This window comes from Lethenteron reissneri, chromosome 69 (genome assembly GCF_015708825.2).
Source record: "Lethenteron reissneri isolate LAM-NWPU_2019-01 chromosome 69, ASM1570882v1, whole genome shotgun sequence".
Taxonomy (NCBI): Eukaryota; Metazoa; Chordata; class Hyperoartia; order Petromyzontiformes; family Petromyzontidae; genus Lethenteron; species Lethenteron reissneri.
In genome coordinates, this window is record NC_083847.1 from 8,413,168 (window position 1) to 8,483,731 (window position 70,564).

General features: G+C 48.2%; 6 protein-coding genes across 6 annotated transcripts in view; 3 read left to right on the plus strand and 3 right to left on the minus strand.

Annotated features, from left to right (window-relative positions):
* Positions 1-4,089: 4,089 nt before the first annotated feature.
* LOC133360693 (uncharacterized) lies at positions 4,090-6,482 on the plus strand (the record flags this gene model as incomplete). Its single annotated transcript, XM_061579483.1, has 3 exons — positions 4,090-4,152; positions 5,883-6,024; positions 6,073-6,482. Coding segments are annotated over exons 1-3 (615 nt in total), but the record flags the coding sequence as incomplete, so codon positions are not given.
* A 4,948-nt stretch (positions 6,483-11,430) lies between these two features.
* Positions 11,431-17,987, minus strand: LOC133360541 (zona pellucida sperm-binding protein 3-like). Its single transcript, XM_061579328.1, has 10 exons — positions 17,933-17,987; positions 17,243-17,454; positions 16,724-16,840; positions 15,356-15,455; positions 14,582-14,759; positions 14,064-14,199; positions 13,871-13,965; positions 13,031-13,125; positions 12,499-12,627; positions 11,431-11,561 (listed from the first exon to the last, which is right to left on the minus strand). Exons 1-10 carry the CDS (start codon positions 17,985-17,987, stop codon positions 11,431-11,433), a joined length of 1,248 nt encoding a protein of 415 aa, XP_061435312.1.
* Positions 17,988-18,761: 774 nt separating this feature from the next.
* Positions 18,762-27,667, plus strand: LOC133360694 (zona pellucida sperm-binding protein 4-like; the record flags this gene model as incomplete). Its single annotated transcript, XM_061579484.1, has 12 exons — positions 18,762-18,846; positions 19,703-19,792; positions 21,038-21,159; positions 22,542-22,656; positions 23,276-23,410; positions 23,570-23,748; positions 24,078-24,175; positions 24,565-24,692; positions 25,603-25,792; positions 26,775-26,910; positions 27,047-27,140; positions 27,407-27,667. Coding segments are annotated over 12 exons (1,632 nt in total), but the record flags the coding sequence as incomplete, so codon positions are not given.
* Positions 27,668-36,884: 9,217 nt separating this feature from the next.
* LOC133360528 (zona pellucida sperm-binding protein 3-like) lies at positions 36,885-42,507 on the minus strand. The gene is made up of 10 exons (XM_061579313.1): positions 42,453-42,507; positions 41,763-41,974; positions 41,245-41,361; positions 40,574-40,673; positions 39,821-39,998; positions 39,354-39,489; positions 39,162-39,256; positions 38,399-38,493; positions 37,865-37,993; positions 36,885-37,015 (listed from the first exon to the last, which is right to left on the minus strand). The coding sequence occupies exons 1-10, from the start codon at positions 42,505-42,507 to the stop codon at positions 36,885-36,887; spliced, it is 1,248 nt and encodes a 415-aa protein (XP_061435297.1).
* A 208-nt stretch (positions 42,508-42,715) lies between these two features.
* LOC133360480 (zona pellucida sperm-binding protein 4-like) lies at positions 42,716-51,428 on the plus strand. The gene is given in 14 exon segments (XM_061579234.1): positions 42,716-42,822; positions 42,824-42,904; positions 43,293-43,366; positions 44,152-44,241; positions 45,266-45,387; positions 46,765-46,879; positions 47,476-47,610; positions 47,801-47,979; positions 48,294-48,391; positions 48,777-48,904; positions 49,876-50,065; positions 50,528-50,663; positions 50,809-50,902; positions 51,169-51,428. Coding segments are annotated over 14 exon segments (1,809 nt in total).
* A 14,470-nt stretch (positions 51,429-65,898) lies between these two features.
* LOC133360695 (zona pellucida sperm-binding protein 4-like) overlaps positions 65,899-70,564 on the minus strand; it is a 6,781-nt gene continuing 2,115 nt past the window's right edge. The window contains 9 exon segments of the mRNA XM_061579485.1: positions 65,899-66,158; positions 66,448-66,541; positions 66,687-66,822; positions 67,301-67,490; positions 68,377-68,504; positions 68,897-68,994; positions 69,309-69,487; positions 69,680-69,814; positions 70,425-70,539. Coding sequence (XP_061435469.1) covers positions 65,899-66,158; positions 66,448-66,541; positions 66,687-66,822; positions 67,301-67,490; positions 68,377-68,504; positions 68,897-68,994; positions 69,309-69,487; positions 69,680-69,814; positions 70,425-70,539 — 1,335 coding nt within the window.

Below are 70,564 nucleotides of genomic sequence, written 5' to 3' on the forward strand. Positions count from 1 at the left end.
ACTCTGCCTCACCACACACCCTCTCCACTCACTCTTACCACTCACCACACACCCTCACCACTCACCTTTACCACTCACCACTCTTCTTCACTACTCACCCTCACCACTCACCCTCACCACTCACCATCACCACTCACTCTCACCACTCACGCTCACCACTCACCACACACCCTCACCACTCTTCTTCACTACTCACCCTCACCACTCACCCTCACCACTCACCCTCACCACACACCCTCACCACCACCACTCTTCTTCACTACTCACCCTCACCCTCACTACTCACCACTCATCCTCACTACTCACCCTCACCACTCACAGCTCTCCCTCACCACTCACCCTCACCGCTCACCACTCAACCTCACCACTCACCATCACTGTGGTGGTGGTACCTGCTATGATGACAGTAGTACAAGCTGATGTTTTGTATGTTAAATGTCAAAAGCAAAAGTAGTGAATGTGTGTGTCTGTTCGAAATGTTAAGCATACTTGGCGACACGTAAGCAAGTTTTAAAAACGGGAATAGGGTGAGTGGTGATTGGTGAGGATGAGTGGTGAGTAGTGAGGGTGAGTGGTGAGGGTGAGTGGTGAGTGTGGTGAGGATGAGTAGTGAGTGGTGAGCGTGAGTGGTGAGGGTGAGTGGTGATTAGTGAGGGTTGAGTGGTGAGGGTGAGCGTGAGTGGTGAGGGTGAGGGTGAGTGGTGAGCGGTGAGGGCGAGTGGTTGTTGTGAGGGTGAGTGGTGAGAGTGAGTGGTGAAGGTGAGAATGAGTGGTGATCAGTGAGGGTGAGGTGGAGTGGTGAGGGTGAGTGGTGGTTGTGACGGTGAGTGGTGAGGGTGAGTGGTGAGGCTGAATGGTGAGGGTGAATGGTGTGAGTGAGTGGTGAGGGTGAGTGGTGAGGGAGAGTGATGAGGGTTAGTGGTGAGGGTGATTGGTCAGGCTGAATGGTGAGGGTTTGCTTGTGTGTCTGTGTGTCTATGTTGTGTGTCTATGTTGTGTGTCTCTCTCTCTCTGCTCGTGTGCGTCTATCTGTGTCTATGTGTGTGTCTGTCTGTCTCTGTGTCAGTCTCTCTGCTTATGTGTGTCTGTCTGTCTATGTGTGTCTCTCTCTGTCTCTGTGTGTATCTCTCTCGATGTATGAGTCTCTCGATGTGTGAGTCTCTCGATGTGCGAGTCTCTCGATGTGCGAGTCTCTCTGTGTGTGTCTCTCTGTGTGTGTCTCTCTGTGTGTGTCTCTCTGTGTGTATCTCTCTGTGTGTATCTCTCTGTGTGTATCTCTCTGTGTGAGTCTCTCTGTGTGAGTCTCTGTGAGTCTCTCTGTGTGTGTCTCTCTGTGTGAGTCTCTCTGTGTGAGTCTCTCTGTGTGTATCTCTCTGTGTGTATCTCTTTGTGTCTCTCTCTCTCTGTGCATCTCTCTGTGTGTATCTCTCTGTGTGAGTCTCTCTGTGTGAGTCTCTCTCTGTGAGTCTCTCTGTGTGAGTCTCTCTGTGTGAGTCTCTCTGTGTGTATCTCTCTGTGTCTCTCTCTGTGTCTCTCTCTGTGTGTCTCTCTGTGTGAGTCTCTCTGTGTGAGTCTCTCTGTGTGAGTCTCTCTGTGTGTCTCTGTGTCTGTGTTTTGTCTCTCTCTCAAACTTAGCAATCTTTGTAAGAACGTGAATCAACAGGCGGGGGGGTGTTGATTGTGGTGTTGACCGACTCTGTGTTGTATATTGCTAAGTTTGCGAAGTTTGTTTTCTCATTCATTCGTACCTGATGGTGGCTGCTTGTGTTGCAATCGAAACGTCGAATTATATTATTTAATTTCTGTCTTCGAATCTAGTTCGAATGAGTTTTTTTGTAATAATTTTATTTTATTATTTTTCAATCTACGTGACTTTTACCGAAAGAATTAAAACAATAATCAACCGAAGGAGTTTTTTTGTTTCATTAAATGTTTCATTTTATTCTTATTGTTAATTAGTTTCCATCTATGCGACTTTTACCAAAAGAATTCAAAGAGTATTCAACCGAAGGAGTTTTTAGTATTATATTTTAAAATTTTGATTTAAAGCTTTCGCGACTGCACGGATTCATATTAAAACATTTTATTATTTTCCTTCTACGAGACTTTACCGAAAGAACCAAGAGTATTATATTTTCACTTTATTTTTCCATCCACGTGGCTTTCACCGAAAGCACCCAAACATTTTTTTTCATTAAAATGTTTCATATTTTTATTATTTTATTAGTGACTTTTCCCGAAAGAATTCAAAGAATATTCAAAGAATGTCTCTGTGTGTCTCTGTGTCAGTCTCTCTGCGTGTGTGTGTCTGTCTGTCTATGTGTGTCTCTCTCTGTCTGTGTGTATCTCTCTCGATGTGTGAGTCTCTCTGTCTCTCTCTCTGTGTGTGTCTCTCTCTGTGTGTGTCTCTCTCTGTGTGTGTCTCTCTGTGTGAGTCTCTCTGTGTGAGTCTCTCTGTGTGTGTATCTCTGTGTGTGTATCTCTGTGTGTCTCTGTGTGTGTCTCTCTGTGTATCTCTGTGTGTGTATCTCTGTGTGTCTCTCTCTGTGTGTGTATCTCTGTGTGTGTATCTGTGTGAGTCTCTGTGTGTGTGTGTCTCTGTGTGTGTGTCTCTCTCTCTGTATCTCTCTGTGTGTATCTCTCTATCTCTCTGTGTGTGTATCTCTGTGTGAGTCTCTCTGTGTGAGTCTGTGTCTGTGTTTTGTCTCTCTCTCAAAACTTAGCAATCTTTGTAAGAACGTGAATCAACAGGCGGGGGGGTGTTGATTGTGGTGTTGACCGACTCTGTGTTGTATATTGCTAAGTTTGCGAAGTTTGTTTTCTCATTCATTCGTACCTGATGGTGGCTGCTCGTGTTGCAATCGAAACGTCGAATTATATTATTTAATTTCTGTCTTCGAATCTAGTTCGAATTATTTTTTTTTAATACATTTTTTTATTTTATTATTTTCCCATCTACGTGACTTTTACCGAAAGAATTCAAACAATAATCAACCGAAGGAGTTTTTTTGTTTTCATTAAATGTTTCATTTTATTCTTGTTTATTCGTTTCCATCTATGCGACTTTTACCAAAAGAATTCAAAGAATATTCAACCGAAGGAGTTTTTAGTATTATATTTTTAAATTTTGATTTAAAGCTTTCGCGACTGCACGGATTCATATAAAAATATTTTATTATTTCCCTTCTACGAGACTTTACCGAAAGAACCAAGAGTATTATATTTTTTGTTAATTTTTCCATCCACGTGGCTTTCACCGAAAGCACCCAAACAAGTTTTTTTTCATTAAAATGTTTCATATTTTTATTATTTTATTGGTGACTTTTCCCGAAAGAATTCAAAGAATATTCAACCGAATGAGTTATTAGTTTTAGATTTTTACCTTATATTTTTCCCATCCACGTAACTTTCACCGAAAGAACCCAAACGATAATCAACCGAATGAGTTTTTTTGTTTTCATTAAGTTTCATTTTTATTATTTTTTGTTTTATTTTCCATCTACGTGACTTTTACCGAAAAAAATCAAAGAATATTCAACCGAATGAGTTATTAGTTTTAGATTTTTACCTTATATTTTTCCCATCCACGTAACTTTCACCGAAAGCACCCAAACGATAATCAACCGAATGAGTTTTTTTGTTTTCATTAAGTTTCATTTTATTAATTTTTGTTTTATTTTCCATCTACGTGACTTTTACCGAAAAAAAAATCAAAGAATATTCAACCGAATGAGTTATTAGTTTTAGATTTTTACCTTATATTTTTCCCATCCACGTAACTTTCACCGAAAGCACCCAAACGATAATCAACCGAAGGACTTTTTAGTTTTTTAAAAAGTTATTTTATTTTGTTTACCTCCCAGCCGGGCGCGCAGAGCCGGGCCGCGTCCTCGAGTCCCGTCACTTCGATGCCCGCTGCATGTACGCGTAGAAGCCGTTCTTAGTTCTCTTGGACGGCATCTCTATCTATCGGTTGTCTCTGTGTGCGTGTCACGCGCGGTCGTTTTTTAATGAGGGGAAAAAACGGAGTTATTGAATGGATTTTGGAGAGAAAATTAAAAAAATTTCGGAGGTAAAATTTAATACAAAATGGCGCCCGCGGCCACGCGCGAGGAGGGAACGGGACATCTTTTTGTAGAAAATGTCTGCCGAGTGACGTCAGTTCCGGTGGTGGGGTGGGGGTGGGGGCCGGAAGAGGTGAGGGGGGGTGGGGGTTGGTGTTGGGTGGAGGAGAGGGAAGTTGGTGTGACGGGTGGGGGGAGGTGGGGGGGAGGTTGGGGGTGGAGGGATGTTGGTGGGTGGGTGGGGTGGGAGGAGGTTGGGGGTGGGGGGAGGTTGGTGGGTGGGGTGGAGATTGGTGGGTGGGGTGGGGGGGTTGGTGGGTGGGGTGGGGAGGTTGGTGGGTGGGGTGGAGATTAGTGGGTGGGGTGGGGGGGTTGGTGGGTGGGGTGGAGATTGGTGGGTGGGGTGGGGGGGTTGGTGGGTGGGGTGGAGATTGGTGGGTGGGGTAGGGGGGGTTGGTGGGTGGGGTGGGGAGGTTCGGGGTTGGGGGTGGAGGGAGGTTGGGGGTGGGGGGAGGTTGGGGGTGGGGGGAGGTTGGGGGTGGGGGGAGGTTGGTGGGTGGGGTGGAGATTGGTGGGTGGGGTGGGGGGGTTGGTGGGTGGGGTGGAGATTGGTGGGTGGGGTGGAGATTGGTGGGTGGGGTGGGGAGGTTGGTGGGTGGGGTGGAGATTGGTGGGTGGGGTGGGGGGGTTGGTGGGTGGGGTGGGGTGGGGAGGTTGGGGGTGGAGGGAGGTTGGGGGTGGGGGGAGGTTGGGGGTGGGGGGAGGTTGGGGGTGGGGGGAGGTTGGGGGGGGAGGTTGGGGGGGGGTGGGGGGAGATTGGGGGTGGGGGGAGGTTGGGGGTGGGGGGAGGTTGGGGGGGGAGGTTGGGGGGGGGTGGGGGGAGATTGGGGGTGGGGGGAGATTGGGGGTGGGGAGAGGTTGGGGGTGGGGGGAGGTTGGGGGTTGGGGGTGGAGGGAGGTTGGGGGTGGGGGGAGGTTGTGGGGGGGAGGTTGGGGGGGAGAGGTTGGGGGGGGGGGTGGGGGGAGATTGGGGGTGGGAGGAGGTTGGGGGTGGGGGGAGGTTGTGGGGGGGAGGTTGGGGGGAGAGGTTGGGGGGGGGGTGGGGGGAGATTGGGGGTGGGAGGAGGTTGGGGGTGGGGGGAGGTTGTGGGGGGGAGGTTGGGGGGGGAGGTTGGGGGGGGGAGGTTGGGGGGGGGGTGGGGGGAGATTGGGGGTGGGGGGAGGTTGGGGGTGGGGGGAGGTTGTGGGGGGGAGGTTGGGGGGGAGGTTGGGGGGGGGAGGTTGGGGGGGGGTGGGGGGAGGTTGGGGGGGGGAGGTTGGGGGGGGGAGGTTTGGGGGGGGAGGTTAGGGGGGGGAGGTTAGGGGGGGGGTGGGAGGAGGTTGGTGGGTGGGGGGGTTGGTTGGTGGGGTGGGGAGGTTGGTGGGTGGGGGGGTTGATGGGTGGGGGGGTTGGTGGGTGGGGAGGTTGGTGGGTGGGGGGGTTGATGGGTGGGGGGGTTGGTGGGTGGGGGGGTTGGTGGGTGGGGTGGGGAGATTGGTGGTGACAACGACAAAAATAAACCACAGCGAGTGCATTGGACATTGAGCAAATAATTTAATTAAATAACAATAACAACAACCAACAATATTTATTAACTAAAGTGTTAATTACTTCCCGCGCGCTGGAATTACAGCAATAACTTACGACGAGTTAATTTAAGTATGAAAACTATAAGAATGGGGGGGGGGTGTTAATGTTTTTCACCCTGAAGTTATTAACTTAATAAATACGCCGGACTCGATATCAACAACAAACTACGACTCGAAGACGATGGCAAGAACTCGTTAATGAACCAAGGAGGTGGTGGTGGAGTGGGTGGTGGTGGAGGTGGTGGTGGAGGTGGTGAAGGTGGTGGTGGAGTGGGTGGTGGAGTGGGTGGAGGTGGTGGTGGAGTGGGTGGTGGTGGTGGAGGTGGTAAAGGTGATGGTGGTGGTGGTGGTAGAGGAGGTGGTGGTGGAGTGGGTGGAGGTGGTGGAGGTGGTGGTGGAGTGGGTGGAGGTGGAGGTGGTGGAGTGGGTGGTGGTGGTGGAGTGGGTGGTGGAGTGGGTGGAGGTGGTGGTGGAGTGGGTGGAGGTGGTGGAGTGGGTGGTGGTGGAGTGGGTGGTGGAGTGGGTGGTGGTGGTGGAGTGGGTGGTGGAGTGGGTGGTGGAGTGGGTGGTGGTGGAGTGGGTGGTGGAGGTGGTGGTGGAGTGGGTGGTGGAGGTGGTGAAGGTGGTGGTGCAGTGGGTGGTGGAGGTGGTGGTGGAGTGGGTGGTGGAGGTGGTGAAGGTGGTGGTGGAGTGGGTGGTGGAGGTGGTGGTGGAGTGGGTGGTGGAGGTGGTGAAGGTGGTGGTGGAGTGGGTGGTGGTGGAGGTGGTGGTGGAGGTGGTGAAGATGGTGGTGGAGTGGGTGGTGGAGGTGCTGGTGGAGTGGGTGGTGGTGGAGTGGGTGGTGGTGGTGGCGGTTGCCCCTGGCAACGGGCGGTTGCCCCTGACAACGGGCGGTTGCCCCTGACAACGGGCACCACGCCGTAGCTGTGGGTCGGACGCCATTTTTAATTCCCGTTCCAAATGCACAAAAATGTACACGCGACACTGAGGTAAATACATCAAAGTTTCACGTCCCCCCCCCCACCCCAATGTGTGCACTTACTATTATAGGGTCGGTAGATAATAAAATTATAGCGATTAGACAGTATTATTCTAGCGCGGGGGGGGGGGGGGGTAGCGGCCCAGCACCCAGCCTCGGCCGGGTGGGCAATCTAGGCGAGGCCGGAGGCTCTGCACGTTACTAGGCCTCGTCACCCCACACTTGTCAGGCGAAGACTTTGTGCTATAAACTCGATATACCCAGCCTTGCCCGGGGGAAAAATACATGTAAAATCTTCTAAAAACTTTAAAACATAACATACCAATGAAAATACAACTGTGCAATTAATATTAAACCCGACCGCGCCAAGAATCGATTCTCTTAATCGCGCAAAGGAATCGAAGGTTGTAGATTCATTAAGAATCGCCCTGTTCCCGTTATATATAAGTTGGTTAATATAAACTGCTACTAACGGCGTTGCCCGGGGGAAAAATTGATTTAAAAAACTTCTAAAAACTTGAAAGCATAACATATACAAATGAAAAGAAAACTCATTAATTAAAATGAAACCCAAGCGCGCCAAGATTAGATTCTTTAAATGTAGACTGCACAAACAGTTATTACGCTGGGCGAGTGTACTGGCAAAGTCACGTAGGTAAAAAATGAAATTAAAATTAATAAAAATAAAATAATAAAAATCACGACGTTTCGGAGGCAACGCAAGTCTCCGTCATCAAGTGGGACCGTCACAGCCAGATTTGCTGTATCAAGTGAGGTTTTTAAAAAAAATAATTTTAGTACAATTTTTTACCTACGTGACTTTGCAGTCACGAAAGCTTCAAATCTAGAAGTGTACTGGCAGTCTATAACGTAGACTGTAGCCTGGTTATTAAGCTGGGTGAGCGTACTGGCAGTCTATAATGTAGACTGTAGCCTGGTTATTAAGCTGAGTGAGCGTACTGGCAGTCTATAATGTAGACTGTAGCCTGGTTAAGCTGGGTGAGCGTACTGGCAGTCTATAATGTATACTGTAGCCTGGTTATTAAGCTGGGTGAGCGTACTGGCAGTCTATAATGCAGACTGTAGCCTGGTTATTAAGCTGGGTGAGTGTACTGGCAGTCTATAATGTAGACTGTAGCCTGGTTATTAAGCTGGGTGAGTGTACTGGCAGTCTATAATGTTGACTGTACAATAGTTATTAAGTTGGGTTAGTGTACTGACAGTCAGTAATGTAGACTGTACAAATTGTTATTAAGCTGGGTGAGTGTACTGGCAGTCTATAATGCAGACTGTAGCCTGGTTATTAAGCTGGGTGAGTGTACTGGTAGTCTATAATGTAGACTGTACAGATAGTTATTAAGCTGGGTTAGTGTACTGGCAGTCTATAATGCAGACTGTAGCCTGGTTATTAAGTAAAGTAGCAGGTACCACCACAGTCAGTATGTATTGCTGTCATCATAGCAGGTATCACCACAGAATGTACTGCTGTCATCATAGCAGGCACCACCACCACAGTATGTACTGCTGTCATCATAGCAGTTACCACCACAGTCAGTATGCACTTCTGTAATCATAGCAGGTATCATCACAGTCAGTATGCACTGCTGTTATCATAGCAGGTACCACCACAGTCAGTATGCACTGCTTTAATCATATCAGGTACTACCAAAATATGCACTGCTGTAATCATAGCAGGTACCACCACAGCTGTTTCTACTGCTGTAATCATAGAAGGTACCACCGCAGCAGTATGCACTGCTGTAGTCATAGCAGGTACCACCACAGTCAGTATGCACCACTGTAATCATAACAGAAACCACCACAGTCGGTATGCACTGCTATCGTGAAAGCAGATACCACCACAGTCCGTATGCACTGTTGTAATCATAGCATGTACCACCACAGCAGTATGCACTGCTGTAATCATAGCAGGTACCGCCACAGCAGTGTGCACTGCTGTAATCATAGCAGGAACCACCACAGTCAGTATGCACTGCTGTCGTGAAAGCAGGCACGACCACAATCAGTATCCACTGCTGTAATCATAGCACGTACCACCACAGCATGCAGTGCTGTAGTGAAAGTAGGTTCCACCACAGTATGCACTGCTGTAATCATAGCATGTACCACCAGTCAGTATGCACTGCTCTAGTGAAAGCAGGTACCTCCTCGGTCGGTTTGCACTGCTGTAGTGATAGTAGATACTGCTATCGAGTTGGTAGATACTAAAACAGTCAGTATATACCACTACAGTCAGTCACTACTGCTACAATCGGTATATACTACTATACAGGCAGTAGATACCACTACGGTGAGTAGTTAGAGTCAGTAGATACTGCTAGAGTTTGTAGTTACTAGTCATTGGCTACTGCTATACAGTTAGTTACTACTATAGAGTCCGTAGATACTACTGTAGGCCCAGCAGCTACTACTAGTCAGTCGTTACTACAATCAGTAAATACGCCAGTCAGTAGCTACTATTGTACAGTCAGTAGATATAACTACAGAGTCAATAGTTCTACTTCCTCTGTTGTATGTAGGGTGTGTAGGTCTATATACCTACGCGGGGGTAAAGTTATTTTTTGAGGTGGGGGGGGGGGGGTCCACAATTTTCGGAAACCTTTTATATCAACTACTAATTTACCCCACAATATCTACAACTTTTTGGAGTATTGCAAGCTTCTTATAATTTTGTTGGTGTAGAAATGTACCAACTGCCCACCGAGGTTTCACAATACCTTAGTAGCCGTGTGTATATGCAAGGTTTTTAAGAGAAGTTTTGAAAGATATTTTTCACCCGGGCAACGCCGGGTACTTACCGCTAGTGCAAAATAAATAAAGGGGCATCGTGCAAACCCAGAGGGCCGACTGCTCCATCTACCCATCCAAAGAACATGTAACAAAGCCTTTGCAGTGCCGCGTTGGATCTGTAATAACACTCTGGAGACGGCTTGTGGAATCGGTCCTTTTATTTACTTTTCTCAGTTCACAAGCACTCCCCGTTGCTGGCAGGCAACGGGAAGTGGGCAGACAGATTGCAAGAGACGCACCGCCACGTGGCACTCGGAGCCCCGCTCGCGCGTGGCCCCTCTCTCTTCGTTCCTTGTCTGACCACGTGTCCCTTGGCTCTTCCCTTATTTAATGCCTCAGTCACGTGGTACTCGCCAGCCAATCCTTAATAGCCTGCGCTGAATGTTCCAGATTCCTCCATCAACTCCCGGGACCACGCCCCTGACTTGTCTTCCCATTCGCTGAGGCCAAGAGCAGCAGAACCAATCACCCTAGCTGACATCCCTTGATCACACCAGGGCCATGCTCCCAGGCTCTCCCCCCATTGGCTGTTGAGCAGGACCGGCAGAGCCAATCACCACGTGAGCCGGACATAGGCCGTCATTACAGATCCTTGACGTTGTAAATTAGACATTACAAACATATCCAAAATCAGTGCTAATTCCACTGGCAATGGGATTTGTAACTTTCATCCTTACTCATGTAAGGAGTTAAATTTTAGCAAGGGACTTTCCTCTGGTCTGGGACCAACTTGCCCAAGCATGGGAATCGGTGTATTCATGCCATTTGAACGTATATACTTTGTATAGTGTAATTTATGTACCTTCAAGATACTATGCACTCCGATAGTTTGTATTGTTGGTTGTAACTTTGACATGCATCCAATGGACAGAGCTTCAGAGCTCATGTCACTAGGATGAATACATATTTTGAGTTAAGGCTGTGGGGCACCATGGAAACAAATTTCCACATGTAAAACGCCAACTGTCAGCTTAAGTACAATATTAAAGGCTACTTTTCCTTGCAAGGTTGTTGCACCTTGCCCGTCTTTGTAATGTACCATAAATGCCCAATTACTGCCACGGTTGTAAACTTCTGGGGGCTTTTTTATGGTAGATCAAAGTAGCATAGGAAGGCATTTCTTACGTGAAATTGTTCAACTGCTCCATTGTACAGGACAAAGAATGACTGCCAGTAAGGACAGTTGGGAATGTTTAAACAGGACCCTGCGGGGTGGGCTGGTAGGAACGAATAACCAAAGAATATAAACATAATGTATTATTACACTTGTTTAGCCAGGAAAGCCCCACAGAGTCTAAAGGTTTTTGTAGGGTCCTGCCAAGTGTTTGCAGTAGGGGGCGATGTTGCTACACCGAATCGGACGATATGAAGGGAGAGTGAGGCCTATGCCTGGGCTTTTTATTATTTAGGTAAAAGCTTTAAATTTAAAGGTTTCTATTTAAAAGCATCAGGGAATGTAACATTGTTAAACATCAACTCCCTTGCACACACACGGGGGTACGATATGAAGGGAGAGTGATAGGCGTAGTTCGAGGCTTTAGGGCGCTGCGAGTTATTTTTTAATTTCAAAGTTAATTAAAAAGCTATCTCAGGGAATTATAAGGGAATGTTACACTTGTTTAGCCAGGAAAGCGTCAGAGTCAAGGTTTTTGTAGGGTCATGCCAAGTGTTTGCAGTAGGGGGCGACGTTGCTACACGGACGGACGATATAATCTATTGTAGGCTGGTCCACTTCGTTCCTACCAGTAAAAACATTTGCCTATATTAGGTACATCCCACTAGTCCTACAACGTATGAATTGGAGGCCACCTAATCGTATCCATACTCGCCCTCATTAACTGGGCGATGGTGGTTACAGTGCTCACAACACCAAGCAAAGGCCCCACAAGACCAGAAAAGTAATGCACCAGAGTTTTATTTTCATAGGTTAAGCAAAGCAACAGAAGATCAGAAGCTCGATTCCAATCCCTTTGAAGGAGTCGTGCGACGCCTCTTCGAAACAAACAAAGCCACCGTGGCGCTTGCTGCGACAGCCATCACCAGTGCAGCCACTCCCAGACCAAGAACGGGAGCAGCACCTGTAAAACAACAATTGAGAGAAAGGGCTGGTGGGTAACTGCGGAGCCGTATAGCTAGGGTTTCCACGTGCTGGAGGTTGTGGGGGCATTTGACCTATCCAAGTATTTGGTCAAGGTGTGCTGTTCAAATATGTCACTCACCAAGGTTTGCCATTTCACACTGGTGGATGGCTTTAGTTCAGAAAGTCACACATCTTATGTTATTAAAAACCAAATCACAAATATCTTATTACGTCTGTTAAATAGCTTGCCATCTTAAACATATTTACATCTGACGACCAAAGGACATTTAAGGAGGATCATGGCAATATCTGTTGGGCATACCTTGAGGGCACTGCTGTAAAATCCGTGTTTGGTACCTTTTCAACTTGTTATTGGGGAAGGGGGTTGTAGTTGGATGTCATAGGCCCTTTCAAAAGGAGGAGAAACCAGACTTCGAGAAATAAATCGCGTCCTCCAAATTATATCAAGTTCCGTATAGAGATTAAGTATTACAGACTGCCAATCCATGAGAGGTCAACCTTAGACCGTCATTGCCTGGGTTTAGCCTTAAAATAATCTGCCGATATGAAAAATAGGGTTTACTATTTCTGACAATAAAACAGGTGTTAATACATTAACCAAATAGATACCTTTTGCAAGGAATTAAGTCTGCATTAATCACACGTACTTTTTGGTGAATTTGCGCCTTTTAGATAGGTATCATTTTTGAAACGGATTGGTCTACACCAGAGACAACCTTCTTTATGGGCTAGTCCGAGTCAAACCAGAAAACACCAAAGGCAAACAGTACAACGACAATCCATGCATCTGAACATTTATATCCCTGGGCGAGCAGATACATCATGGGACCTTTTTGCCAGTATCAAAGTATGAGAAATATCTTTTAACCCCGAGACTGGAAAAAATGTGCCATGAAAGAATCTGGTAGTTTTACCTTTGGATGCAGATGTAGAAACCCGTGGCTGCTGCTGTTTTGCAGGGCTGCTTGGCTCGGCACCATCTGAGAAGGGCTTGGCAATCACGATGGGGCCCAGCATCACATCTTCCACCGCAAACGACGGTCCTGAGTGAGAGGACCACATTAACAATGTGGCGAAGGCCCAGGCTTAAGCCCATACACAACTGATGATAATTGCTTGTGTTGCAATCCAAACGCCATGAGAATTTTAGTGTTTAATTTTTTTATTTCCCTTCTACGTGACTTAACCGAAAAAAAGAATATGAATCCCTGCAGTCACAAAAGCTTTAAATCGAAATTATTTCTATTTAGTTTACTTGGCACATTACTTATTTCAATCGCGATGCCTCCATTCCTGATTGCCACATACCTAACACCATTATTTAGGCAAGGCTTACCATAGTGACTGTCGCAGTTTGGCTTTGACACTTTCCAAGAACGTAACTCCCTTGATATTCAAGGGTTTTCTGTACAAGACTAAATGGCTGAATACGACGGTTGTACTCACCAGTCACTGCTGCCACATCCCTGCGCCTTCTTCCACTGGGGCACGTGGACTCGCAACAGCTGCACACCGAGTCCGAGCCATCAGCAGAGACCCACCTGCATGCACACAAACGTCGTCTGTAGTTACACAGGCAATGCTCACTCGTATCCGTTCACATTTGAGAAGTGCCGATTGAGCACCCGTTCAGGGCAAGCAACGTACAGTGGTGTACCATTTGGCCAGCACCACGGTCGACCAGACAGATAGCGACAATACCACTCGATGGGAGCAGTGGCCAGGAATACAATTCTGGGCAGAGTTGTGTTTAACTGTAGGACGACACCGGACCTGTAGAGTCAGAGCCTTATAGGAAAGTACTGAAAGTATTTGTAGCATGAAGGGAAAGTCTGACGAGGACCACTTCCAATGTTGTTACACACGAGCCCTGGTGATCAGCTTGAGGAAAAAAAAAAATCTACGAAGGCGAGGCTCTGTTGATGCTCCCGACATTAGCCACGAATGAGATTTGAACTCTGGCTAAGAGGCTGAGATTTTTCAAAAGGAGCTCAAACGAATGACAAACGTCGTTTGCAGGCTGCTACACTTGTTGCTAAACTCAAGACAAGTGCAGGCTATGACCAATAATCACCTGAAAATATCTAAACAAGAGAAGACCCGTGGGACTGTACAGGAAATGTTGTAATACCAGTTGCAGCTAGAAACCAAAGTCAGGTCTCAGGGATATTAGTTAAGCACACAGGCATGCATTAATATGTAGCCCACATGCAAGGCATGGATAGAGCTATTGGATGGAAGACGCTAAAAAACAAATTGCCGGGCAATGCAAGGAAGCAGACCAACCTGTATGCAGCCGAGGGGCTGTAGGTGCAAGCTTTATTGACAGCCGTAGGAGATGTAGCAACATCTGCAACCTTCAGCTGGCAGAAGACGAAAACCTGGACCGAGAAGAGGAAGATGGGTTCGTATTCAACCACACTGCCTACCACGTGGCTAAAAGGTGGTTTCTGTAGAAGCCTGCATGACAGTAGATCACCTGATCGCCATTGTTGGTCAACGTCGTAAGGAAGCGGAAGGAATCTATGAAGAAGCGAAGGACGTTGTCACTTTGCCGGAGCAGGAAGCCAGATGTCAGGTGAGTATCATACGAGACTTTGCCATCCACCAGGCACCTGCACAGACATCGTAGAGGTATGACATGTGGCATTACATAGGGCAGGCCAGCAGAAAGCCAGCGCTAGGAGATGTAGTACTCCTCTTCCACTGTATAATACGGCACAGAGGGTACGCCAAGCCCACCTCTTAAGGGGCTCCTCCCACTCGCAAACCAAATCAGTCACCAATGACGCACATTGACCACATCTCTCATCAGTAATGTACCGACAGACACCACATGATAAAAAGCATTAACTATACACCTGGTCAGGCTTAACCATCAGAGCAAGATTCAGCAGCATGCCAACATCAGGATGTTATATACTCAAGCAGTGGAATGCCACATTTACGACAAAGAGAATAAACATTCATCAGGTGGGATTAAGAGAGAAATCTCACCCAGAGTTAGAAATTATTTGGTAGCTGAGGGGAGAGTTCCTGTCCGGAACCGGGGTTGCAAAGCAGCTGACCACGAAGATCCGGAGTGGAACGTGGTTCAGTGTCTGCACGCTCGCCTCGACATGCAGTGTCTGGCCCAGCTGGTATACGGTGGAAGGTCGCGCCACACTCCAGTCGTCTTCATAAAAGAAAAAACAATTCGACAACTTCAAAAAACACAATTGCCAAGGCCGAGTGCAGACTAAAAGCGCAGCCAGGAAAGTGCTTGCTCACGCCACTGCTTGTGGAAGAATCCCAGATAAAATCATGGGACCTCCTGTGCCAGTACCAAAATATGAGAATAGGTTTAACTTTTTTCTGGCAACAGGTGTTAAAACACCAAACCGAAACCTTTTACAAGGCATCTTGTGCATTAACCACAATATTTGTGGTCGGAATGCAAAAAAAACTCGAAAGAAAGCCGTTTGGTGTGGACCAGTTTCAAAGACAATGCATATATTAGAGTTTGTTTGCATTCTGATCAAGGATTGTGGTTAATGCAGACAGGATTCCTTGTAAAAAAAGGTTTCAGTTTGGTGTTTTAACATCTTAACACCTGTTGCCAAACAGGGGAAAATCTAGTCTTAAAACTCGGATAAAGTTTAGTGACCTCGGGAATATATCTGGCCTATTTTTCAATACCAAGCAAAACATATTGAAGGGTCTAAAGTTAAACTGCCATCCTGGTAGTAGCCATGTGCATAATAGGCAATCAACATCCCCATCACCACTGACCGGTCATGAGCCTCAGCGTGAAGCTCAGCTGCTGCTGCATAACCTTGGCGCTGCTGAAGGGAATCCATGTGGGTTTGATGGCATTGCTGGACACGTTCCCCTTCCTGCAGTGAGGAAGAGATCAGGCACACATTCTCGACAAACGAGCAGAGGTGGGCGATGCTCAACAGCACTAATTGTGACCAGATTCTTATTGCAATGCTGTTAATATCATCTTACAAGGAGTAGACAAGCGAAGAGATACAGAACCATATTTTCAGAGTATATTTAACATCGCAACTTGCAAGACTTTTATCCGACGAGGACCAAATAAGAGTAAGTAGACGACTTGGGGGAATGGAGTATAATCAAGGGGACCGTGGTTCACGCAGTATGCAATGCATGTGAAGTATTTGAATTGACGGCAGGAACTTCTTGACGGGTAACACACTTTTATTAAATCTTGACGTGTCACAATACAACGGGTGGTCTCTATCCTTTGGACTATACACTCCACTTAACTCGTGTAGACTCTATGCTTCTGGCTACACACAATACACTTGACTCGTGTAGACCCTATGCCTCTGGCTACACACAATGCATTCGGCTCGTGTAGACCCTATGCCTATGGCTACACACAGTACACTCGCCTCTGGGTTACACAGAGTCCCGGTCCCGTTAGGACAGCGGGACTAGGTACCGCAGGGCCCTATGGCTTCATCCCCGTCTTCATTCTTCGCTGGTTACATACCGCCCTTACGCCTGTGTGCATCCCATTTTATAGCCCCTGCTCACGAGAGACGGAGCTGATGCGGACGTCGACGTGAGCATCGCTCCTTAGTGAACCAATCACGACGCACTCTCTCTACGATGCGTTTTCCCCAGCGCGTGTTAACACTACTCCACCAATCACACCGCGCTGCCACCCGGTCACTCCCTCTCAGCGCGTCACTGGCCCACAGCCAATCAGTACCCCGTAACCCACGACCCCGCGCCGACCCCTGATCCTCCACCGTCAGCGCGTGTCACCACATACACAGCCAATCATTACGCGCTGGCATACGATCCCCAATCCCAGCGCGTATCACCACTACACATGCACCACTTCAGGCGTGGACACTTGCAAGGCTGGATGTTTGAGGCAGGCCACGACAGGCGTTTGATGTGAACCCATCAGTAAAGTTGCCACTAAAAACCGCCACGACAGACAGCACAGGGAGACTTTCCATCGGTGGATTAACTCGCTGACATTGGCTTTATTGCAATTCAGGCCTCGCAAAGCTAAAGCATACGAAACGGCACGTGATTTTTAAAGACAGTGGTAGAATTGTAAACAGTTTAGCTGGACTTCAAAATTAAGCAAACGTCAACAAGAGACTGCTGGTGAACTCGCCTGGGATAGCGGCAAACGACCGGCACGGCGACGTAGTTTGTGCGGATAATGCCCGTGTTGGACGTGGGGCGGTAGTAGAGGTAGTTCTCGTAAGACAGCAGCTCTGCACTCATCTAAGGAGGGAGGAAGACATGGGGTTTATTACCTATTGCAATACTAGCGGAATAATAATAAAAAAAAATGCTCAAACACCTTGGTTTAAATAATTCACATAGCTCATGTCCACCATAAAAACCACACCCACACAAACCATGGCAGATGCAGATTTCCAATGTATTATGGAAGATTAAAAACGCTTAAATGTACGACTGGTCAACCAGAACGGACCTTAACATAATAATGCAATGACCGAACTACAAACACCAAGTGGACTTCAAAGCGATAAACCGCTGTTATTGAAGAAGTCTGGTTTGACTCGAATGCGGAATTGTAATTCTTCTGCGTCTACACGCGGCCAAAAAGTAAAGCAGTTGGATTGCGCAGATTATGTTACAGCAGCATTAGCAGCCAGTTACCTGGAGGCTGCTGCCACAGCTTTCCAGTGCGTAGAGGAACGTCACAGTCCCAGCAAGGGCGTCGCTCCCAGTGACGGGGCAGGCTGGCACTCCCAAGGACAGGTCACTCGCCTGGGCCAGGTGACCCGTGCCGAACAGGTCCCTGCTCACGGTCAACGTGAGCGTCGCCTCGTCACACACCACACTCACCGTGGCGGAGGTGGCCACTGCAGCTGGCGGTGCCGCACGGGACGAGACGCGAGAGTTACCCAAACAGTGACACAGGTGGTCAGTGAAGCCGTAGAAAGTCTCAGACGCGAGTCTCAATCATCCACACGGAGCTACTAATACTAGGGTTTGAATTCCCCAGTAGCACCTCAATAAATGTATACACGCGTTACGACAGGTTAAGAAGCAGTTTTGGCAATCCACTACTGGAGCAAGTCTCGCACATTGCCGGAGACAGTTTGACCATACAGATCAGTACGGGCTGAATTAGGGCAAAGCCCCAGGTCTAGACACATCTCGCCAATGTTAACATTACCAGGACGCAAATTCAGGTATAGAAAGGTGAATTAACCACCACGCCACACTACCAAGCCCATCGTTAGTACGTGTATATTATGGTGTTCACATTAGTAAACACGGCAGTTACATTACACGACAAATAAACACGTTTGTAAAAAAATCTTTCGACCAAACTCCACTCACCAGAGGCAAGACATAATAACCCCAAGATCGAAAACAAAGCCCTCGTGATCTCCATCGCAAGGACAACAAAAACCGAAACTTAGCACGGCACCAGCAGAGCCAACGCAGTTACTGTCCCGACTCGGGGCTTTTATCTGCGCCCGGCCTCATTCAGTTTCAGTAATGAGCCAATTAACTCCTCCTGCGTACGTGCCGCGTGATTGCGGTGCAGCTCCTGTCCATGCACGTGCGCCGAGATCGAGCAAACCTCTACTGATGAGACAATGAGTGAGTGGATCTGCTCTGATAAAATATCGCCGATGAGACAATGCGTGGGTGGATCTGATCCAATCTGGATCGGGATCGCTGAGGGCTCTCCATATAAAAGGGGTCCATGGCCTAAGGGAAGTGACGCAGCCGATGATTTGTTTTACGATGGCGGCTCTGCGAGTTCTTCCATTGCTCCTGACCAGGTGAGGAGGCGGAGGGGCGTGCTGAGTGGTGTTCAGGGATGTTCCGCAACAGCTCTGGATAATGAAGTCTTGTGTACGTTTGTAAGCGAGGGCGTTTCCATATCGCTTTGGGTAACTGACCTGCATGGAGAAATGCATTGAGATAAAAATGTGGAGGTGCGGTCCCGAAATGTCTCGCTTGCCCCATTGTGGGTTGAAGGGGTTCCAAAGGTGGCTTTGCGTGGCGCTGTTCACACCAACGCCTTCGTGCACCGTGCTGGCCTTGAATATGTGCTCCCTAAAATCGCTACTGGCCACTTCATTTTTGTGGGGTGGGCGGGGCGGTGTTTGCCTCTTCTCCTCCTGCCTTCTCTCGTCTTGGCGGTCACGTGTCTCGTGCTCCCCGCAGCTTCCTCTGCCTGGGCTCCGTCCACGCGAGGCTTCGACAGTCGCTGGGACCGCGGACGCTGGGGGAGCCGAGTGGTAGGGGGCGCTGCTGCTGCTGTCGCCACATGACAACCACATCGCGCATTCTCTCACTACTGCTATCGTGTGCATGGACACCGCCATGCACAAGACTATAATGGCGGCGTCTCTCTGTGAACTGGAAAAGCGTTACCGGCGACACGAGTTGCCAACAACAGCGCTGCCTGGACGAGGTGGAGGGGGGGTGAATTTGTTGTGCGCCTGCCGCCGGAGCGGTCGCGTGACGCGACGTGGTGGCGGCGGCTGGGCATAGGCCGGCACGTGGATAATTAATAATCCTCCAGCGCATGGAAAAGGGGGCGTTCGGGGACCTTAACTCTCCCTTGCACGTTCCTTTTTACGATAATAACGCTTTCGAAAAATATGGCTGGTGACTGATTGGCACGGCCCTTGCAACTTTACTTAAAATAGTGAATTGTATAACATTTGACTGCGCACGACCATACGTAACACTCACGTGGCAAAATCATCATGGCCTTGTTCCTTTCCATTGTAGTAACAACGAACTGTGCACTCGCGTTGATAATTTGCATAGCAGGCTCTTCCTTGGCAGCTTTCCACTACAATTTCAAGAGTAATGCAGGGGTCTACTACCAAAATATCACGTTTCAACCAGCGGCTTCGAAGCTGCAGGTTGACGATCCCTGGTGTGAGATTCATACTATCGAGTCGTACACGTGCCTTTTGACTTTGCGCCAAATAAGAGCAACACACAACACCTTGCACACTTGTGTGCACAGAAAAGTGAAGGGACTGATGTGCGCCCACCCAGCAACTGTCGCGGGCTGTTTTTTAATTGCTCCGTAAGGTGTAGTTGATGTTGACGTTTCAACTTCTGAACTGCCTCCCCCAGGTCTGCTGAAGCAATGCATCTCCTCCACCCTGGGTTTTTCTGTGGGATGGAGCAGCTCTTCTCGCAGTGACTACCGTGTCTTTGTACGGAGTGAGTCCACGAGCTTTCACTTAAATCGTGATGACGTAATTGACCATCTTGATCCATTGTATGATTGACTCTATGATGCTTCTCAAGGATACTATCAAATTGATTCGGGGCTGAGATTCTCTGGCCAGTTGTTTGGTCCCAACTGCTTCAATTTCTCTTATTTGGTGTCGATTTTAGGTTTTTTGATTAATGCTGTGTTGTGGAATGTTATTCGCATGAACGATGGAACATTTAATCTGGGATTCAAAGCATGCTAATGTATTGGCGTCGGGGTTCATTTCAACTAGTCTAATACATCAGACTATGACGAGAATCAGAACGTATTCTTCCATAAGATAATTGCATGTTTACTAGACGAGTGAATCCCTTCGTCTTGGTTCTTTCGGTAAAGTCACGTAGAAGGAAAATAACAAAATAATAAAAATAAAACATAAAATAATTCTCACTGGTTCGGCCACAACGCAAGCAGCCGTTTTCATGTGGAGAACAGGTCTGTCAAGTAGACAGAGTGAATGGCACGCCCCAGGCTTGGAGCGACTATTTATGCTGGGATGGAGGGGCGAAGAGCGCCTTGACAAAATAATTTCCATATCAAGAGGAATTTGGCATATTTATGGGAAATGCATACATGCGATTGGTACTACTTGTGAAATGCGTAGGAGGATTGGCGAGGGGTTTAAAGTCAGTATGCCCATGCATTATGCAGGATTAAAGGGAGGGAGTAAGATCAGAATTAATAAAGGAAGGAATGTTAATAATATGGCGCCGCAGCAACTAATATGCTTTTAGACTGTGAATCCCTTATTAATCGATACACCTCCCCCTTGCTTGCCTGCACAATGGGCTCTCCCTTTCATTGGACCATTTCATGCAAGGTGGTACCTTCTGTTATAAACTGAACCTGGTGACTCCTGTCAGACTCTGGTTCTCTACTCGCATCGTCTGCATTTCCCACCGGAGTCCTCCGTTGACGACTTGGGAGATCTTGTCGCTGAATCTGACACGCAGCCTTATTTACTAGCAACTATTAGACGAGGTCGTTGTGCCGGTTTGGGAGTACCGTAACTCCAACGGTGTAATGAGGATCCTGTGTCCTAGAAACGTTCCGGGTACTGTGGAGATTTCCTATTCGCGTTCACACTGACACCATACTTTGTTGTTCTCTTTGCAGTCACGCTGCACACATGAACTTGTGGTGCGCAATCCAGATGCATGTTTTTCTAACTTTGTTCTTGATGTCTCCAGCGGTGCGGAATGAGGCCGTGGATGTGGAGTCTGTGCAGGGGGAGTGCGGCTTCTCCATCGCGAGGGACGGTGCTGCGCTCCACTTCACCGCTGCTGGTGATGCCTGCCACGTGCGCGTGGAGGTGAACACGAGGAGACCGTTGACTTGCGTCGATGCTAGTTCCCGCTGGGACTGCTGTGGTAGTAGTAAAATTGATGTTTCGCAATCCATAACCGATCGGCCATCACGTGCCCACCGATGTTGTCTGGCCAGAATCGAATTTGATTGTCTTTTCTGGTATTTTCCCCTCTACGGTTGCTTAGCTCGTGCCTTTATTTTTAAAGTTCAAAGTTTTTTTTTTTAGCTCATGCCGTCCACTCTGGAATTTGTTTTCAGATGGTTTGCATTGATTTTTCAATTTATTCCTACAATATGTTATTTCGATCATCTCTAGGTAGTAGCGACTTTGTTTCTAGTTTATACAGCAGCTCCTTCTCTTGACTGGTATCCCTGGACAATCGATGCAATGCTCATTCCATATATCTTATCAAGGTCTTGCCATCTTTGTCTTTTCAGATTTACCTTGGTTTGCACTTTCCATTTGTGATCTTATTCATTGTAGTTTGCCATGTCGCTACATTACTCTTTAAGCCAATACTAAGTATCCTTTCTTGCCCATGGCTTTGCCTCATTGCATTGCTTTTTTGTCTTTAGTCTCCGCTTCGTCAGTCTTATCTCCAGCATAATTGTTCTCCTCCTGTGCTTAACGGTAAAGGATTTGCCATCTAGACGTCCATGTCACCAAGTGGCCACCTTGATAAAGGCATTGTGTGAGTTTTAACTCTTACATCACCAAAATTACACGACAAAACAAGCTTTCAGTTTGTGTATTTCACGCCTGCTAATGGATGCAGCATTCGCGATACTATTCAATGCAAAGAAGGGACTCGGAGCAGTTTGATGCTTGGTATAGAATCAACGGCACTATATTGCTACAGACCAACGTAGATGTAAGAGAATATTGCACACGGGGCTTACTTGGACATGTATGATCTACAACAGCAAAATGTAAGTGGCAGACCTAACCAACATACGAGCTTTGTGCCAGAAATATGTGCACTACTTGAGGTTGCTTGCAGAAGACATAAGTCTTGTGAAGGGTGGTAATTTGTGAGTGCTATGTTTGTGGGAAGAGTAATGGCGGTTTTGTGGCAAGCTGAATATGGAAACTGTATTACAAACGGAGCAGCGCAGCATCCGTTTGTACAATAACAAGGGTTAACCTGGGAAGGTGATTTTGGACCCAGGAATGCACCCCCCCCCCCCCCCCCCCCCCCCACGTGTGGTCTACCTGCCTTAATTTGGGTGCTAGGTGGTGGCGGGTTTCCCATTTGACAGTTTTACTTGTCATTAGCCTGGCCTCGCCCAACAATGTCGAATGCACTAAATCTACTGATTTGTTTAAGCCTTCATGGATCACTGGCCCCGAGTCCGATGTTGAGGGCTGCTTGCTGATTTCATCAGGATGGCAGGAGGAAGATCCAGGTGGAGCTGCAGGAGATGCGGCAGGGGCTGAATGGACTCGTCTGGGCTTTCACCATCGACTGCCCTGAAAACCTAAGATCGGCGAGAGCTGGCGGTGAGTACCTTTGACTTGACTCTGCTAATCGGACCCACAGACTGCACTACCTCTGACTTGGTGCTCTAGAATGGGTCTGCTGGGTCAACAGCTGCCTTTTTTGTTTCGACCTAGATCATCTCTCCTGGTGCTTTTGCAATAATGCGCTTGCATTTCCTGCAAATGCGTTTCATGCCCTTGGCTTTTATTGGACAAACTTGCAGCTTGAATCCTTTTCCGATGCACTTTCCCCCAATGGCTGATTGCAATAGTTGCACCATATTAACGCATTTTCCTAAAACACTGCTGGTTGGTGCTGCCCTGGGTCTTTAGGATTCATTTGACCATGCTTCACCACGCTGCTCCTTGTTGGCCGAGGTTGAGTGGCACTGACCTGCAATGCAACCAATTGTGCTGCACTGCCAGAGCCTTTTACAGCCAGTGAGCAACGTGTTTGCCCATCTTTGCTGTACACTCAACCCTGCTCCGCTTCTGAGATTGCGTGCATTGCCCGGGTGATTTTGTCATGTGCCAAGTAACACGCCTTAACATACATGACACGTGGCTCAAACGATGCCGTTTTATTTTAAGTACGTATGGGGTTTTGTACGATGACCTGTTGTGCTCCTGCTGCTGTTAGAGATCGCCACGTGCTCTGGTCAGAGCAGGAACTTCCCATGCAACTCTGTGCAGAGTGTCCCGAGCGCGGACATCTGTGCACAGAGTGGCTGCTGCTACGACCCCACTCTACGCCGCTGCTTCTACAGTGAAGCTGGTACGTAGCTGACTCAAAACAGAGGTTCCATAATTCACTACCTAAACTAGGCTCTTGCTTTGAGGTTCTATGTTGGCACAGTAGCATCCTGCTGTGCTGGTTCCCTGAACTTGTTCTGTCACCGAACTCTCCATTACCCTCCTGCCATGCGCCACCCAGTGTGCACCACAGATGGGCGCTTTGTGGTGCCCGTGTCTCGGAACCTAACGTCTCCGCCGCTGGACCTGAGCACCGTGCACCTGACTGCCGGTAGCGGTGCGCAGTGCAGCCCCGTGCTGGTGTCTGCAGACCTTGCAGTCTTTGACGTACCCATGGCAGCGTGTGGTGCCACTGTGCAGGTAATGGGCTCCTGGACTCTGCTTTGCCCTGCTCCCATCCTGATGGTTGTTGTTTGACCTTATTGAAGTGTTGCATCGGACCCTTCGCGATGCACAACTCCTTGATGTGCAGAGCACAATCATGCACGAGTTGATAAAGAACAGCAGGGTCACTTTATGATTGAGCTTCAAATGAATCGAGTGCCAAAGCAGAATTTAGGGGGATTCTAATATATAATTTGTAGCAAATTGTGAGCAATTTGGACTCCTGGCCAGTACCACTTGTCATTCTTCTGCTTGATTACTCAATAGCATTATCGTTTTGTTGAACTACTGTTTGGTGTGTCCAGTGGAGTGGGCAGGAGCTCGTGTACGAGTTAATGTTGGTCTCCGAGCGGGAGCTCTGCGTCGATGGAAGCGTCGCCATTACCAAGTCGTCCACATACAAGTAAGCACTGCAAGTGCTGTGCTCGTGAAGGTCAAGCATGAGTCTTGCAGAGGAGACCAACCCCCATCAATGGCCACTGTCCCTGCGACATTAAATATTTGCAGCATATCCCTGCAAAACCGTGAGCAATCTGTGCTTCCATATTCAACGGTTTACTTATTAAATTGGGACATTCGACACACAAGGGCGACTTTTCCTCGTCACAGGATCTTTAACATCTTGAAGTAGTAGGAATATGGTTTATGGCTAATTTAAACACGGTTTCAACCAAAGTGGTCACTTCACTGGTACGTCTGCAAAGCACCCTGTCTGCTGTGTGGCTCCTGCAATCTCTTGCTGCCGTGAGGGCGTTGTGCATGACCTTTTGATGGGTGGTGTTTGTTTACCAGGATGGTTCTTCAATGCCGCTTCCTTGGAAGTGGAGACCTGCAGCTTGGAGTGCAGGTGAGCACTCTCCCACCGCCACCTCCAGCCACGGCCACGGGGCCCCTCTCCCTGCTGCTCCAGGTCTTCACTGGTGAGTGCTGCTCTCTCCGACACCCTGTGCAGCTCTGAGGTGGACAAATGCCACCTTGAACACGGGTTGTGATGTCGCTCTACCCAGGGAAGACTTGCGTCTATATTAGCTCTGACTCGAAGCCAGCTGAAGTCATTATTTTAGCCATTGCTCGGCTAGGAGCTCGACCCTGGTTTAATTTCCACTGATTGCAGGTTGCATGCGATTTTTGAACACATCTGCAGCATTAATCGGCATGGCTGCTAGACTTGAACTGCAAACCCCTGCAACAAACGGATAACGTGCTAGGCTGTGCTGCCAGTGTTGTGAACCTGCCAACAGAGTTCATAATTAGCCATAAGGGAACTAGAACGACTTGCACATTCTCCATGGTACGACGTGTAACTTCAAATGCTAATTTCTGCTGAGGTTTTGAATCTAGCAGCTATTGGCTTGAAATCATGTTGGTGTGGGGCCGATATTGAACGGGATGACAATGCCCCGATCAATCAAAACGGTCTCCTTGAGGGCATTGTTTACAGGAAAATTGGACTGGCTTTCTTAGCCTAATTTTTCAGATCACAATTGCTTGAACGAATGGTTGTCAATAGCTTCATTGGTTACCAATTGACTAGAGCTTGGCCAACTGTTAGCAACCGATTCCCACCCCTCCGTGTGAAACCGTGCCCCTTACAGCATCTAGACATTTAGAGATGCCGTTGTATGTAGGTGAGGGTCACAGAATTTTATTCTAAAAATACAAATAAAATATAAACCACGATGTTTATGCCAGGAACATGTTGAGATGTGCACTAGTTCAATTCAAAAGTAATGCGCACGTTTTAGGGCTTTGCCTTGTCCAATGTGCTCTAAACAGGTCCTTTACACCACTAATCCACATGCCTTGTGAACCATGTCTGCACGCTGCCAGACAACTCGTACACCACGCCGTACCAGCCCTGGCAGTACCCGCTGGTAACGCTTCTGGGAACGCCGCTCTACGTGCAGGCGTCACTGCTGCACCGCTCTGACCCCACGCTGGTGCTCTTCCTGAAGGACTGCTGGGCCACGCCCACGACAGATGCCACCGACCCCACGCAGTGGAAGCTTGTGGTGGATGGGTGAGGCTGGGTGGGGGTAGTGTTCTCTGCCACAGTAGGGCCTGCAGAGGCAACCTGGTTTTGAGGCATTGGTTGTCTCTTTTTCTTCCCCCACGTAAGCAGAGTTGTGCTAATTACGTCCCCTTGCAATGACAACGGTTCGTGTAATGGTGACTATCAAGTACTGGCGTCTAAGCAAGATTGCAGTGCCATCCCCAAATGTCGATGGCCACTGCTCCTTGGGTTCTGGATGTTAACACGGCCACCCTCTGCCTCCCAGAGCTAGTGGTTTGTACAAGGCCCGACTACATGCAGTGATGGTTGTGTAATGCGGTTGTAAACGGCCCTTCTGAGGTGCCGTCAGGGGGGGAGGAGTTAGGTCACGTGGGGGGAGAGGGGTTGAGTATAGAAGGAGGGGAACCGGAAGAGCAGGGGGAGTGACGGGGAACCAGGAACAGAGGAAGGCCACGAAGGGCGAAGCGGGGTGTGGCGAGATCGCCACGAACACGGGGGGAGCGAGGATCGGCACCGTTGGCCAGCGGTGACCGACCCGAAGCAGCGAGGAGGCTGCAGTCAGCAGCGGGGCTGCACAGAGAGAGTGGGCAGCGGGTCTGCATACAGTGACAGCCAGAGGGTCTGCACATAGGGGTAGCAGCAAGTCTGCAGGGAGGAGGTTACAGTAGATGAAGCAGAGAGTCAGAGGGGTGAGGAAGCTATAATAGCAGTGAATAGCCGGGGGCTACAATTACAGGAGTTATAACAGAGTGCCGTGTGGGTAAAGACGTGAACCTGAATAAAGACACGAAGACAGAAAGAAGTGTTCGAGTCCTTTTATTACAGTTGCATTGCACAGATGCACTACACATTGGCATTTGGGCTGCCTTGCTCGTCGTGAACGTGTCTTGACTAAAGCTGACCTTCATCTTTGCGTGCAGATTTAAATAAAGATGCGTGCATTCAATCTGCTTTGAATTGAGGGTAAACGGCACTTTTTCCTGTGCAGCTGCCCCGTGCAGTCTCCTTGTTGCAGTGTGTTCTTCCCTGGTGTTGCTGACCTGCCACTGCCTTCTCACTACAAGCGTCTGGCACTCCAGGCCTTCGCCTTCATGAACTCTGACCGCAGCACCACCCGTGACCTCGTGAGTGCCCGATTCTTTCCACCCATTAAAAACCAGGTTACCATGGAGGGATGACGTGTACAACTGGAGGGCAAAAGGACTACCTAAAAACATGGGAACCTTTACCTACCGGAGCGATGCATTCTGTCTGCCACAGGTTTACCTGCACTGCTCTATCGTGGTGTGCGACAGCTCCAGCCCCAACTTCCTCACCGAGTGCAATCGGCAGTGTGGACAGACCAGGCGCTACAGTGAGCAGCACCACCGCGACCTATTGAATATATTGTGCTTGTTTACCCAAAGCCTCGCAAAGTAACGATTTGTCAAGAGGACGAAGGGGTTTTAATGTTACTATGTTATCGTTTATATTTAGAGTGCATTTGCTGTGAACTTCGCAGACTGGTTTCACAACCATAATTACCTACTCGTTTGATTTTTCTGGGGAACTTGACCTGCAGCGTATGATGTCCTTTCGTATGGGCCAGTTGTCCTCAACCGATTTTTGTTCTTGTTCCAGAGCGCAACGGCATCTCTGACGCTTCCAGCGTGGTAGGAAAGCACGTGGTGTCGCTGCAGGGCCCCGTGCTCTTTGAAGAAGCTCCTGTTAACGACGCTGCTCTGCTGTTGCTGGAGGCTCCTTCTTCGTCGTGGGCCTCGGCTGGGACTCTGTCCATTCTCCTCGTCATTGCCACAGCCATCATTGCGCTCCTGTCTGCTGCCATTGCCGTCAGGAGGCGCAGGAGCCGTGCTGTGGTGCTCGACGGAAGTAGCTATTGATGACTACTTGTGATTGCTGGAACTTGCATGTCTTACTGACCATTGTCAAAAATAAAAATCTTAAATCCGCTACTGCTGTTCTGACCTTTCACGAGGATTGTGTGCATATTATGTAGGCAGTGTTAGTGCTGCATTTGGCCACGTTTCTTCCCCAAGGCAACTCCCTCGATAGCAGCAACGTGTACCAAGGTTTAGGCCTTTGGCTTCAAACAAGAGCACCTTGCCATGCTTAAAGAATCTGAATCCAGGTTTCTTTAATTTATGACTTAATGAATCCTTTTACCCAAACACGCAAATGTGGACATTATGTTCCAGAGACACTTCTTTCCGTCACACTAACAAACTATTTCAAAGGAACATCAAGAATGTGGGGCAAGGGAGGAGAAACGGAATACTGCTAACTTTAACTAGCTTTAAGTAAAGGTTGGGTTGACCTTGGTTGTAGCATTACAAAGCATCTGTCTGCATTGTCAAAGTGCTCTACCCCTGGAAAAGACAACCACAACGCTAATGGAGGCTTGACTAGACATTCTTTGTGGCCTTGTGCACAAGTGGCTTGTTGCTTCAGATCCCTGGGTTCTGAAGCAGTGACGCATCCGTCTATGCATGGGGGTGAATGCTGGAGAAACTCTGCCTCCGGTTCGTCAACGTTAACTCCTTGTCGCAAACTGGTCAATCACGTAATCAAAATCTTTTTTTTCCAATGTTTCACTTTCAACGCTAAGAAGAGCAAGATCGCTGAGACGATCTTGTCCCATTGAAGCACGCAAATACTACAAGTTTCAATTTGCTGAACGACCACTCACAGCTTGCAATTGAAACTGCTATTGTCAATAAAATTTGCAGTGAAATTCGCAAATTCGGAAATGTCGTCACTATAAAACTAAAGATCCAAAAGTTTCTGGTAGAACTTATTTCCGGTTACTGAGCAGCATTCTGCAATCTCCAATCTCTGAAAAGTTCGTCGGGCCATTGTCGGTGTCATAAAAATTTCCAAAATCTACAATTTCGGCGAATTGCATTGACATCTGTGTCGGATAGAAGAGTTTTGACGTCCAGCAGAAATCCATATTTTGTGTTCAGGTCTTTTAGTCGTAAAAACCGTGTGACATCTGAAGTCGATAAAGTACGCTCTTCATAACGCGCACAATTTCTTCTGCTGAAAGTCCTGCATCTCTTGCCAGTTCTTCTGGCATCTTCTGTCCACATCTATCCCCCAGGCTGTGCATCTTGTTTTGGCATTTTCTACAGCAACTTGGCTCAAAATCATCACGAAGCTTGACAAATTCATGCTCCAAAGATTCAAGATCAGTTGCTGCTTCCTTGAAGCTCATAGTAGGATCCTGTTGTATCTATGCCCCGTTTTCCAAAAATTCCTGTAAGCGCTTCTGAACACGATACATTTTTCCAAGAATGACATTCTAGAAATGTAATAAAACTATGAAGTTAAAATTTAATGCGCATGCCTATAACTGTTCTGCATCGCTTCTGGTTTCAGGCGTCATAGTTACGTCCTCCGATAATTTGTCGAGCAGCCCTACGAGTTCATCCAGTCCTTCATAGATAGCTTTAACAGCTTCTGATCGTGCACTCCAGCATGTTTCAGACTCCCGCTTTACTGTGATGGGCACAGCTTTTTTAACTCTTCCCAACGAATTGTTGAACGAGAGAAAAACAAATATATACTTTCAACTGTTCCAAAAAATGTGACGAAATGTGGATCCTGTTTAGCTGAGTGTACTCCTGCTAAGTTTAAGCTGTGGTTGTCACAGTTGACAAACAATGCTCTGTGATTTTTGTCACATATTCGTTGTTGAAGGCCGGATATATGCCCAGTCATCACAGCAGCATTGTCATAACATTGTGCCTGACAGTCGGCTAGAGGTATGTTGTCAGATTTCAGTCTTTCGACGATGACTCTTTCTAGGTTTGCTGCATCTTTTGCATGTATATCGATATAACCTAAAAAATAATATTTGATAGTTTTTTAGTTTTAAAATCCACATCCACAAATCTTATGACCTGAGAAAGCTGTTCCCGATGTCCTAGATCAGGAGTTGAGTCAAGTAAGATACTGTAGTACTTGTTTTTCCTGATATCATTCAACAATTGGTTAATTGTTTTTTTACCCTTCTATCTGGCAACAAAACTGACACCTTTTTACAAGGAGTCATGTTTGCATAGACCGCAATACCTGCAGTCATAATACAAACAAAAGAACTAGCTAAATAAACAAATAAACGTCGACGTTTCGGACTGCAACACAAGCGTCCGTCATCAGGTGGGACAACCACAGAAAAAAACAGTTGCTAAAGTAGGCAAAAGAGCTGGTAGTAACAGGGGGTTATATAGATGAGGGAGGGAGGGGGGTGTAGCCAAGGATAAAGAGGGTGGGGGGGGAAGGAAGCAAAAATGACATTAATGGCAGATAACCTGAGGAACTGGGAGCGGTAAATGACCTGCGCTGCAAGCTCGACATTCAACGGCAAATTTCCGAATGATGGGAATGAGCAGGGCTGGGTGTAAGAGACTGTAGATGCGGATATTAAGGCAAACCATAAAGCAGTTAAGGTTTTACCTGGTTAATAACATCCTTCCAATGATTGCTCAATTTGTATCCATCTTCTCAGATGAAGTTACGTCTATGTTTTATATATCTGGATGACGTCATGTGTGTGTGTAGACCCACGTGGTAGTGACGCTCCCGGCATAGTGCCGTCACACGTGTGAGTGTGTACACAGTAGTAATAATACAATCATTACATCACCCTCCCCCATGTAAAAAAACAGCCATCCTGGCTGTGACAATACAGAAAAAACAGTCTCCAACAACAACATCAATAAATAACCGGCGACGATAATAATTACCGCGAGAACATATGTACACACACCGAGAGGGGGGAAGGGTAAAACGTATGGAACGAGGGGAACCAACAATAAACACATGTTCACCGAGAATAACTGGTCAACCCACTTTTCCCTCAGCACAGCCCATCCATGTGAAAATGTATGCACGGACCGACATGTTAATGTGACTGTTCGACAACGGTGTAAGCAATCAACAAGGCGTCAGAGTCATGCACAGCGGCCAGTCTTTCGAAGGAGTTCGCGTGGCCGAGCCCTCAGGGGAGGCAAGCACGCTCTCCCTGGAGGTCCCGGGGGAACTTGAAAAAGGCCCAAAGAGGGCACGGCCCCTCCCCAGGAGTTGGGCAACAGGATGAGCAGGAGTGATGTACGGGCGCTCCACTCCCCCCTTTAAGTCCACATCCGGTCAGCACAACCAGCGACTCCAAGGGCGGCAGGTGCAGGAATCCTGTGACGAGAAGAAACCACCTCCTGAGGCACAGCACCACAAGCCTGCGCCTCAGCTCGTCGGACATGACAGCCACACGGGCCCAGGGAAGTGGAGATGATCGTATTCCGCCCGGGCGGAAGAAAGAAAAACTAAAATACATAGATTTCGACGCGTTGGATGCACAACCAACACCGGTAATCAAACCAAAATCATACAACCACCCCATGGATGGCAGGGTCTCACACCGCTCTGCTACCGTTCCACCCCACAGGTGGCAATAGGGCGAAGACCGAAAGTCTAATATCCACCTATACACACCCCTTAACATTCCGGACGTCTCCCTACGTCCCAGGTCGAGAAGTCGCACTTCAGGGTCGACCCATGTGCTGGCTGAAGGAAGTCACGCTTCAAGGTCGAGCCAGTATGCTGCATCCAAAGGTACAACGTTGGATGTTGTACAACATCCCGGGTCAAGGAAGTCATGCTTCCAGGCTGACCCATGTACTGGGCAAAAAAGTCTCACTTCAGGGTTGCCCCAGTATCTACATTTTTTGTGAAAATATGTGAAATCGACATGGCACAAAAAAAATGCCTGCTCTTGTCCAGAAATAGTTCACACGTGCAACCCAAACATCTTTGAGGCCACCTGTGTATGTTCAAAATGGCGGCCACATGCGCAACCCGCGTCCCCACAGCTTCCCGCGCACACCCAAAATGGTGGCCCGGCGCATGAACATCGCTGTGGTTATCTGCGTGTGCACAAAATGGCTGCCCCAATGCACGAACATCTGCGCGGTTTCCCGCGCGCGTAAAAAAAAATGGCGGCCCAACGCGCAACCATCACCGCGGCTCCCGCGAGCGCACAAAATGGCGGCCGTATGCTCAAACCGCATCTCCGTGGTTTCCCGCACTTGCGTCCCAGCAGCCCTCACTGAGGACCACCACAGACATTACGTGTCACCCGTTAGCACCCCCCACCTTTCCGACGTGGCGTCTCCATCCTAAAACCGTGCACGTCGGCCATATCGGGGGAAATTTCAATGTTACCACCCCACCGCCTTTCCTACGTGTGTCACAACCAGTTTCACGCGTCAGCCGTATCGGGGGGGAATTTTAAAGCGTGTCTCTCACCAGGCTCGCATTTCAGCGTTCGGCTGTACACAATCGAGCTGGGAGGACACATCGGTCAGTCTCTCCAAGACTCGCATTGCAGCAATCGGCTGTACACAATCGAGCGGAGAGAGCGATGCCATCTGGCGGCAATCCACAGCGCAACGCACTCCTGAACCACACAGAACCCAAGGGGCACCCTCGAACCCATCAGCGAGTTCGAACCACACCGGTCATGTCATTCAAAAATCCTACACAACCGCAACCATGGGATTTCCACGGGGCTTCGGCACCCAACTCAAGAAACACGCAACACTCAGTCATCCCACACACAATCGCAATTTCACAACATCACAACACATACAAGCAATACCCCAGACAATCCCTACATAGTAAATAATCACAAGCAAGTACCCAACAGTCCATACACTCTCGAGCAAGGATCGATACAGTCTATACATTGATAACAATCACGAACAAAGCTCCATACGGTTTGTACCTTGGCAACAATGACGATCAAAGTTTCTGACAGTCACACATTGACAACGATCACAATCAAAGTTTCTGACAGTCACACATGAACAATCACGAGCAAAGCTCCATACAGTATACCCAATAACAATCGCGACTCCGCAACAACATAAACGATGTAACAACGCGAGTCATTAACACGGCAACCCACAGGACGTTAACGGAGCTCGGGACACCCGACAACGAATTAATCATTAACTGCCCCATCAAAATAACGATCCCGATGCCTTAACCGCACACAAACAAAAAATCCACAGCAACACACGAGCACAGACGCCGCGTTCATTCTACACTCACACAGCCAGAAAAACACGTACCACAGCCCAGCAAGCAAAATACAACAACACGCAAACGCAACCCGGCATGCGTAAAATGGGTGAGATGTGTTTTTAGGGCTGGGTGCATTGTGTCACGACTCGCCTTAGAGGCTGTGAGCATGGCAGGGTGAAACTTGAAGAATCTTGGATGGTGAGCACGGCATCCTCTTGCGACAGGATGCCACCGAGACGGCCGAAGATCTCCCTCCGCAGGTGTTGAAAATGGTGGGAACGGCGTTCCGACCCACCGCTAAGATGGCGGCCGCGCGTGCATGGTGTGCGCGCGAATTTCCCGCCCAGGCACCCGCAGCAACGGCGGCGTCCTCTCCCCTCTAGCTCCGGCGCTCTCTCTCTCTCGATGGCAACGAAGCAGCGACGTGATGTGCGTCCTGCTGCCCCACCTGCAACGCCCTCTCCCTCCTTCATCGGGGCTGCAGACCCCGGGGCCGCCCGGAAGATGATTTTCCTGCCGTCCCCGTCGTGTGAAAGCATCCAGGTAAGTTGTAGTAATCGTGCGCATATTATACTGACTAGGATAACACCTAACGTTAGCCACTTCTAACACCAATGTAGTGGGTTCAATTTAGGCGCACACACTTCTTGGGAGGCAACACTCATTTATTAGAACAGTAAGTATTATAACACTGTACATTACACATAAGGTGGTGACCACCAACCTACTCTAGCTAACACACACTTCTCTAACTCTTAGCTACTCTAGCGTGACCCAGCCAGGTGGGCTACTGGCAGGTCCGCTGACTGGAGGCTTGACTATTCTTGGCGTCTTCACGATGCATCTTCATTCTTGGCATGGGCATCCTCGAACCTGGTGAGGAGGCTGCTTATATGGGCCACGGCTTGCCCGGGCCCCACCCCGGCTACGCCTCCCTTCGAGAACCCTCTCGAAGCCCCCCCCCCCCCCCCCTCTGTCCACGTGCCCCCCGAGGTGCCCCCTGGGCCCCCGCCCCCCCACTGGGATCCGGTCACGTGTCCAGCCGGGATCACAGAGCGTGCCACGACCTCACACCACCCCCGTGGTCTCCCGAGTCCAGAACCGGCCCTGACGTCATTCCCGCCTACAACCGGGATGACGTCATGTGTGTGTAGACCCACGTGGTAGTGACGCTCCCGGCATAGTGACGTCACACGTGAGCGTGTGTACACAGTAGTGATGCTACAATCACAACATATGTCATGCGATCAGGAGAAAAGAGAGTGTATTCACTAGAGCACCACTCTAAAAAGCTGCATCAGTCCAGCGATCGTCAAATGCGATTGAAGCAAGAGCGTAGTACGTATATCACCCTATTCAGTCTTCGAGATTGCAGTGGTATGATACAGTAAATACAGTAACTGTTTACAGTCGGATATTTGTTTGTCTGCTTGCATGTTTATTGGTCAATTTCCGAGTATTTTTTGAAACACAAAATAAAATCCACACACCAAAAACATGCCATACAAAAATTTCCCATCATTTTTTCGATTTTAAATAACTACGTGAAAATCGGGCACACCCTTCCCCATTAAGCCACCGGATAATCTACTGTAGTTGGGAGTCTGGGCTGGAAATGGTTTATGACCTCTTGCACGTGTAATAAGAGCCTTGTACGGCTCACGTGGCGATCGGCTTGCCGGTCCCGCTTTGTAGCCAATAAGGGGAGAGCCAGGGAGCATGGCCTCGGCGTGATCACGGCATGTTAATTAGGGTCATTGGCTTGGCCAATTTGGGCCTCAGCTAATGGGAAGCCGGATCAGAGGCGTGGTCCCAGGATTGACAGGGAATGATCTGGAACGGGCTGGGCGGACTACGGAGGATTGGCTGGGGGGTACCACGTGACCGGGGGATGAAGAGGGGGAGAGACGAGGGAGTCGGGAGCAGAGCTGGGAACGAAGAGAGCAGGAGCCACGCGCGTACGGGGCTCTGGGTGCCACGTGCGCGAGTGACTTAGCTGGTTGTCTGCCCGCTTCCCATTGCCTGTCAGCAACGGGGAGTGTGTGTAACTGTGGAAGTGGAAAATAAAGAACTGATTCCAAGAGCCGTCTCGATAAGGTTTATTACACATGCAAACGGGAGGGCGATGTCTTTCAAAAGCTTGCGGATGCTATAATATCCCCACTCTCAATTTCAGAGACTTTCAGATTAGAGATGCCATAAATAAATCCCTCGTTAAGAAGCTTGGGGCTTTAGTTTATCCAATCATTGACTGGTTTTAAGCACCAAATGGTTAAATAGACATTTCGAGACTTATTAACTCAAGGGAGGAGGGGTTTCTGTCATTAGCTTTGGGTCCAAGAAACTGTGGGACAGGTTTGTGCCCCATGATATTATACCACGAGATATGGAAAGATCTGGCGAGCCCCAAGAGTTGATCCAAGAGCTCTCTCACTTAAGACTCATTTAGTTTAAATTCACACGAGCATACATGACGAATGAGGAAAAATATAATTCATGGAGGTCTCACCAGGCTGCCCAAGGTGCCCTGGTCACGGTACAAACATATCCCCAGGCCTTCTGACTCCGCCTAGATTTTGCAAAATTCCATGAGATGACAAGCTTTTTGTTAATGATCTATGTGGCACAAAAATCTCCTCGTCCGTAGGAGACCCTTTGGGGGTATAAACGTGGCACGGTAACGAGACCTCAACATTCCCTGCTGCAGACTTTCACATCATAGCACGAAAGACTACATTTGTCAACTAGAAGGATCACGCGCCCCACTTATGAAAATAACTCCTTGCACATGCAGTCTCTCCAGTGTTGCCGCTTGTTCAAAGTGGAGAGACCAAGTACTATGAAAGCACTTGCAAATGGCAACATGACCCCTCGCACTTGCCTGTTTTTTCGCCAGCCAGCCCAGGCCTCCCAGCATACTGGAGCTGGCTTTTGATAATTGCTGGGTACTTTGAATTGAATCCAGGCCCGTTTTTCCTCTGTGGCGGCTGTGGCAATAACGGCAATGTAAAGTCTATCCAATGCAACGGTTGTATAGCTAGGTACCACAAACGCTGCACTACTTTAGCCCGCACACCCAGTTCAACAACTCCACCTTGCACAACCACACAAGCACCACCACAAATCTCTGGTCTGGGACCAACTTGCCCAAGCATGGGAATTGGTGTATTCATGCTATTTGAACGTATATACTTTGTATAGTGTAATTTATGTACCTTCAAGATACTATGCACTCCCATAGCTTGTATTGTTGGTTGTTGTAACTTTGGACATGCATCAAATGGACAGAGCTTCTGAGCTCACATACCGAGGATGACTAAACACGTTCCTTACGGAGTGGGCAGGTAGGAGTTTGGTTGGACAGAGCATTCGTGCGATCCGTGTCACGCGGCGCAAGCTGCGTTGGGCGGCGCGTCACGTGGTGCCGAGCCCGCCCGAAGCACTCTATGAAATACAAATAGAGGGCGTGGCTATGCAAGACAGATCACCAATCCTTGGTGGGCAGTGTGGCACTGTTGTTCCTACCGGTAATATTTTGATTTAAGGCTGTGGGCACTCTGGAAACAAATCTCCACATGTAAAACTCCAACCAGTTTAAGTACAGTATTAAATGCTCCTATTTTTTGCACATTATCCGTCTTTGTAATGTACCAACAATGTCCAATTACTGCCACGGTTAAAAACTTCTGGGGCCATTTCTATGGAAGATTAAAGTGACATAGGAATGGATTTGTTTACTTGAAATTGTTCAACGGCTCCATTGTACATGGACAACAGCGACTGCCAGTTTGGACAATTGGGAAGGTCTGAAAAAAACATTTGCCATTATTATTAGGTATATCTTGCTAGTCCTGGCACACATGAATTGGAGACCACAATTGTTTTCATGCTCACCCTCATGAACTGGGCTATGGTGTAGTTATACAAAGTGCTCGAAACGCCAAGCAAAGACCCCACAAGACAAGTAATGCACCGGTTTTATTTATCACAACTTAAGCAAAGCAACGGAAGATCAGAAGCTCGTTTCCAATCCCTTTGAAAGAGTCGTGTGACGCCTCTTCGAAACAAACAAAGCCACCGTGGCGCTTGCTGCGACAGCCATCACCAGCGCAGCCATTCCCAGACCAAGGACGGGAGCAGCACCTGTAAAACAACAATTGAGAAAAAGGGTTGGTGGGTAACTGCGGAGCCGTAAAGCTAGGGTTTCCACATGCTGGAGGTTGTGGGGGCATCTGACCTATCCAAGTATATGGTCAAGGTGTGAAAGGCGTACTGTTCAAATGTGTCACTCACCAAGGTTTGCCATTTAACACTGGTGGATGGGTTTAATTTAGCATGTCACACATCTTTTGTTATTTAAAATCAAATATCATATTAGGTATGTTAAACAAATTGAGATCTTAAACATTTACATCCGACGACCAAAGCACATTTAAGGAGGATCATGGCAATATTTGTTGGTCATACCTTTCAGGGCACTGCTGCAATATCCGTGTTTGTACCTTTTCAACTTGTTATTGGGGAAGGGGGTTGTAGTTGGATGTCATAGTCCCTTTCAAAAGAGTAAGAAAGCAGACTTCGAAAAACAAATTGCTTCCTCCCCAAATTGCAAAAAGTTCCATATAGAGATTAAGTATTACAGACTGCCAATCCAGGAGAGCTCAACCTTAAAGCGTCATTGCCTCATGGATGTCCTAGTTTTAAATAAAGTCTGCATTAACCGCACGTACTTTTGGTGAACATGCTTCTTTTATATAGGTATCATTTTTAAACGGATTGGTCTACACCAGAGACAACCTTCTTTATGGGCTAGTCCGAGTCAAACCAGAAAACGCCAAAAGGCAAACAGTACAACGACAATCCATGCATCAGAGCATTTATATCCCTGGGCGAACAGATACATCATGGGACCTTTTTGCCAGTATCAAAGTATGAGAAATAGCTTTTAACAGACTGGAAAAAATGTGCCATGAAATAATCTGGTAGCTTTACCTTTGGATGCAGATGTAGAAACCCGTGGCTGCTGCTGTTTTGCAGGGCTGCTTGGCTCGACACCATCCGAGAAGGGCTTGGCAATCACGATGGGGCCCAGCATCACATCTTCCACCGCATACGACGGTCCTAAGTGAGAGGACCACATTAGTAATGTGGCGAAGGCCCAGGCTTAAGCCCATACACAACTGATGATGATTGCTTGTGTTGCAATCCAAACGCCATGAGAATTTTAGTGTTTAATTTTTTTATTTCCCTTCTACGTGACTTTACCGAAAAAAACAAGAATATGAATCCCTGCAGTCGCAAAAGCTTTAAATCGAAATAATTTCTATTTAGTTTACTTGGCACATTACTTATTTCAATTGCGATGCCTCCATTCCTGATTGCCACATACCTAACACCATTATTTAGGCAAGGCTTACCATAATGAATGTCGCAGTTTGGCTTGACACTTTCCAAGAACGTAACTCCCTTGATATTCAAGGGTTTTCTGTACAGGACTAAATGGCTGAATATGACGGTTGTACTCACCAGTCACTGCTGCCACATCCCTGCGCCTTCTTCCACTGGGGCACGTGGCCTCGCAGCAGCTGCACACCGAGTCCGAGCCATCAGCAGAGACCCACCTGCATTGCACACAACGTCGTCTGTAGTTACAGGCAATGCTCACTCGTATCCGTTCACATTTGAGAAAAGTGCCTTTTGAGCACCCGTTCAGGGCAAGCAACGTACAGTGGCGTACCATTTGGCCAGCACCACGGTCGACCAGACAGATAGCGACAATACCACTCGATGGGAGCAGTGGCCAGGAATACAACTCTGGGCAGAGTTGTGTTTAACTGTGTGACGGCACCGGACCTGTAGAGTTAGAGCCTTATAGGACCACTTCCAATGTTGTTACACACCAGCCCTGGTGATCAGCTTGAGGAAAAAAAAAAATCTACGAAGGCGAGTGAGATTTGAACTCTGGCTACGAGGCTGAGATTTTTCAAAAGGAGCTCAAACGAATGACAGACGTCGTTTGCAGGCTGCTACACTTGTTGCTAAACTCAAGACAAGTGCAGGCTATGACCAATAACCACCTGAATACATCTAAACAAGAGAAGACCCGTGGGACTGCACAGGAAATGTTGTAATACCAGTTGCAGCTAGAAACCAAAGTCAGGTCTCAGGGATATTGGTCAAGCACACAGGCATGCAATAATATGTAGCCCACATGCAAGGCATGGATTGAGCTATTGGATGGAAGACACTGAAAAACAAATTGCTGGGCAATGCAAGGAAGCAGACCAACCTGTATGCAGCCGAGGGGCTGTAGGTGCAAGCTTTATTGACAGCCGTTGGAGATGTAGCAACATCTGCAACCTTCAGCTGGCAGAAGACGAAAACCTGGACCGATTAGAGGAAGATGGTTATTACTCAACCACACTGCCTACCACGTGGCTAAAATGTGGTTTCTGTAGAAGCATGCATGAAAGTAGATCACCTGATCGCCATTGTTGGTCAACGTCGCAAGGAAGCGGAAGGAATCTATGAAGAAGCGAAGGAGGTTGTCACTTTGCCGGAGCAGGAAGCCAGAAGTAAGGTGAGCATCATACGAGACTTTGCCATCCACCAGACACCTGCACAGACATCGTAGATGTACGACACGTGACTTTACATAGGGCAGGCCAGCAGAAAGCCAGCTATAGGAGATGTAGTACTCTTCCACTGTATAAGACGGCACAAAGGGTGCGCCAATGACGCACATTGACCACATCTCTCATCAGTAATGTACCGACAGACACCACATGATAAAAATCATTAACCATACACCTGGTCAGGCTTAACCATCAGAGCAAGATTCAGTGGCATTCCAAGGTCAGGCTCTGTTATATACCCAAGCAGTGGAACGCCACCTTTAAGACAAGGAGCATAAACATTCATTAGGTGGGATTAAGAGAGAAATCTCACCCAGAGTTAGAAATTATCTGGTAGCTGAGGGGAGAGTTCCTGTCCGGAACTGGGGTTGCAAAGCAGCTGACCACGAAGATCCGGAGTGGAACGTGGTTCAGTGTCTGCACGCTCGCCTCGACATGCAGAGTCTGGCCCAGCTGGTATACGGTGGAAGGTCGCGCCACACTCCAGTCGTCTTCATAAAAGAAAAACACAATTGCAAAGGCCGAGTGCAGACTAACAGCGCAGCCTGGAAAGTGCTTTCCTCACGCTACTGCTTGTGGAAGAATCCCAGATAAAATCATGGGACCTCCTGTGCCAGTACCAAAATATGAGAATAGGTTTAACTTTTTTCTGGCAACAGGTGTTAAAACACCAAACCGAAACCTTTTACAAGGCATCTTGTGCATTAACCACAATATTTGTGGTCGGAATGCAAAAAAAACTCGAAAGAAAGCCGTCTGGTGTGGACCAGTTTCAAAGACAATGCATATATTAGTGTTTGTTCGCATTCTGATCAAGGATTGTGGTTAATGCAGACAGGATTCCTTGTAAAAAAGGTTTCAGTTTGGCGTTTTAACATCTTAACACCTGTTGCCAAACAGGGGAAAACCTAGTCTTAAAACTCGGATAAAGTTTAGTGACCTCGGGAATATATCTGGCCTATTTTTCAATACCAAGCAAAACATATTGAAGGGTTTATAGTCTAAACTGCCATCCTGGTAGTAGCCATGTGCACAATAGGCAATCAACATCCTCATCACCACTGACCGGTCATGAGCCTCAGCGTGAAGCTCAGCTGCTGCTGCATAACCTTGGCGCTGCTGAAGGGAATCCATGTGGGTTTGATGGCATTGCTGGACACGTTCCCCTTCCTGCAGTGAGGAAGAGATCAGGCACACCTTCTCTACAAAGAGCAGAGGTGGGTGATGCTCAACTGCACCAATTTGTGACCAGATTATTATTGCAATGTCGTTAACATCTTACAACGAATAGACAAGCGAAGAGATCCAGAACCATATTTTCAGAGTATATTTAACATCGCAACTTGCAAGACTTTTTTCCGACGAGGACCAAATAAGAGCAAGTAGAAGACTTGGGGGAATGGAGTATAATTAAGGGGACCGGGGTTCACGCAGTATGCAATGCATGCACCACTTCAGGCGTGGACACTTGCAAGGCTGGATGTTTGAGGCAGGCCACGACAGGCGTTTGATGTGAACCCATCAGTAAAGTTGCCACTAAAAACCCCCACGACAGACAGCACAGGGAGACTTTCCATCGGTGGATTAACTCGCTGACATTGGCTTTATTGCAATTCAGGCCTCGCAAAGCTAAAGCACACGCAACGGCACGTAATTTTTAAAGACAGTGGTAGAATTGTAAACAGTTTAGCTGGACTTCAAAATAAAGCAAATGTCAACAAAAGACTGCTGGTGAACTCGCCTGGGATAGCGGCAAACGACCGGCACGGCGACGTAGTTTGTGCGGATAATGCCCGTGTTGGACGTGGGACGGTAGTAGAGGTAGTTCTCGTAAGACAGCAGCTCTGCACTCATCTAAGAAGGGAGGAAGACGTGGGGTTTATTACCTATTGCAATACTAGCGGAATAATAATAAAAAAAAGCTCAAACACCTTGGTTTAAATAATTCACATAGCTCATGTCCACCATAAAAACCACACCCACGCAAACCATGGCAGATGCAGATTTCCAATGTATTATGGAAGATTAAAAACGCTTAAAATGTACGACTGGTCAACCAGAACGGACCTTAACATAATAATGCAATGACCGAGCTACAAACACCAAGTGGACTTCAAAGCGATAAACCGCTGTTATTGAAGAAGTCTGGTTTGACTCGAATGCGGAATTGTAATTCTTCTGCGTCTACACGCGGCCAAAAAGTAAAGCAGTTGGATTGCGCAGATTATGTTACAGCAGCATTAGCAGCCAGTTACCTGGAGGCTGCTGCCACAGCTTTCCAGTGCGTAGAGGAACGTCACAGTCCCAGCAAGGGCGTCGCTCCCAGTGACGGGGCAGGCTGGCACTCCCAAGGACAGGTCACTCGCCTGGGCCAGGTGACCCGTGCCGAACAGGTCCCTGCTCACGGTCAACGAGAGCGTCGCCTCGTCACACACCACACTCACCGTGGCGGAGGTGGCCACTGCAGCTGGCGGTGCCGCACGGGACGAGACGCGAGAGTTACCCAAACAGTGACACAGGTGGTCAGTGAAGCCGTAGAAAGTCTCAGACGCGAGTCTCAATCATCCACACGGAGCTACTAATACTAGGGTTTGAATTCCCCAGTAGCACCTCAATAAATGTATACACGCGTTACGACAGGTTAAGAAGCAGTTTTGGCAATCCACTACTGGAGCAAGTCTCGTACATTGCCGGAGACAGTTTGACCATACAGATCAGTACGGGCTGAATTAGGGCAAAGCCCCAGGTCTAGACACATCTCGCCAATGTTAACATTACCAGGACGCAAATTCAGGTATAGAAAGGTGAATCAACCACCACGCCACACTACCAAGCCCATCGTTAGTACGTGTATATTATGGTGTTCACATTAGTAAACACGGCAGTTACATTACACGACAAATAAACACGTTTGTAAAAAAATCTTTCGACCAAACTCCACTCACCAGAGGCAAGACATAATAACCCCAAGATCGAAAACAAAGCCCTCGTGATCTCCATCGCAAGGACAACAAAAACCGAAACTTAGCACGGCACCAGCAGAGCCAACGCAGTTACTGTCCCGACTCGGGGCTTTTATCTGCGCCCGGCCTCATTCAGTTTCAGTAATGAGCCAATTAACTCCTCCTGCGTACGTGCCGCGTGATTGCGGTGCAGCTCCTGTCCATGCACGTGCGCCGAGATCGAGCAAACCTCTACTGATGAGACAATGAGTGAGTGGATCTGCTCTGATAAAATATCGCCGATGAGACAATGCGTGGGTGGATCTGATCCAATCTGGATCGGGATCGCTGAGGGCTCTCCATATAAAAGGGGTCCATGGCCTAAGGGAAGTGACGCAGCCGATGATTTGTTTTACGATGGCGGCTCTGCGAGTTCTTCCATTGCTCCTGACCAGGTGAGGAGGCGGAGGGGCGTGCTGAGTGGTGTTCAGGGATGTTCCGCAACAGCTCTGGATAATGAAGTCTTGTGTACGTTTGTAAGCGAGGGCGTTTCCATATCGCTTTGGGTAACTGACCTGCATGGAGAAATGCATTGAGATAAAAATGTGGAGGTGCGGTCCCGAAATGTCTCGCTTGCCCCATTGTGGGTTGAAGGGGTTCCAAAGGTGGCTTTGCGTGGCGCTGTTCACACCAACGCCTTCGTGCACCGTGCTGGCCTTGAATATGTGCTCCCTAAAATCGCTACTGGCCACTTCATTTTTGTGGGGTGGGCGGGGCGGTGTTTGCCTCTTCTCCTCCTGCCTTCTCTCGTCTTGGCGGTCACGTGTCTCGTGCTCCCCGCAGCTTCCTCTGCCTGGGCTCCGTCCACGCGAGGCTTCGACAGTCGCTGGGACCGCGGACGCTGGGGGAGCCGAGTGGTAGGGGGCGCTGCTGCTGCTGTCGCCACATGACAACCACATCGCGCATTCTCTCACTACTGCTATCGTGTGCATGGACACCGCCATGCACAAGACTATAATGGCGGCGTCTCTCCGTGAACTGGAAAAGCGTTACCGGCGACACGAGTTGCCAACAAGAGCGCTGCCTGGACGAGATGGGGGGGGGGGGTGAATTGTTGTGCGCCTGCCGTTGGAGCGGTGACGCGACGTGATGGCGGCGGCTGGGCATAGGCCGGCATGTGGGTAATTAATAATCCTCCAGCGCATGGAAAAGGGGGCGTTTGGGGACATTAACTCTCCCTTGCACGTTCCTTTTTTGAAGATAATAAATCTTTCAAAAAATATGGCTGGTGACTGATTGGCACGGCCCTTGCAACTTTACTTAAAATAGTGAATTGTACAACATTTGACTGTGCACGACTATACGTAACACTCGCGTGCAAAATCATCATGACCTTGTTCCTTTCCATTATAGTAACAACGAGCTGTGCACTCGCCTTGATCATTTTCATATCAGGCTCTTCCTTGGCAACGTTCCACTACAATTTCAAGAATAATGCAGGGGTCTACTACCAAAATATCATGTTTCAACCAGCGGCTTCGAAGCTGAATGCTGACGATCCCTGGTGTGAGGTTCATACTGTTGAGTCGTGCACGTGCCTTTTGAATTTGCACCAAATTAGCAACCGTCGCGGGCTGTGTTTTAATTGCTCCATAAGGTGTAGTTAATGTTGACGTCTCAACTTCTGAACTGCCTCCCCCAGGTCTGCTGAAGCAATGCCTCTCCTCCACTCTGGGTTTCTCTGTGGGATGGCGCAGCTCCTCTGACAGTGATTATCGTGTTTTTGTACGGAGTGAGTCTACCAGCTTTCACTTCAATCGTGATGACATAATTAATCATCTTGATCCGTTGCATGATTGAATATATAAAGCTTCTCAAGGATCCTAGCAACTTGATTCAGGGCTCAGATTCTCTGGCCACTTGTTTGATCCCAACTGCTTCGTTTTCGATGCGTTCTGACCTCTGCAGTTTTTCCTATTCGGTGTCGCTTTTAAGGTTTTTTGGTTCACTCTGCGTTGTGAAATGTAATTCTTATGAACGATGGGAAGTTTAAGAATCTTGGGTTCAAAGCATGATCTTGTTTTGGGTTCATTTCAACTAGTCTAATACAGCAGACGACACTCAATCCTTATTTTTCCATAGGATAAATGCGTGTGTTTTTGACATTTCGATTTTTTACCCTTTATCTGGCAACAAAACTGACACCATTTTTACAAGGAGTCATGTTCGCATTGACTACTACCTGCAGTCTGAATGCAAACAAAAACATAACTCTGATAATGTATGCACTGTCCTTGAAATTGATTGGTCCACACCCGAGACGGCTTTCCTTAGAGCCAATTATCATAATTTGCTACTGGCAAACGAGGTTCCAATGGTGCATGCGTTTACTAAACAGTTGAATCCCTTATTTTTGCTTGCCTACGCAATGGGATTTCCCTTCCTTTCATTGGAACATTTCATGTAAGGTGGTACCTTCTGTTATAAACTGAACCTGTTGACTCCTGTCAGACTCTGGTTCTCTAATTGCATCGTCCGAATTTCCCACGAGTCCTCCGTTGTCGACTTGGGCGCTCTTGTCGCTAAATCTGACACGCAGCTATTAGACGAGGTCGTTGTGCAGGTTTGGGAGTACCGTAACTCCAGCAGTGTATTGAGTATCCTGCGTCCTGGAGACGTTCCTGGTACTGTGGAGACTTCATATTCGCGCTGACGCTATACTTTGTTCTCCTTGCAGTCACGCTACCCACATCAACTTGTGGTCCGCAATCCATCCAAATGCAGGTTTTTCTAACCTTTGCTCTTGATGTCTCCAGCGGTGCGGAATGAGGCCGTGGATGTGGAGTCTGTGCAGGGGAAGTGCGGCTTCTCCATCGCGAGGGACGGTGCTGCGCTCCACTTCACCGCTGCTGGTGATGCCTGCCACGTGCGCGTGGAGGTGAACACGAGGAGACCGTTGTGACTTGCGTCAATGCTAGTGCCCGCTGGGACTGCTGTGGTAGTAGCGAAATTGATGTTTCCCAATCCATAACCGGCCATCACGTGCCCACCGATGTTGTCTGGCCAGAATCGAGTTTGATTTTGTCTGCTCTGGTATTTTCCCCTCCACGTTTGCTTAGCTCGTGCATTTATTTTTAAAGTTCAAACATTTTTTTTTAGCTCATGCCGTCCACTCTGGCATTTGTTTTCGGATGGTTTGCATTGACTTTTCAATTTATTCCTACAATATATTATTTCGATCATCTCTCGGTGGTAGCGACTTTGTTTCTAGTTTATACAGCAGCTCTTTCTCTTGACTGGTATCCCTGGACAATCGCTGCAATGCTCATTCCACATGTCTTATCAAGCTCTTGTCATCTTTGTCTTTTTATCAGATTTACCTTGGTTTGCATTTTCCATTTGTGCTCTTATTCATTGTAGTATGCCATGTCGCTACATTACTCTTTAAGCCAATCCTAAGTATCCTTTCTTACCCATGGCCTTGCCTCATTGCATTGCTTTTATGTCTTTAGTCTCCGTCTCGTCAGTCATATCTCCAGCATAATTGTTCTCCTGTGCTTAACGGTAAAGGATTTGCCATCTAGACGTCCATGTCACCAAGTGGCCACCTTGATAAAGGCAATGTGTGAGTTTTAACTCTTACATCACCAAAACAAGCTTTCAGTTTGTGTATTTCACGCCTGCCAATGGATGCAGCTTTCGCGATACTATTCAATGCAAAGAAGGGAATCGGAGCAGTTTGATGCTTGGTATAGAATCAACGGCACTATATATTACTACAGAAGGTCACTATCCAAGCTGGCCTCTAAGAAACGAACGTAGATGTTACAAAATATTGCACACAGGACTTGGACATGTATGATCTACAACAGCAAAATGCAAGTGGCAGACCTAACCAACATACGAGCTTTGTGCCGGAAATATATGCACTACTTGCAGTTACTTGCACAAGACACAAGTCTTGTGAAGGATGGTAATTTGTGAGAGCTATGCGTTTGTGGGAAGCGTAATGGAAGTTTTGTGGCAAGGTCAATATGGAAACTGTATTAAACACGGAGCAGTACAGCATCCGTTTTTACAATAACAAGGGTTAACCTGGGAAAGTGATTTCGGACCCAGGAATTCAAACCCCACGTGCGGTCTACCTGCCTTAATTTGGGTGGTAGGTGGTGGCGGGTTTCCCATTTGACAGCTTTACCTGCCATTAGCCTGGCCTTGCCCAACAATGTCGAATGCACGAAATTTGCTGATTTTGTTTAAGCCTTCCTGGAGCACTGGCCCCCAGTCCGCTTTTGAGTGCTGCTGATTTCACCAGGACGGCAAGAGGAAGATCCAGGTGGAGCTGCAGGAGATGCGGCAGGGGCTGAATGGACTCGTCTGGGCTTTCACCATCGACTGCCCTGAGAACCTAAGATCGGCGAGGGCTGGAGGTGAGGTACCATTGATTTGACTCTGATAATCGGACCCACAGACTGCACTACCTGTGACTTGGTGCTCTAGAATGGGTCTGCTGGGTCAACGGCTGCATTTTTGTATCGACCTAGATCATCTCTCCTGGTACTTCTGCAATTGTGCACTTGCGTTTCATGCCCTTCGTTTTTACTGGACAAACTTGCTGCTTGAATCATTTTCCGATGCAATTTCCTCCAGTGACTGATTCCAATAGTGGCACCGTATCAACGCGTTTTCCTAATGCACTGCTGATTGGTGCTGTTCTAGGTCTTGAGGGTTAATTTGACCATGCTTCACCACGCTGCTCCTTGTTGGAAAAGTTGAGTGACACTGACCTGCAATGCAACAAATTGTGCTGCACTGCCAGAGCCTTTTACAGTCTGGGCAACGTGTTTGCCCATCTTTGTACACTCAACCCTGCTCCGCTTCTGAGATTGGGTGCATTGCCCGAGTAATTTGGTCATGTGCCAAGTAACACTCATTCACATACTTGACACGTGGCTCAAACGATGACTTGTATTTAAATACGTGTGAGGTTTTGTACAATGACCTGTTGTGCTCCTGCTGTTTATAGAGATCGCCACGTGCTCTGGTCAGAGCAGGAACTTCCCATGCAACTCTGTGCAGAGTGTCCCGAGCGCGGACGTCTGTGCACAGAGTGGCTGCTGCTACGACCCCACTCTACGCCGCTGCTTCTACAGTGAAGCTGGTACGTAGCTGACTCAAAACAGATTCCATAATTCACTACCTAAACTAGGCTCTTACTGCGAGGTTCAATGTTGGCACAGTAGCATCCTGCTGTGCTGGTTCTCTGAACTTGTTGCATCACCACGGGCTACATGGGGCATCTTTCGCGATTCGCCGAACTCTCCATTACCCTCCCGCCATGCTCCACCCAGTGTGCACCACAGATGGGCGCTTTGTGGTGCCCGTGTCTCGGAACCTAACGTCTCCGCCGCTGGACCTGAGCACCGTGCACCTGACTGACGGTAGCGGTGCGCAGTGCAGCCCCGTGCTGGTGTCTGCAGACTTTGCAGTCTTTGACGTACCCATGGCAGCGTGTGGTGCCACTGTGCAGGTAATGGGCTCCTGGACTCTGCTTTGCCCTGCTCCCATCCTGATGGTGGTTGTTTGACCTTATTTAAGTGTTGCATCGGACCCTTCGCGATGCACAACTCCTTGATGTGCAGAGCACAATCATGCACGAATTGATGAAGAACAGCAGGGTCACTTTATGATTGAGTGTCAAATGAATCGAGTGCTAAAGCAGAATTTAGGGGAATCCTAATATATTATTTGTAGCTAATTTGGACTCCTGGCCAGTACCACTTATTCTTCTACTTGATCGCTCAATGGCATTATCGTTTTGTGTGAACTACTATTTGTGTCCAGTGGAGTGGGCAGGAGCTCGTGTACGAGTTGCTGTTGGTCTCCGAGCGGGAGCTCTGCATTGATGGAAGCGTCGCTATCACCAAGTCATCCACATACAAGTAAGCACTGCCACACCCCTCTGCAAGTGATATGCTCATGAGGGTCAAGCACGAGTCTTGCAGAGGAGACCCACCCCCATAAATGTACACTGTCCCTGCGACCATAAATATTTACAGAACCGTGACCAATCTGCTTCCTTATTCAACTATTTATTAAATTGGGACATTCAACGCACAAGGGCGCCTTTTCCTCGTCACAGGATCTTTAACATCTTGAAGTAGTAGGAATATAGCTTATGGCTAATGTAAACACGGTATTAACCAAGGTAGTCCCTACACTGGTACGTCTGCAAAACACCTTATCGGTCTGCTGTGTCCTTCCTGCAATCTCTTGCTGCCGTGAGGGCGTTGTGCATGCCTTTGGCTGGTGGTGTCTGTTTACCAGGATGGTTCTTCAATGCCGCTTCCTTGGAAGTGGAGATCTGCAGCTTGGAGTGCAGGTGAGCACTCTTCCACCGCCACCTCCAGCCACGGCCACTGGGCCCCTCTCCCTGCTGCTCCAGGTCTTCACTGGTGAGTGCTGCTCTCTCCGACACAGTGCAGCTCTGAGTGGACAAATGTCACCTTAAACACGGTTTGTGATGTCGCTCTACCCAGGGAAGACTTGGGTCTGTATTAGCTCTGACTCGAAGCCAGCTGAAAGTCGTGCTTTTTTTAGCCATTGCTCAGCTAGTAGCTCAACCCTGGTTTAATTTCCACTGCATGCGATTTTTGAATGCATTAATCGGCACAGCTGCTGGACTTGAACTGCAAACCACCGCAACAAACGAACGTTGTGCTAGGCTGTGCTGCCAGTATTGTGAACATGCCAACAGATTCATAATTAGCCATAAATGAACTAAAACGACTTGCACATTCGCCATGGTAGCACGTGTAACTTAAAATGCTGATTTCTGCCGTGGCTTTGAATCTAGCTGAAACCATATGGTTAGTTTGGGGCCGACATTGAAAGGGATGACAATGCCCTTAATTCCAATGGCTCTCGCAAATGCATCTTTATGCACAACCCATCAACCAAAACGGTCTCCTTGAGGGCATTGTTTAAAGGACAATTGGACTGGCTTTCTTAGCCTCATTTGTCAGGTCACCTTTGCTTGAACGAATGGTTGTCGATAAGCTTCATTGGTTACCAATTAGCAACAAAATGGGACTAGAGCTTGACCAACTGTTAGCACCCGATTCCCACTCCTCCGTGTGAAACCGTGCCCCTTTACAGCATCTACAGACATTTAGAGATGCCGTTGTATATACTATGTAGCCAACCATAAGGAGGTGAGGGTGACGGCATGTATTATGAAAATACAAATGAAATATCAACCACGGTTTCTATGCCAGGAAAATGTTGCGATAATGTCCCCTAGTTCAATTCAAAAGTAATGTGCACGTTTTAGAGGCTTTGTGCTTTGCCTTGTCCAATGTGCTCTAAACAGGACCTTTACACCACTAATCCACATGCCTTGTGACCCATGTCTGAACGCTGCCAGACAACTCCTACACCACGCCGTACCAGCCCTGGCAGTACCCGCTGGTAACGCTTCTGGGAACGCCGCTTTACGTGCAGGCGTCACTGCTGCACCGCTCTGACCCCACGCTGGTGCTCTTCCTGAAGGACTGCTGGGCCACGCCCACGGCAGATGCCACCGACCCCACGCAGTGGAAGCTTGTGGTGGATGGGTGAGGCTGGGTGGGGTAGTGCTCTCTCACTGCCACAGCAGGGCCTGCAGAGGCAACCTGGTTTGAGGCATTGGCTGTCTCTTGTTCTTCTCCCACGTAAGCAGAGTTGTGCTAATTACGTCCCCATGCAATGACAACGGCTCGTGGAATGGTGACTATCAAGTACTGGCGTCGAAGCAAGATTGCAGTGCCATCCCCAAATGTCGATGACCACTGCTCCTTGGGTTCTGGATGTTAACACAGCCACCCTCTGCCTCCCAGAGCTAGTGGTTTGTACAAGGCCCGACTACATGCAGTGATTGCATTGCACAGATGCACTGCATATTGGCATTTGGGCTGCCTTGCTAGTTGTGAACATGTCTTGACTAAAGCTGACCTTCATCCTTGCGTGCAGATTTAAATAAAGATGCGTGCGTTCAATCTGCTTTGAATTGAGGGTAAACGGCACTTTTTTCTGTACAGCTGCCCCGTGCAGTCTCCTTGTTGCAGTGTGTTCTTCCCTGGTGTTGCTGACCTGCCACTGCCTTCTCACTACAAGCGTCTGGCACTCCAGGCCTTCGCCTTCATGAACTCTGACCGAAGCACCACCCGTGACCTCGTGAGTGCCCGATTCTTTCCATCCATTAAAAACCAGGTCCCCATGGAGGGATGACGTTTATGGTGTACAACTGGGGAGGGCAAAAGGATCACCTAAAAACATGGGAACCTTTACTTACTGGAGCGATGCATTCTGTCTGCCACAGGTTTACCTGCACTGCTCTATCGTGGTGTGCGACAGCTCCAGCCCCAACTTCCTCACCGAGTGCAATCGGCAGTGTGGACAGACTAGGCGCTACAGTGAGCAGCACCACCGCGACCTATTGAATATATTGTGCTTGTTTACCCAAAGCCTCGCAAAGTAACGATTTGTCAAGAGGACGAAGGGGTTTTAATGTTACTATGTTATCGTTTATATTTAGAGTGCATTTGCTGTGAACTTCGCAGACTGGTTTCACAACCATAATTACCTACTCGTTTGATTTTTCTGGGGAACTTGACCTGCAGCGTATGATGTCCTTTCGTATGGGCCAGTTGTCCTCAACCGATTTTTGGTCTTGTTCCAGAGCGCAACGGCATCTCTGACGCTTCCAGCGTGGTAGGAAAGCACGTGGTGTCGCTGCAGGGCCCCGTGCTCTTTGAAGAAGCTCCTGTTAACGACGCTGCTCTGCTGTTGCTGGAGGCTCCTTCTTCGTCGTGGGCCTCGGCTGGGACTCTGTCCATTCTCCTCGTCATTGCCACAGCCATCATTGCGCTCCTGTCTGCTGCCATTGCCGTCAGGAGGCGCAGGAGCCGTGCTGTGGTGCTCGACGGAAGTAGCTATTGATGACTACTTGTGATTGCTGGAACTTGCATGTCTTACTGACCATTGTCAAAAATAAAAATCTTAAATCCGCTACTGCTATTCTGACCTTTCACGAGGATTGTGTGCATATTATGTAGGCAGTGTTAGTGCTGCATTTGGCCACGTTTCTTCCCCAAGGCAACTCCCTCGATAGCAGCAACGTGTACCAAGGTTTAGGCCTTTGGCTTCAAACAAGAGCACCTTGCCATGCTTAAAGAATCTGAATCCAGGTTTCTTTAATTTATGACTTAATGAATCCTTTTACCCAAACACGCAAATGTGGACATTATGTTCCAGAGACAATTATTTCCGTCACACTAACAAACTATTTCAAAGGAACATCAAGAATGTGGGGCAAGGGGGGAGAAACGGAATACTGCTAAATTTAACTAGCTTTAAGTAAAGGTTGGGTTGACCTTGGTTGTAGCATTACAAAGCATCTGTCTGCATTGCCAAAAGTGCTCTACCCCTGGAAAAGACAACCACAACGCTAATGGAGGCTTGACTAGACATTCTTTGTGGCCTTGTGCACAAGTGGCTTGTTGCTTCAGATCCCTGGGTTCTGAAGCAGTGACGCATCCGTCTATGCATGGGGGTGAATGCTGGAGAAACTCTGCCTCCTCGGTTCGTCAACGTTAACTCCTTGGGCATGACCACCCCCCCCCCCCCCCCCCCCCCAGTTTAATCACATTTTCCTATTACATCGAATAAGGAATAACAATTTTAATTTTAATGAAACATTGTATTTAAAGAAGTAAATTTATGCAAATTATATTACATGGCTCACTCAGTCACTGTTGTAGACTGGTTGACAGTCTACAAAAGATTAATTTTTCTCGCTTTTCACTGTCGCAAACTGGTCAATCACGTAATCAAAATCTTTTTTTTCCAATGTTTCACTTTCAACGCTAAGAAGAGCAAGATCGCTGAGACGATCTTGTCCCATTGAAGCACGCAAATACGACAAGTTTCAATTTGCTGAACGACCACTCACAGCTTGCAATTGAAACTGCTATTGTCAATAAAATTTGCAGTGAAATTCGCAAATTCGGAAATGTCGTCACTATAAAACTAAAGATCCAAAAGTTTCTGGTAGAACTTATTTCCGGTTACTGAGCAGCATTCTGCAATCTCCAATCTCTGAAAAGTTCGTGGGCCATTGTCGGTGTCATAAAAATTTCCAAAATCTACAATTTCGGCGAATTGCATTGACATCTGTGTCGGATAGAAGAGTTTTGACGTCCAGCAGAAATCCATATTTTGTGTTCAGGTCTTTTAGTCGTAAAAACCGTGTGACATCTGAAGTCGATAAAGTACGCTCTTCATAACGCGCACAATTTCTTCTGCTGAAAGTCCTGCATCTCTTGCCAGTTCTTCTGGCATCTTCTGTCCACATCTATCCCCCAGGCTGTGCATCTTGTTTTGGCATTTTCTACAGCAACTTGGCTCAAAACATCACGAAGCTTGACAAATTCATGCTCCAAAGATTCAAGATCAGTTGCTGCTTCCTTGAAGCTCATAGTAGGATCCTGTTGTATCTATGCCCCGTTTTCCAAAAATTCCTGTAAGCGCTTCTGAACACGATACATTTTTCCAAGAATGACATTCTAGAAATGTAATAAAACTATGAAGTTAAAATTTAATGCGCATGCCTATAACTGTTCTGCATCGCTTCTGGTTTCAGGCGTCATAGTTACGTCCTCCGATAATTTGTCGAGCAGCCCTACGAGTTCATCCAGTCCTTCATAGATAGCTTTAACAGCTTCTGATCGTGCACTCCAGCATGTTTCAGACTCCCGCTTTACTGTGATGGGCACAGCTTTTTTTAACTCTTCCCAACGAATTGTTGAACGAGAGAAAAACAAATATATACTTTCAACTGTTCCAAAAAATGTGACGAAATGTGGATCCTGTTTAGCTGAGTGTACTCCTGCTAAGTTTAAGCTGTGGTTGTCACAGTTGACAAACAATGCTCTGTGATTTTTGTCACATATTCGTTGTTGAAGGCCGGATATATGCCCAGTCATCACAGCAGCATTGTCATAACATTGTGCCTGACAGTCGGCTAGAGGTATGTTGTCAGATTTCAGTCTTTCGACGATGACTCTTTCTAGGTTTGCTGCATCTTTTGCATGTATATCGATATAACCTAAAAAATAATATTTGATAGTTTTTTAGTTTTAAAATCCACATCCACAAATCTTATGACCTGAGAAAGCTGTTCCCGATGTCCTAGATCAGGAGTTGAGTCAAGTAAGATACTGTAGTACTTGTTTTTCCTGATATCATTCAACAATTGGTTAATTGTTTTTTTACCCTTCTATCTGGCAACAAAACTGACACCTTTTTACAAGGAGTCATGTTTGCATAGACCGCAATACCTGCAGTCATAATACAAACAAAAGAACTAGCTAAATAAACAAATAAACGTCGACGTTTCGGACGCAACACAAGCGTCCGTCATCAGGTGGGACAACCACAGAAAAAAACAGTTGCTAAAGTAGGCAAAAGAGCTGGTAGTAACAGGGGGTTATATAGATGAGGGAGGGAGGGGGGTGTAGCCAAGGATAAAGAGGGTGGGGGGGGGAAGGAAGCAAAAATGACATTAATGGCAGATAACCTGAGGAACTGGGAGCGGTAAATGACCTGCGCTGCAAGCTCGACATTCAACGGCAAATTTCCGAATGATGGGAATGAGCAGGGCTGGGTGTAAGAGACTGTAGATGCGGATATTAAGGCAAACCATAAAGCAGTTAAGGTTTTACCTGGTTAATAACATCCTTCCAATGATTGCTCAATTTGTATCCATCTTCTCAGATGAAGTTACGTCTATGTTTTATATATCTGGATGACGTCATGTGTGTGTGTAGACCCACGTGGTAGTGACGCTCCCGGCATAGTGCCGTCACACGTGTGAGTGTGTACACAGTAGTAATAATACAATCATTACATCACCCTCCCCCATGTAAAAAAACAGCCATCCCGGCTGTGACAATACAGAAAAAACAGTCTCCAACAACAACATCAATAAATAACCAGCGACGATAATAATTACCGCGAGAATATATGTACACACCCGAGAGGGGGGGAAGGGTAAAACGTATGGAGCGAGGGGAACCAACAATAAACACATGTTCACCGAGAAGAACTGGTCAACCCACTTTTCCCTCAGCACAGCCCATCCATGTGAAATTGTATGCACGGACCGACATGTTAATGTGACTGTTCGACAACGGTGTAAGCAATCAACAAGGCGTCAGAGTCATGCACAGCGGCCAGTCTTTCGAAGGAGTTCGCGTGGCCGAGCCCTCAGGGGAGGCAAGCACGCTCTCCCTGGAGGTCCCGGGGGAACTTGAAAAAGGCCCAAAGAGGGCACGGCCCCTCCCCAGGAGTTGGGCAACAGGATGAGCAGGAAGTGATGTACGGGCGCTCCACTCCCCCCTTCAAGTCCACATCCGGTCAGCACAACCGGCGACTCCAAGGGCGGCAGGTGCAGGAATCCTGTGACGAGAAGAAACCACCTGAGGCACAGCACCACAAGCCTGCGCCTCAGCTCGTCGGACATGACAGCCACCCGGGCCCAGGGAAGTGGAGATGATCGTATTCCGCCCAGCGGAAGAAAGAAAAACTAAAATACATAGATTTGGACGCGTTGGATGCACAACCAACACCGGTAATCAAACCAAAATCACACAACCACCCCATGGATGGCAGGGTCTCACACCGCTCTGCTACCGTTCCACCCCACAGGTGGCAATAGGGCGAAGACCGAAAGTCTAACACCCACCTACACACATTGCTTAACATTCCGGACGTCTCCCTATGTCCCAGGTCGAGAAGTCGCACTTCAGGGTCGACCCATGTGCTGGCTGAAGGAAGTCACGCTTCAAGGTCGAGCCAGTATGCTGCATCCAAAGGTACAACGTTGGATGTTGTACAACATCCCGGGTCAAGGAAGTCATGCTTCCAGGCTGACCCATGTACTGGGCAAAAAAGTCTCACTTCAGGGTTGCCCCAGTATCTACATTTTTTGTGAAAATATGTGAAATCGACATGGCACAAAAAAAATGCCTGCTCTTGTCCAGAAATAGTTCACACGTGCAACCCAAATATCTCTGAGGCCACCTGTGTATGTTCAAAATGGCGGCCACATGCACAACCCGCGTCCCCACGGCTTCCCGCGCACACCCAAAATGGTGGCCCGGCGCATGAACATCGCTGTGGTTATCTGCGTGTGCACAAAATGGCTGCCCCAATGCACGAACATCTGCGCGGTTTCCCGCGCGCGTAAAAAAAAATGGCGGCCCAACGCGCAACCATCACCGCGGCTCCCGCGAGCGCACAAAATGGCGGCCGTATGCTCAAACCGCATCTCCGTGGTTTCCCGCACTTGCGTCCCAGCAGCCCTCACTGAGGACCACCACAGACATTACGTGTCACCCGTTAGCACCCCCCACCTTTCCGACGTGGCGTCTCCATCCTAAAACCGTGCACGTCGGCCATATCGGGGGAAATTTCAATGTTACCACCCCACCGCCTTTCCGACGTGTGTCACAACCAGTTTCACGCGTCAGCCGTATCGGGGGGGAATTTTAAAGCGTGTCTCTCACCAGGCTCGCATTTCAGCGTTCGGCTGTACACAATCGAGCTGGGAGGACACATCGGTCACTCTCTCCAAGACTCGCATTGCAGCAATCGGCTGTACACAATCGAGCGGAGAGAGCGATGCCATCTGGCGGCAATCCACAGCGCAACGCACTCCTGAACCACACAGAACCCAAGGGGCACCCTCGAACCCATCAGCGAGTTCGAACCACACCGGTCATGTCATTCAAAAATCCTACACAACCGCAACCATGGGATTTCCACGGGGCTTCGGCACCCAACTCAAGAAACACGCAACACTCAGTCATCCCACACACAATCGCAATTTCACAACATCACATCCATAGAAAAAGATGGCGATTGCTCCTCTTGTGGGTGGGCTAGCACTTTTGGCGTTAGTGCCACTTCATGTGGCTGTGGATGCCAATGCGACAGCCGCACACTATGCTTGCAGATCGGACACGTGTGTTGGGTCTCGGATGGCGTTATTCCAGCTGTGCGTTGGTGTCTCTGGGTGCATCTTTCGCATCTCCACTGTGAGATGGCGTCTTTCATGTGCTAAACCCGTGTGGCACAGGTGGACCACCAGGTTGAGGGAGTTGTGTGCAAGGCTTGTGATGGCAGCAAGGAGCATGTTGAATATCACTGGAGCCAGAACAGAGCCTTGCTTGACCCCGACCTCCACGTTGAAGAGCTCTGATTGAAGTCCACCAAGCACCACTCTGGCATGCATTCCTTCATGGAACTGTTTTAGAATTCTTTGACACTTGGGAAGTACCCCAAGTTTGAGCTGCTGCCAGAGTATCTCGCGGTTGATGGTGTCGGATGCTTTGAGGTCGATAAAAGCTATTAAGAGGTCTTTGTTTTGATCCCGGCATTTTTCCTGCAGTTGCTGTGGCACAAAGATCATGTCGGTGGTGCTTCTGCCTTTCCTGAAGCCCCACTGGGATTCTGGGAGGATGTTTTCAGATTTCTGCTCTGCGAGCCAGTAGTGCATTATCCTGGCAAGGACCTTCCCTTCGTCAGAAATAAGTGAGATACCTCTGCTGTTGCCGCAAGCCTCTTTGTCACACTTCTTCTTGTAGATAGCTACAATATTCACGGCCCTCCATTCCTGTGGACAGCCAGATGGACTTGATGAGAAGTTGCAAGCAGTGAAAGAGGAGGTATCCCCCTTGCTTCAGCATCTCAGCTTGGAGGCCGTTGGGTCCAGCACTTTCATTGTTTTTCAGGCCTTTGACTGCCTGGTCGACCTCAGAAAATTATGGTGGAGTGTCGAGTTCATGAATGGGCGGGATATCAGACCGTGTCTCGAGGATGAGCGGGTCTGTAGGGTTGATGTGGTTGAAGATATTATAAAAGTGCTCTGCCCATCTCTCCAAGATCTTTTGGTGGTCCTTGAAAAGCGTGTTGCCATGAGAAGACCTGACCGGGGTGATGGCTTGTTTTGGTGGCCATAGAGGGCTTTGACGGCATCATAAAAAAACTCTTGGGTGTTGTTTGCGTCTGCGAGGCGGTTTTGGATCTCATCTGCGTGTTTGGACCCACCAGGTGTCCTCCATGGCATGGAGAGCACACTGGGACTCTGCTTTGGCCTTGGAGAGGGAGCATTGGAGAGTGGCAAAGTCTCGGTCGGAAAAGACGTTTTTGTGGGCTTGGCATTTCATCTGTAGTAGTGTGTGGATGTTGGCAGCGTTCTGCTCAAATCAGTCATAGTGATGCTTTTTGGTGTACCCAGTCTGATTCGGAGGCCGCCTCTAGGATGAATGTGTGCAACTCAGTCCATGTGTTGTTTGGGTCGAGGGAGTTTGGGGGGAGGTTTTTTTGTGACAACTGGATGTTTGAGAGCATTGCCGTTCCGTCTCTTATTTGGGGCCTTCCTTGGATGGCGTGGACGGATCTCAATGCGGAATTTGGCTCTGATTATATGGTGATCAGTCCAATATTCCACTCCACTCATGGCTCGGGTTACTAGCACCTCCTTGTGGTCGCACTGACGGATGATGATGTAATCTAGCAAGTGCCAGTGTTTAGAGCGGGAGTGTTGAAACGAGTTCTTGTGTTTGTGCTTAAACCGGAACAGGTTGTTCTTTGGAGCATAGGGAGAGTCGCCGCAGCCCGTTGCTATTATGCTCACCCAGCCCATGTCGGCCTAGTACACGGTCACAAATCTGGTGTTCAGAGCCCACCCTGGCATTTAAGTCTCCCATGAGGAGTAGCTTGTCGGTACGCAGTGTGTTTTTAATGGCAGTGACGAGAGCTTTATTGAAAGCCTCCTTGGCATCATTGTCTGCATCCAGTATAGGCCCATGAGCACCGATGAGTTTTGCAGAGTGCCCCCCGGCCAAGGGAATGCGCCACATCATCAGAAGCTCAATAATACCAACAGGGAATTCAGCGACGCATTAAATGATTGAGGTTTGCACAGCAAAACCCACATCTTGGAGGCGGCGAGCATCTTCTGGATCACCCTTCCAGAAGAAGGCGTAGCCCTCACAAACTTCTGCCTCTGTGAGAGAGTCTTCTCCATGTAAGAGGGTTTCACTAAGCGCTACGATGTCGATGTTGTATTCTCTGAATTCATGGGCCACGAGGACTGTCCTTCAGTGCGGTCTGTCGCTTTTTATTTTTCAGAGTCAAGGAGGGTGCGGACGTTCCATGAAGCATCGTTAAGAGGTAAACAAGTCTTGGATTTCCTTGAGTTTTCGACACTGAATGGGATGCTCCGGTGGTAACGGCTAATCACCCGGAGTGAGTGGAAGAGATAATTCTAGATTTGAAGTTTTCGTGACTGCAAGGATCCATACTCTTTGGTTCTTTTGGTAAAGTCACGTAGGAACCAAAAAACAAATAAGCAAATAAGTAAATACAAATATGCACAAAGAAATAGCTAAATAAATAAAAAAACATCGACGTTTCGGACGCAACACAGGCGTCCGTCATCAGGTGGGACAACCACAGAAAAAAACTGTTGCTAAAGTAGGCAAAAGAGGCTGGGTGTAAGAGACTGTAGATGCGGATATTAAGGCACACCATAAAGCAGTTAAGGTTTTACCTGGTTAATAACATCCTTCCAATGATATCTCAATTTGTATCCATCTTCTCGGATGAAGTTATGTCTATGTTTATATATCTGGATGACGTCATGTGTGTGTGTAGACTCACGTGGTAGTGACGCTCCCGGCATAGTGACGTCACACGTGTGCGTGTGTACACAGTAGTAATAATACAATCATTACATCACCCTCCCCCATGTAAAAAAACAGCCATCCCGGCTGTGACAATACAGAAAAAACAGTCTCCAACAACATCAATAAATAACCAGCGACGATAATGATTACCGCGAGAATATATGTACACACACCGAGAGGGGGGGGGGGGGGAGGGTAAAACGTATGGAACGAGGGGAACCAACAACAATCACATGTTCACCGAGAAGAACTGGTCAACCCACTTTTCCCTCAGCACAGCCCATCCATGTGAAATTGTATGCACGGACCGACATGTCAATGTGACTGTTCGACAACGGTGTGGGGCAATCAACAAGGCGTCAGAGTCATGCACAGCGGCCAGTCTTTCGAAGGAGTTCGCGTGGCCGAGCCCTCAGGTGAGGCAAGCATGCTCTCCCTGGAGGTCCTGGGGGAACTTGAAAAAGGCCCAAAGAGGGCACGGCCCCTCCCCAGGAGTTGGGCAACAGGATGAGCAGGAGTGATGTACGGGCGCTCCACTCCCCCCTTTAAGTCCACATCCGGTCACAACCAGCGAATCCAAGGGCGGCAGGTGCAGGAATCCTGTGACGAGAAGAAACCACCTCCTGAGGCACAGCACCACAAGCCTGCGCCTCAGCTCGTCGGACACGACAGCCACCCGGGCCCAGGGAAGTGGAGATGATCGTATTCTGCCCGGCGGAAGAAAGAAAAACAAAAATACATAGATTTCGACGCATTGGATGCACAACCAACACTGGTAATCAAACCAAAATCACACAACCATCCCATGGATGGCAGGTTATCACACCGCTCTGCTACCGTTCCACCCCACAGGTGGCAATAGGGCTAAGACCAAAAGTCTAACACCCACCTACACACACCGCTTAACATTCCGCACGTCTCCCTACGTTCCAGGTCGAGAAGTCGCACTTCAGGGTCGACCCATGTGCTGGCTCCAGGAAGTCATGCTTCAAGGTCGAGCCAGTATGCTGCACCCAAAGGTACAACGTTGGATGTTGTACAACATCCCGGGTCAAGGAAGTCATGCTTCCAGGCTGACCCATGTATATGGGCAAAAAAGTCTCGCTTCAGGGTTGCCCCAGTATCTACATTTTTTGTGAAAATATGTGAAATCGACATGGCAAAAAAAAAATTGCCTGCTCTTGCCCAGAAATAGTTCACACGTGCAACCGAAACATCTTCGAGGCCACCCGTGTACATACAAAATGGCGGCCACATGCGCAACCCGCGTCCCCACGGCTTCCCGCGCACGCCCAAAATGGCGGCCCAGTGTTTTCCGCGCGTAGGCCTCGACGTAGGCCCCGACGTAGGCCTCAACGTAGGCCCTGACGTAGGCCTCGAAGTAGGCCTAGGCCTCGACGTAGGCCTCGACGTAGGCCTCGACGTAGGCCTCGAAGTAGGCCTGGGCTGGGGGGGTGGTAGCCAGGCTGGCTACCACACTAACTAACTACGACATTAACTACCACATTAACTACCACATTAACTACCACATTAACTACAACAATAACCACAACACCAACTACCACACTAACCACAACAACCACACTGACAATCACCGCACTACCACACCAACCACCACACTACTACATTAACTCCCACACTAACTCCCAGACTAACTACCACACCAACCACAACACCACCACACTAACTACCACACTAACACCACACTAACTACCACACTAACGAATACACTAACACACACTAACTACTACACTAACTACCACACTAACAAGCAGCACTCTTCTCTACACTTGCCAGCCACACAGCACCCGCTCTGTAACCCCCCTGCACCCGCCAATCTCAATTTAAATTAAAATCTCAATTTCCCAATCTCAATTTAAACACACACTCACAAGCTCACTCACACGCTGCTCACTCACACGCCGCCATCTTACACAGGTTTAGTAACTATAGTAGCATTTACCGACTATAGTAGTAACTGTACATTTCAAAGGGGGGAGGGGGGTGGGAAGAGGACATCAGTGGGGGCAACAGGCGAGGTGCAAAGCACCAAAATGCCTTCCAAACGAGCTAAAACGTGTTTTCTTAGCCCGTGCTGCAAAAGTAGTTGTGCAGTCCCGCTCATCTCCCCATGCACGCTGTCCAGGATTATCCTCAGCCTGTGCTTTTGCAACAGTAACGGTGCATTCTAGATCATGGATAAAGAATCATACAACAACAAAATCCTGGACTTACTTAATGGTGGGAGTTACTCCAAAATTAAAAGCGATCCTACTAACAGCCTAACGACAAAAACCAACAAGATCATCACGAGTTCGACTTCCCTAATCGAACCAACCAAACGTCCCTCTCTAAAACCCTCGGCGGCTAGACCTCCCAGACTCTATGGTCTTCCCAAGATCCATAAAGAAGGCACCCCGCTACGACCCATCGTGTCAACGATCAAATCCTCTACCTACAAACTAGTCCGTTTTCTATCAGATACTCTGCTTCCCTTCACAGGCAAGACCTCTTCGGTAGTACTCAACTCAACCCAATTAGTCTCTATGGTCAAGGACATGGTACTATCTCCTGATGACATCCTCGTCAGCTTTGATGTAGTATCTCTGTTTACCAAAGTTCCAGTGCCTGACACCCTAACAATAATTGAGAACTTGGTCCAACATGGACTGAATTCGGATGTACCTGCGCTGGTTAGGCATTGCCTCACCAACACTTATTTTACCTGGAATGGCACCTTCTACAACAGAATGAGGGTAGCACTATGGGTTCCCCCTTGTCACCAGTTATAGCCAACATGTGCATGGAAAAGTTTGAATCAGACGCCATCCAGACATCCACCCTGCGTCCTTCTCTGTGGAAGAGGTATGTGGATGACACTTTCGTCATTTGGCCACATGGCCTCCCAGCATTGAACCACTTCTTGGACCACATCAATTCCAGACACCCATCCATCAGATTCACCATGGAAGTGGAGAAAGATGGCAAACTACCATTCTTAGATATTCTGTTTGAGAGGAGACCTGACGGATCCTTGGGACATTCTGTCTACAGGAAAGCCACCCACACAGATTCCTACTTGAAACCGGATTCCCACCACCACCCATCTCAAAAGAATTATCTCATCAAAACGCTATACCACAGAGCTCATGGCATTTCTGACCAACACCACCTGGCCAGTGAATTAAGACATGTACATCGGGCCCTCAGGATGAATGAATACTCTGAATGCACCATCCGCCAAGCTGTTTCTCCCACCATACAGAAACAGCCACTTGAAACTCTGATCTAAACTATCACGTTACCATACATAGCAGGCGTGACCAAAAAGATCTCCAAAATTCTAAACAAACATAAGATCCAAGTCAGATTCAGTACAGTACATAAAATCCGTGATCTAATTCCATCTGTGAAGGATGTCATCCCTGACTTGCAATACCCTGGAGTCTATAAACTGAGTTGCAGCTGTGGTGGCTGTTACATTGGGGAAACGAAACGTCATGTCTCTGATCGTGTCCGCGAGCACAAGTCAGATTTTAAACACGGCAAAACTGAGTCTTCCGCCGTTGCCGATCATTGCTACAACGCGGTGGGCTCTCATGATATTGTTTTTCCGAGACCAATGTGCTCTGCAAACCCTCTGGCTACCATCAAAGGTTTGTACACAAAGCCATTCAATATACAAACACAGACATAATTTCAACCGTGATGATGGGTACAAACTTAGTAATCATTGGAAAGATGTTATTAACCATGCAAAGAAGATTTAACTACACATTTTTAGACCATCTTATCTGACAGGCACTATTTTACTTTAACGATTGTTAACATCCCCAGCGTTTAACAGTACTCTCTTTATACAGGTAGGAACAATGTTACACACTGCCCACCAGGGATTTATTGTCTGTCTGTCTGTCGTGCATAAATAAATATACAATACACACAGCTCTTTGATTGGTGGAGACTTTACAAACAGCTCTTTGATTGGTGGAGACCTACTGCCGGGTACAGAGAGGGGAGGTGACTAAGGGAGGAGGGTCAGGGGAGGGGCCTAAAGAAGGGGAGAGTCATGAAAAGGGCCTGAGGGGGGGGGGGTTCAGAGGAGGGGCCTAAGGGAGGGGGGGGGTCAGGGGAGGGGCCTAAGGATATGGGGGGTTGGTCAGGGGAGGGGCCTAAGGGAGGGGGGTAATGGGAGGGGCCTAAGCGATGGGGAGGGGCCGATAGTGAAGGGGGCTGGCTACCTGGCTGGCTGCCTGGCTACCTCAAGTCAAGTTATCTTTTATACAGGTAGGAACAAAAGGTTCCACACTGCCCACCAGGGATTATTTGTCTGTCTGTCGTGCACGAATGTGCTGTCCAACCAAGTTCCTACCTGCTCACTCCGAAGGAACGTGTTTGTCAGCCAACACTGGTATAAACATGGGCATTTTCGTTCTCTTCTATCATGTGCACCAACAGGGACTTGCGCACAAACACGTCCACGTGGACGCCTACGAGCACCTCGTGCTCTCTTTTAGCCCCCCCCCCGCCTTCCGATACGTTCCATTCATTGGCTACCACATTCTGATAAGCCCCCCCCCCCCATCTCCTACCCCTTAACTTGCATTTAAGAGCTTGGATCTTGGAATCCCTACCTCACTTGATGCAGCAAATCTGGCTGTGACGGTCCCACCTGATGACGGAGACTTGTGTTGCCTCAGAAACGTCTTGATTTTATTATTTAATTTGTATTTGTATTCATTTTCATTTCATTTTTTACCTACGCGACTTTACCGAAAGAACTAAGAGTAGTAACGGTGCAGTCTCCAGCTTGTCTTGATGCAGGCTGCTCTGCAGTTTACTCAGCCCGTGCTGCCAAACTGCCTTCATTGATTGGTTGCTATTGAGAGCCGCAGCTCCTCCGTTATGTTTTGCACGCCACAATGCTGCCACACTTTGTTTGTTTGGGATGTGGTTTTTCTTGGCATTTATTCTCGTAAACATAAAGGCCACCAAGTCGTTAGCGCCACAACCTCCCGTCAACACCAAAAAACCAGTTTGCATTGCTCGAGGCAACCACGCATGTGCGCGTTGTGGCTCCGTTATCATTAAGATCAACGTACATTTTAGTTTGATTTACCAAGTTTATATTGGACCAAGGATACAAACAAATAGCGAGGGTTCATTCGGGGGCTTAGTTTGTTGGCTATGTGTACCTTGTTGAAATGTCAACCCAAGTGTTTAAAGCGTTATAAGGAAGTCGGACAAAATGACGTTCAACTGCAAAGAGGGAGTGCGTATGAGTTCCATAGACATTAATATTACAAATGTTATCAGGTTCAGGACAAAGTAATTTTATAATATGATGTTTCAGGCTATAGGTCAAGTAGGCAAGTGGTTTGTGTATTTTCTAATTTTAACAGGTACGACTAAGGAACATTCAAATCACCCCCCAAAAAATAGAGCACCGGTTCATGAGTCATTATGTCATTTATTATGCAGGATTGAGCAAGTCCAGGAGAGCTGGTCTTTACAGGCCGTCCCGTCCTTCAGTGCGAGAGAATTTAGGAGAAACGCTGTTCAGGTTTACTTTCCAGGTAGAAGGGAGGCCATGTTCAAGGAGGGGGTGTGTCAATGATTTCCAGGCCGTGTTTGATGCAAACGGTCTTCCTAACAGCCGAGTTTCTAGGCAGATGGTTTCACCCAGTTTCCAGAGTTCAGGCAGTTGTGGACGGGAGACTCCTGGCGATCAGCATGTGGTGGCCATGTCCAAGGAGTGACCCATTGAGGAACAGAGTCTCTCCAGCAAAATCACCCCAATGCAGCTAGAGACGGATGCGTCGTCGCTGCATCAGAACCCAGGGGTCTGAAGCACCAAGTCACTCGTGCACAAGGCCACAAAGAATGTCTAGTCAAGCCGCCACAGCTTTGTGGGGGTGGTTCCTTTCCAGGGGAAGAGCACTTTTGACAATGTGGACAGATGCTTTGTAATGTCACAACTCAACCTTTATCTTCTTGGTTCTTTCGGTAAAGTCACGTAGAAGGGAAGTAATAAAATAATAAAAATAAAACATAATAAAACAATTCTCGCGACGTTTCGGCCACAACGCAAGCAGCCGTCCTGTGGCCGAAACGTCGTGAGAATTGTTTTATGTTTTATTTTTATTATTTTATTACTTCCCTTCTACGTGACTTTACCGAAAGAACCAAGAAGATGAATCCCTGCAGTCACGAAAGCTTTAAATCGAAATTTAACTCAACCTTTACTTTAAGCAAGTTAACCTTCAGTATTTTGTTTCTCCCCCCGTGCCCCACATTCTTGATGTACCTTTGAAAGTTTGCTATTGCGGGATGGGAAATGTTCCTGGAACAAGTACACTGTTTGCATGTTTTAGGGGAAAAATATTAATTAAATAAAGTCTGGATTCAGATTCTTTATGCATGGCAGGGTGCTCTTGTTTGAAGTAGACAAGGGCCTAAACGTTGGTACAAGTTGCTGCTATCGACGGACCTGCATTGGGTAGAAACGGCCAAATGTAGCACCAATACTGCCTACATATTGCACACATAAAATCATCGTTAAAGGTCAGAACAGCAGTAGCGAATTTCAGCATTTTATTGTTTTGACCACAATGGTCTGCAAAAGACATGCAAGTTCCAGCAATTACAAGTAGTCATCAATAGCCACTCCCGTCGAGCGCCACAGCCCGGCTCCTGCGCCTCCTGACGGCAATGGCAGCAGACATGAGAGCAATGATGGCTGTGGCAATGACGAGGAGAATGGACAGGGTCCCAGCCGAGGCCCACGATGAAGAGGGAGCCTCCAGCAACAGCAGAGCAGCGTCGTTAACAGGCGCTTCTTCAAAGATCACGGGGCCCTGCAGCGACACCACGTGCTTTCCTACCACGCTGGAAGCGTCAGAGATGGCGTTGCGCTCTGGAACAAGAACAGAAATCGGTTGATGATCACTGGCCCATACGAAAGGACATCATATGCTGCAGGTCAAGTTACCCAGAAAATCAAACGAATAGGTCAATGCCATGTCACAGCTTGTTAAAAACCAGTCTGCAAAGTCACAGCAAATGTGCTCTAAATACAAACGATAACATAGCAACATTACCACCAACATGAAAACCCCTTTGTCATCTGGACAAATCGTTACTCTCCGAGGCTGTTCTGGGTATACAAGTGCAAGATATGCAATAGAGGTCGCGGTGGTGCTCACGGTAGCGCCTGGTCTGTCCACACTGCCGATTGCACTCGGTGAGGAAGTTGGAGCTGGAGCTGTCGCACACCACGATAGAGCAGTGCAGGTAAACCTGTGGCAGACAGAATGCATCGTTCCAGCAAGTAAAGTATTCCATGTTTTACGTGGTCTTTTGTGCCCTCTCCAGGTTGGACACTGTACACGTCATCCCTCCATGGGGACCTGGTTTTTAATGGCGGAAAGAATCGGGCACTCACGAGGTCACGGGTGGTGCTGCGGTCAGAGTTCATGAAGGCGAAGGCCTGGAGTTCCAGACGCTTGTAGTGAGAAGGCAGTGGCAGGTCAGCGACACCAGGGAAGGACACACTGCAACAAGGAGACTGCACGGGGCAGCTGCACAGGAAAAAGCGCCGTTAACCTTCAATTCAAAGCAAGTGTCAGATATCGGATTGAATGCGCGTATCTTTATTGCAATCTGCACGCAAGTATGAAGGCCAGTTTGCAGTCAAGACATGCTCACGACCGACAAGGCAGCCCAATTGCCAATATGCAGTGCATCTGTACAATGTAACCATCACTGCATGTCGTCGGCCTTGTCCAAACCACCAGCTCTGGGAGGCAGAGGGTGGCAGTGTTAACATCCAGAACATCAACCCAAGGAGCGTTGTGGCCATCGATATTTTGGATGGCCCTGCAATCTTGCTTAAGCGATGCCAGGACATGAACTGTTGTCATTGAAAGGCGATGTAATTAGCACAACTCTGCTTACGTGGGGAAACAAAAAAGACAACCAATGCCTCGAACCAGGTTGCCTCTGCTGGCCCTGCTGTGGCAGTGAGGGTTTAGAGAGCACTACCCCAACCAGCCTCACCCATCCACCACAAGCTTCCACTGCGTGGGGTCGGTGGCATCTGTCGTGGGCGTGGCCCAGCAGTCCTTCAGGAAGAGCACCAGCGTGGGGTCAGAGCGGCGCAGCAGTGACGCCTGCACGTAGAGCGGCGTTCCCAGCAGCGTTACCAGCGGGTACTGCCAGGGCTGGTACGGCGTGGTGTAGGAGTTGTCTGGCAGCGTGCAGACATGGGTCACAAGGCATGTGGATTAGTGGTGTAAAGGTCCTGTTTAGAGCACATCTGACAAGGCAAAGCACAAAGCCTCGAAAACGTGTGCATTACTTTTGAATTGAACTAGGGTACATTATCGTAACTTTTTCCTGGCATAGAAACCGTGGTTGATATGTCATTTGTATTTTTCATAATAAATGCTGTCACCCTCACCTCCGCATGGTTGTCTACATACGGTGGATACAACGGCATCACACGGAGGGGTGGGAATCGTGCTAACACAGTTGTCCAAGCTATTGACAACCATTCGTTCAATCAAAGGTGACCTGACAAATGAGGCTAAGAAAGCCAGTCCAATTTTCCTTTAAAACAATGCCCTCAAGGAGACCGTTTTGGTTGATGGGAATTAAGGGCATTGTAATCCCTTTCAATGTTGGTCCCCACACCAACATGGTTTCAGCTGGTAGATTGAAAACCTCACCAGAAAATAGCATTTTGAAGTCACTCGTCGTACCATGGAGAATGTGCAAGTCATTAGGGTTCACTTATGGCTACTTATGAACTCTGTTTTGCAGGTTCACAATATTGACAGCCTAGCACGTCGTCCGTTTGTTGCAGGGGTCTGCAGTTAAAGTCCAGCAGCCATGGTGATGCATCCAAAAATAGCATGTAGCCAGCAATCAGGTGAAAATTAAACGAAGGTTGAGCTTTTAGCTCCGCACTGAAAACAATAAGCATGACTTACAGCTGGCTTCGAGCCAGAGCTAATATGTTGAATACAGACCCAAGTCTTCCCTGGGTAGAGCGAAATCACAACCTGTGTTCCCCTAAAAGGTGGCATTTGTCTGCTCAGAGCTGTAAAGGTGTGGGAGAAGGCAGCACTCACCGGTGAAGACCTGGAGCAGCAGGGAGAGGGGCCCAGTGGCCGTGGCTGGAGGTGGCGGTGGAAGAGTGCTCACCTGCACTCCAAGCTGCAGGTCTCCACTTCCAAGGAAGTGGCATTGAAGAACCATCCTGGTAAACAAACACCACCCATCAAAAGGTCATGCACAACGCCCTCACGGCAGCAAGAGATTGCAGGAGCCACACAGCAGACCGATAGGGTGTTTTGCAGACGTACCAGTGAAGTGACCACTTTGGTTAATACCGTGTTTACATTAGCCATAAACCATATTCCGACTACTTCAAGATGTTAAAGATCCTGTGACGAGGAAAAGTCGCCCTTGTGCGTCGAATATCCCAATTTAATAAATAAATAGTTGAATAAGGAAGCAGATTGGTTACAGTTCTGCAAATATTCATGGTCGCAGGGACAGTGGCCATTGATGGGGGTGGGTCTCCTCTGCAAGACTCATGCTTGACCCTCATGAGCACAGCACGTGCAGAGGGGTGGTGGCAGTGCTTACTTGTATGTGGACGACTTGGTGATGGCGACGCTTCCATCAATGCAGAGCTCCCGCTCGGAGACCAACAGCAACTCGTACACGAGCTCCTGCCCACTCCACTGGACACACCAACAAGTAGTTCACACAAAACGATAATGCCATTGAGCGATCAAGTAGCAGAATAAGTGGTACTGGCCAGAAGTCCAAATTGCTCAAAATTAGCTACAAATTATATATTAGGATCCCCCTAAATTCTGCTTTAGCACTCGATTCATTTGACACTCAATCATTAAGCGACCCTGCTGTTCTTCATCAATTCGTGCATGATTGTGCGCTGCACATCAAGGAGTTGTGCATCGTGAAGGGTCCCGATGCAGCACTTCCACAAGGTCAAACAACAACCATCACGATGGGGAGTCCAGGAGCCCAGTACCTGCACAGTGGCACCACACGCTGCCATGGGTACGTCAAAGACTGCAAGGTCTGCAGACACCAGCACGGGGCTGCACTGCGCACTGCTACTGCCAGTCAGGTGCACGGTGCTCAGGTCCAGCGGCGGAGACGTTAGGTTCCGAGACACGGGCACCACAAAGCGCCCATCTGTGGTGCACACTGGGTGGAGCATGGCGGGAGGGCATGGGAGAAAACGACGAATCACGAATGATGCCCAATGTAGCCCGTGGTGATGCGACAAATTCAGGGAACCAGCACAGCAGGATGCTACTGTACCCACATAGAACCTCACAGCAAGAGCCTAGTTAAGGTAGTGAACTACAGAACCTCTGTTTTGAGTCGGCTACGTACCAGCTTCACTGTAGAAGCAGCGGCGTAGAGTGGGGTCGTAGCAGCAGCCACTCTGTGCACAGACGTCCGCGCTCGGGACACTCTGCACAGAGTTGCATGGGAAGTTCCTGCTCTGACCAGAGCACATGGCGATCTCTAACAGCAGGAGCACAACAGGTCATCGTACAAAACCCCACACGTACTTAAAATAAAAGGCATCGTTTGTAGCCACGTGTCATGTATGTTAAGGAGTGTTACTTGGCACATGACAAAATCACCGGGGCAATGCACGCAATCTCAGAAGCGGAGCAGGGTTGAGTGTACAGCAAAGACGGGCAAACACCATGCTCACTGGCTGTAAAAGGCTACGGCAGTGCAGCACAATGTGTTGCATTGCAGGTCAGTGCTACGCAACCTTTGCCAACAGAGCAGCGTGGTAAAGCATGGTCAAATTAACCCTCAAGACCAAGGACAGCACCAACCAGCAGTGCATTAGGAAAACGCGTTTATAATGGTGCAATTATTGCAATCAGACATTGGGGGAAACGGCATCGGAAAAGGATTCAAGCTGCAAGTTTGTCCAGTAAAAGCCAAGGACATGAAACGCATTTGCAGGAAATGCAAGCACATTATTGCAAAAGCACCAGGAGATGATCTGGGTCGATACAAAAAGGCAGCCGTTGGCCCAGCAGACCCATTCTAGAGAACTAAGTCAGAGGTAGTGCAGTCTGTGGGTCCGATTAGCAATCTAGTCAATGGCACCAACCTCCAGCCCTCGCTGATCTTAGGTTCTCAGGGCAGTCGATGGTGAAAGCCCAGACGAGTCCATTCAGCCCCTGTCGCATCTCCTGCAGCTCCACCTGTATCTTCCTCCTGCCGTCCTGGTGAAATCAGCAGCCCTCAACA

Bases quoted from the DNA above. Each gene is read 5' to 3' on its own strand.
- LOC133360541 (XM_061579328.1), bottom strand. From the start codon at position 17,987: ATGGAGATCACGAGGGCTTTGTTTTCGATCTTGGGGTTATTATGTCTT. The intron at 14,760-15,355 runs GTCAGTGGTGAT...TCTTTTATGAAG, and splicing joins CACGCTGAGGCTCATGACCG to ACGACTGGAGTGTGGCGCGA. The intron at 11,562-12,498 runs GTAAAACTACCA...GTTGTTTTACAG, and splicing joins TTCTACATCTGCATCCAAAG to GTGCTGCTCCCGTTCTTGGT.
- LOC133360528 (XM_061579313.1), bottom strand. From the start codon at position 42,507: ATGGAGATCACGAGGGCTTTGTTTTCGATCTTGGGGTTATTATGTCTT. The intron at 39,490-39,820 runs GTGAGATTTCTC...ATGTCTGTGCAG, and splicing joins CAGATAATTTCTAACTCTGG to GTGTCTGGTGGATGGCAAAG. The intron at 38,494-39,161 runs GTTGGTCTGCTT...TGTGCAATGCAG, and splicing joins AGCCCCTCGGCTGCATACAG to GTGGGTCTCTGCTGATGGCT.